The following is a 58677-nucleotide window of genomic DNA, read 5'->3' on the forward strand; positions in this document are numbered from 1 at the left end:
CTCTTCATCTTCTCATTCCGCACAGTCGTCGAAAAAGGACCCACCTCCTCACTTCCTTCGTCGACCACGACCCTTATCTCAAATCCCTCCTCTCCTGCCTCGACCTCGTTGGCGCCGGCAATACCAACCACCACTTTCCCAGATCTCTAGCCAAGTCCCCTTCTTCGATCTTTCTCCGCCGCCAACACCGCCCATTTCTTCACCTCACCCGTGTCGGAACCTTAGACGATGATTTCTTCTCCGGCGATGACGACGACGCTCGCTCCCTCTTTGTCCCCAATCAAATCGCCCCAATCCTCATTTTCTCCCCCTCATCTCCCTCCACCTCCAAATTAAGGTTTAATGGAACTTACTGGACTAGGGTTTCTGAAATTGTGCACTCCAGCCTCACGTTCAAGGCTGAGAAATTCACCATTTCTGATGACAGAGCTAGAGCAGAGATGGCGACGAAGAAAGCAATGAAAGGGAGGAGAAAGGTGGCGATGAAGAAATGGATGATCGGGTTGTCGATTTGCAATTCTTGATCAACGGATTAGAGTTGGGTTGCCGGGACGTGGCGATGTTGTTCTTCCTCCTGAAAGTGTGAGGAATTAGGAGAAACTTTGAAAATAAGCCACTTTTTGAAGCTGCTTTTTGCATCTTCCACTTTTTAGCTTTTTTTTCATCTGAAACTTTGAAAAAAAGCTGGTTTGGGGTGTTTACCAAACACCAAAAACTCTCCCAGTTTTTTTTCATACCAACTTTTTTTAAAATCACCTAAACCCCAAACCATACCTTAACAAGGCAACCACTGCTTCTACTACTGATGTAGTGGTCAGCATAAAAAAGATGACCGTCTCAAACATTAAGATGTCAATGAAGGGAAACAAACCTTACGTATATACTTTATCATCGACTTCGTGCCACTCAAATTGGAAGTTCCCAACCAGTTTTGTTTGTGCGTCCTCGATAAGAGGTCTACAACCCCATCTAATTGGGGCTGGCACTGATGGTGACAAGAAGTAGGAAGAAGTGGTTCCACACAGAGAAAACAAAAGACCAGTAGTGTAACCATTTGATTTCAACAACTACATCATCCAAGCCGACCTAGAGCTGCTTAATGGTGCCTCAATGTGCCAGTGCTACTGTTTCACTACAGTAGCCCTTCCATTTGGGCTGCTGGGCTGCATACTGTAGGGGTCACGAGAAATTTTAGCCAGAAGTTGGCGGGCTGGCTATTTGCGGCCTGTCCTTGTGCAAAGTTTAGCTTGATTCATTTCGGCTACTGTTTTTGTCAATTTTAAAGTTAAAAGGGACATATAGAGCGGCGGAGCGAGTATGAAGTCATTAGTTGTCTATGATCTCAATAACTTCAAAAATCTATGTATATTTGTATGTGTATTGTATTTGACCCTATAAACAGTAAGGCAAACTAAGTTACAACATCCTCTTCCTACTATTTCATCTATTTTTCTTTTTTTATAATCCATGTCTTCTTTTTATTTATTCTTGTGTAGAACTCTATTGTGCGCACCAAATGCTCAATGAAATACCTCAGTTAACAAGTCTTGACAGTTTTCAACATTATTTTACTGTTTCATGTAGTCATCCTTAACAAGCCTTTACATATCAGGTTGTGGACATATGTTTGTATAAACCTTCATTAGATGTTGACGGTAAGTATTTTTGGTAGACATCATGATTCCATTATTTAAAAATTCTGATTCTGCCACTTAATATATACTCCTTAGCTGGAGGTGACCTGGGTCAATTGCCCAAATATATATATTTCATTTATTTTTTGTAAAGTAAAAAGAAAAGTTTAAATGGTCTACATGACGATTGTTAAATGGATTGATCTTAACCTTGGGCCAGCGTCAACATAAGCCGAACCCAACAGCAATTGTCCTGCAGTCTGTGCTCGTTTCAATTGACTCTTAGTCAACTCAGAAGCACATAGAGTGGTCAAATATGAATTATTTCAAGCTCTATGATTTCATGCTATGGCAAATTTGGAAACACTGTGGATCGGTCCATTCATATTATGAATTGATGATTATAATGGGTCCATTTCAAATAGGACTAACAATCTATTAACCCGATGTGCCCACTTCACATTATTTTTCAAATATCCAACCATCTATTGGTCTTTCATAAAGCAAGAATGGTGGAGGGGGAATCAAAGTTAGAAGCTTTGGGAACTTGGGTCTTGCAAAAAAATTTGGAGTCTCATTTATATTCAGGTCTCATTTTATGTCCTTATAAAAATTGTTAGTCCAATGAGAAATCATTTACCAATTTAGAAATACGATATTCCTCAAATTCTTTGGCCAAATAGGCGTCTCAATGATTTTTTATCTGGCTAATTTAAACAAAAATAAAAAAGAGTAATGTTAAGGAAGTTAAACTTTTGCATTATTAGTTTACCACATGATCCATTAAATGATGCATATAACTAACATTCAATGGGATAGACTCGTTAATTAACATAGTGGTTACACATCACTTGCAATCAAGTTGTACAACAATGTGCAAAATGTGATTTTCTCTAACATTTTAAAAAGAAAATTTACAATGGCGTGTGCTATTCACTCATTTCTTTTTACTTCATATACACTCACGTAATTTACAGTCATCGGATCGACTGAATTTAGAAGATCAAATGATATAAATTAACAAGGAATGTATTAGAAGTAAAAATAGGTGTATGAATAGCTATATCGTTTACAATTTCTGATTTTTATTCCTCTTTTTGTATTTTTTTCCCCATTTGTTTTTGGTCAGACTGTTCTTTAGAATTCATGATGGTAGTGGCTTTGAGGTCATGATTTCTAGGGTCTTATCCAAGCTTTTGTGTCAGTTGCATCACGCTTGCACTTTATGCACACAGTCAGCACTTTTCCAACTCGTACGACAAGAAAAGAAAAAAAGAACGATACATTTTTTCGATCTTTGATTTGAATATTTTATTTTAGTGATGAGATTCAAGCATTTTAAGATCTCGTTTGATAGGTCGGATTGTATTAAATATTTCAGTTGGATAAAATAAATAATCATCGGATAGTACTGATTAAATTAGCCCGACGTTTGGTGCTGTGTCGAATTAATCTGTGCATCGGATAATATGTCCAACTATGATAATATGTCAGACCATAGTCGACCCCAGCCATCTGTTGATTGTCGTCCATCCCTTTTCTATCCAATGCTTTATACCACGTGCCAAACGAGACCTAAGAATGTTGATTTGCTCATCCTTTGTGGTTTCATATATATTGCCTCTGTAAAGGATGAGCAAATCAACATTCTTAGGTCTTGTTTGGCACGCAGTATTACAACCATGGGGTTATGCACGAAATATGAGTCGTAATTGCAAACATCATTCATGATATTTTTTAACAGATGAGATTGCATTATATATCAAGCTCGAAATTTGTTAGCGGGGTTCACACAATTAGGGGTAAAGTAATCCAAAAGATTTCCCCCCGGTGTGTCTAAGTCTGTCGAAGTTTGGTGCACGACTGATACACGAATCATCACTTTGTTGTTGGCTTTCTTCATCAAGCATACCCACATCTAAACCAACTTGGGTGTTGTGTGCCTCTCTTTCACCGTTATTTTTCACAACGCATGCGCCTTTGTTCTTCATTTTCTTGCCTAGCTCTCTCCAACAACTTGTTAAGGTAAGACATTGAAGATAACATTAATTTTATGAAAATTGAGGCTCTCTCTATTAAGAGTATCAATCCCACATGGAGAAAAGATAAGACCTTACATGTGCTTATAAGGACTATTCTTTATACTGTCAATTGGTTTTATGGTGGAACATTAACTTATTCATGGTATTAGAGTAGATTGTTCCATGTGTGACGCCCAACGGCCGCACGCGCTCCACATGCTAGGCTTGAAAATTTGTCGCACTTAAGGTGGGGTGTTGAGAGTATCATGCATCACGAAAAGATGGGATCTTACATGTGCTTATAAGTAATTGAGTTACTCCTCATATTGTCAGTTGATCATATAGGTGAAATCTTAACTTCTTCACTCTCTAACAACCTGCTAAAGTAAGACATGGAGAGGACAAAGATGATTAGTGTGAGTTGATGAAATTAGTATCCTGACATTTATGGGCAATTCAGAGATGAGGCTGAAGATAACATAAAGAGATGTTGCACAACGAGAGCAACCAAAATCCATGGACACGTTACGGGATGGGAGCAACTGAACTTTACTCAAAAACCTTAACAAAATTTATGATAGATATGGACAAGTGACATAGACATGGCTTTCGTGTCATGTTTCTTGTGTTCATTTCGTGACATACTCAATATCTTAATGGGTTGTCTTATGTAACACTCGTTAAAATGAATGATAATATAACCTGACTCGAACTCGACCCGCTAACATTAACGGGTATTATGACAAGATCCGTTAAAGAAAATATATTTTACTTTCATACATAAACAAACAAAAAAAATTACTACTAGATTAGTATCCATATAACACATTATCGCATAAATATTACTTCAAAACATAAAAACACATTTGTCTTTCATGTATTACATAACCCAAAATAAGAGCCTAATGCAAAAAACTTTAGTACATTACTACAAAAATATCTTTTAAATGCAAAATTATGGGAATTTTTTTTCAAGGTTATGGAGCTTTTCTCAAAAGTCAGAACCTTGCCAATGAGACTCAAAACTTGCACTTTGTTTTTTTACCACAAAGCCCTTCAATTTTCATCAATTACTGAGCGAAATGATATTGGAACTTTAGCTTAATATATTATCTTCAAGGGTTATATAGATGATGTTTTTAGTAATGTATTCCACATTAGCACTATCCTTCACATAAACTAAGCATAGAAAAATCAAACGTTTATAAAGTATTCAAATTATGAATAGTTTACCAAAAATAATTATGAAAATAAATAAAACAATAGCACTATATTATATGAAAGATATATATTATAGTGTACCATGGATGGTGTTGAATTTCGGAGTTGATCCGTTCACGAAAGTTGTAAAACTTGCATTACGAGCGATTGCATAATTTTTTTTTTTTTTTTAACATTTTTCACACTTCTACATAAATTATTATGAATTTTTATTACTAGTGCACTCAGACAAAAAACACTATTCATGAGGGTTTTGAAAATCTAAATGACGAAGTAACCATCTTAAGCGTAGGTGATGCAATCATGAGCGTTTATATTTTTTTTTTCTTCACCTTTTTCACACTTGTACATTAATTATTATGATTTTTTATTTATTTTGAACTCCCTCTAAAAACAATGTTCATGAGGGTTTGTAGGGTTTTAAAAACTCAAACGACGTACCACTCAAAGCGTAAAAGATGCGATCGCGAGTATTTGCATATTTTTTTCACATTTTTTATACTCGTAAATTAATTATTATGAATTTTTAATGTGCTTTTGTAGTTTTAAATTGCTTTGTTACATTTAAAGTGCTGGAATTTTCAATCTCACTTATGTGAGATTAAATACTATGGGTATTATATTAACTAGTAAGTTTTTTTAGTAATATAAATTATCAAACTAATTTTCTTAACCGTTGAAACGGGTTACCTGCAGGTAAATCTGTTAAGAACAGATTCTTAACAGATGACTCAATAACGATCCTAATTAATTAACGTGTTAACCCAAAACCTGTTATGTCGTGTGTTTTCGTGTCGGATTATCAAATCATAAAAGAAATTGTGAAGTCTAAAATGACATAATCTTACAACCTATTCTAAATTAATTTCAATAATTGTTAAACAATTGAATCATCCACCAAAAATGGTGAAATGTTACGACAGCCATGTGACAAATCTGGGGAGTGCAGAATGCAGTATAACGTACTGAGGAAGTGGAAGCCGAAGGACGCACGTCTGTCGTTTATTTTAGTTGTGAGAATACATATTTGTGTGGTTGAACTCTTGCAAAATAAAGATAGTAAAGGAACTAGAAAAGTTGTTAGATATCATTGTCAAAACCTTGAAAAGGTGTGCACGAAAGAGGTAGCCTCGACAGTCACCTCTCTATCAAACCATGACTCTAATCATAGATTCATAGCTAATTTACCTAAAACTCTTATAATAGCATGTGCATGACAAGTTACTCCTAAATAGTAAGAAAGATAGAGAGTTAGGACTACTCCAAGCATGAACAAGAATTTCTCTTAAAACGTTTTGTGGTCGGTTCAAGTTGTATAAACAAATATTACTAACCGTCTATCTATTTTTTTACAATTTATTGACTAAACAACATTTGTTTTGATTGATATTTTTGCATAAATAACTTTTACATAAGGATTTACAATATTAATAGTTTCAGTTATAAGCACGAAGTTTTGTTAATTAATCACGTAGCGTTTTGAGGAGAAATTTAAGTAACCAAACATTGTTATAAAGGCGTTGAGTTTGGTTGGGACCTACTGTTGTTATACAGGAAGAGATCCCATCCAAATCTCTTCCACCAAATTGTAAGGATTTGGAGATCCGAACTCTGAAATTGATCCAACGGTTACAATTATTATAATTTTTAGAGGCCTCTGTTTGTAACCGTTGGATTAAATTTTAAGAGTTTGGATCTCTTAATCTTAGGATTTGGTGGAAGAGATCTGGATGAGATCTCTTCCCTTGTTATACTGGTTTGTGGGGGTGAGATTTCTAATCTCCTCCTTTGCACATTCATCAACACCCGTCTCTCTCTCTCTCTCTCTCTCTCCTCTCTCTGGACCAAGCTAGGACTAGGAGTCACCGCCCCCTCTTCCTACATCTCAAAATCTCATATTCCAGTTTCAATTTGCAGAATTTTGTTTTTCTACTTAGGACCCCTAAGTTCTCATGTGATTCTCTTTATTATTTCCCTTTTTCTTGATGGATATATTATTTAATTTAAACCCAATAAATACTAGCTACAACTCGGGTTGTTACTTAAATTTTCCATTTTAATTCATTTTATGTTTACTTTATCTTTAAATTCGGTAGGTCTGTGCCCACAGAAAAACTCACCCACCAATAGTCTCTCTGCACACCCGTCATCAGTGTATCATTAATCGGATACACCACTTGAGCCGTGTGTGTATCGGACGCACACAAGAATCTCTCTTTTATGAACCAACGAAAAAGTTAGGTACCTTATCTATAAAGCTGGAGGATCAAAAGTGGTGTAAAATTTCGGTGCCTGCAGCCTGTGAAGTGTGTATTTTTGTAGCGTCTATTGGGGTTTGGAATCGGGTCTGGTGAGTTTTCGGGATTAGCAGTAGCAGCAGCAGAAAGTATCAGAATTGTGACAGCAACGGCCACACACGCAACCAAAACAATTAGCAGAAAATAATACCAAAAAATAAAAAATAAAAAGGAGAGAATAATATGGGAATGGAGGGTTGTGGGGGAGAGATTGTGGAAGTCCAAGGCGGCCACATTGTTCGATCCACCGGACGCAAAGACCGTCACAGCAAGATTTACACCGCCAAAGGCCCCAGAGACCGCCGTGTCCGGTTGTCCGCCCACACCTGCCATCCAATTCTATGATGTTCAAGACCGCCTCGGATATGATAGACCCAGTAAAGCCGTGGACTGGCTCATCAAGAAGGCCAAATCTTCCATTGACAAGCTTGTTGAGCTTCCACCTTGGCATCCTATCACTACTAGTAACCATGCTGCCGAAGCTGATGATCCGTTTCGGTCATCAAATCCAAATCCAAATGATATGGCAATTGCCGCAGCTGAGCAGCAATCAGAGTCCTCCTCCAGCTACAACTTTAACTTTGAGCTCCAAAGGCAAAGGCAATCAGACAACGATTCGAACTTCAACATTCCGCCATCTCTAGACTCAGACAACATAGCTGACACCATGAAGTCCTTCTTCCCCACAAACACTAGTAGCAACGCCGCTGCTGCTTCCTCCGTTGACGATTTCCGTAGTTACCCAACCGATCCCCATCTAATTTCAGCAACTACCCAAGACCTTGGCCTCTCTCTCCACTCTTTCCAAGACCAAGGCCTAAACATTCATCACAATCACACTCACTCTCACACTCAGCAGCCCTCTCAAGCCCTTTTCGCCGCCGCAGCGGCAACTGGATTTGACTCCTCCAGTTATCAGAGAATGGTGGCATGGAGCAATGAAAACAGAGGACTCGATGGGGGCTTTGTATTCAACTCACACTCTCACTCGTATGCTCAGCCCCAGCCTCACAATCATGGGGGTGATGGGAATCATGGGAGTACCCTTCAGTCCAGTTTTACGCCATCAGTTTCCACTCGCGCTTGGCAGCAGCAGCACTCTTCAATGTTTGGCACCCGCTTCGGCGCCTCTGATGGCACCTCGCCAGCCTTCTGCATTCAAGGCGAGGAGGCTGAGAATGGTGTTATTTCAGATCGACCGTCTTCCACTTCCTCTCTCAATTCAACCCGCCAGCTTTGACATGATCCATCTTCATTTTCTACTAGGTAAGCCATTCCTTTGAGTTTCCAAATTTTGACATTCAGTTTAGTTTTTTGTTTCAGTTACCAAACGAGTTTTCAGTTTTCAGTTTTATCAAACGGCCCCATATCAAATTCAAACTGTTGGCTGAATTATTCATACAGTTTCTTCTGTTTGCTACTTTAATTAGTTACTAAGCTTGTTGGCAGAAAAGTAATAACATCACATTGTTTTTCATTTTTGTGTAGATTTTGCAGATTCTACGTAGTTAAGAAAGATTAAGTCCAACTGAATGGTCTGCCGAGTAAAAGAAATGAAAAGAAAAGTAACTGGTTTGAGTTTCAAACATTCTTTTCTTCTTTGTTTATTTAAGTGGCGCAGATTCGTTTGGCTCAATTTTTTTTCTTTATATTATGTTTTCGATTGCTTGTAGTAAATGTGACGCATGGTTAACGAGGATGTTTCCGTACGTCATGGTTATGTTACTGCTTATGATTCAGTAGAAATGCCCCTTTACTTTAATTTGATTCAACTGTTCTATAACAGCAAAGTTGTTTCGTTCTTTTCTCGGTATTTTTCCATATCAAGCGAAGCACTAGTTAGTCAATGGCTTGCTTCATCCTCATCTGTTGTGGAAACTGGAAACGAGCTTCCTTCCATAACCAAGCTAAGTACAATTTATGTACGCAATACGTATACATCTACGTACATACATGGAGTATTTGATTTTTTGTAATCTTTCAATGAATTATTAGCACTTGAACCTTCACGTCCGAGTCCCTCGAGCAATATACTTGAACCTCCTCGAGTTTGCTCGATCCCCATCAAACTGTTGAAATTCCAGCACTAACAAACAGGGACTGCAGTTCGTAACACTAAATTTGTAGGTAGATATGATGCTCAAATTTCCCTTGAATGATCGATCTATAACACATTGCTTTGCTATTCTCAGCCTATTAATTTAATCCTTTACAAATACCATCGGGGTTTGTTAGATCCAGTTCAATTTACCTTTTACATGACAAATGGCTGAAGTACTCAGCGCAAAAGAACGAAGAACAAAGTGTACGATGACACCGATGACAATTTATCTCGCCTGTTTTTTTTTTTTTTTTTTTTTTTTACATGGGTGGATCCTATGCCAATAAGTCTATGCTTGTAAATGTTTTCATCTTTTGTTTTCAGCAAGAAAATGCTTGTAATATGTTACTGTCCAAAGCGAATTAAATGAAAAAAAGGTCATAGCATTTTCAAAAGAGAACATAATAGATTCGAAACTTTATTTGTTGGAGAATCAACTCAGTTCAGCACTCAACTAAAAGAATCCAATTTTGCTAAACACATTTTATGGTCAGAATTTTAGTCCAACCTTGAATTTCAATCCCATTTTGTTAGAGCAACCTGCAAGTGGTGGATTGTCTTCGTAGATACAGACTTTGTCCATAAGCACTGCATCTTGGGTTTGAATACTCCCTCCTTAAGAAAATTAAGAGAAATTTAGTGTAAGTTATTTTGTAGTTTGTTAAAAATTAGAGCAACCCAATTTTTTTCTGTGGAAAAAGGAAAGAATAATCAAAGAACACAATGTTTTATACACGGTTCGGTAAAGAGGCCTACGTATTCTTATTCATAAGAACAACTTGAGAGCTCCCACAAATTTATATTAGGTACAACGGCTAGCTAATTAGCTAGCTACCTAATTTACTGTAAACAACTTCAAACAGACGTCGCGCCAGCTTCCAAAGAGACTCCACACCTCTCATCTTTCCAGTAATATCCAACCGAGAAATAAACACTTGAGTAATTTCAACACTCCCTATAAAACTGAAGCGAAGATGTCATTCGAGCCAAGCTTGGATAATATTTCTTGAAGACTATTTGACAGCAAACCTTTGGTGAAAACATCAGCGGGGTTTTCATTGTTGGAAATTTTGAGTAGAAACTTCATTGTTCCACATTGATCAGTTCTCAAAAGGTTTCCTCACTTTATAAGATTTTGTCCTTTATAAAAAGTGATTGGAGTAATAGGCATTGAAGACTAAAATTGGGCTCACCCTTAGGGTTAGGCTTTGGAGTGTAATAATTAATATTATCAAAAGATGGGTCTTGCGCCTTGGGGCTCTAATAATTAATTAATTAATTAATTATTTTCGGATTTAAATAATTATTTTTAATTCTGAGAAGATGTCTCCCAACAGATGCATTCCTTTCTCATACCTATTGTGAACAGGCATAATCATATTATATATACATCTATCTGCATGGCATTTAGAATACAGAAAAAAACAATTCTTCTTCTATAATCCAAAACATCCTTACTGAGAGAACCACATAAAAAATTTCCAGAAGTCAATTTTTCCGGTGCTGAAATTTTGACTTGGTCGTTGAATCCTGGTGAAGCAGACGTCCGTAGAACTACAAGCACTGAGTAGGGACAAAATTTTTGTTTTAAGGACATTACGGTACGCAAGCTTCGATCTTCTATATTTCTGTTCAATATTATTTCGTTATTCATACTCTGTTAATTTCCTATTCGCATTTATTATTTATTAGCATATATACTTATATCTAGTATTTCATTTCATTGGTAGCAAACCGAGTAGTAACATTCCGTTTTTTGCTCTTCCAAGTTACTAAATTTCCTCCAACGAAAGTCCAATATCCGGTTGTTGACCTCTATAACCATATCTGAAAACATAATCGAATAATATTTTCAGTTTTTACCCATATCCGAAATATAACCGAATTTTCATCCCCAAATCCGTTCCACTTGGGTAGTTATCGTGTTTAACGATTTGAATTGCCATCTCTATTATTATTCTATAAAGTCGATTCGACTGGATAACGTTGAAAAGTTAACGTCGAAAAACTTTGACGAGTTTTGCATGTCTCAGGATATTGAAGTTGAACATGGGGAAGCATATGCTCACACCCAGAATGTCACGCAAAAGCATTCATTAAGCGTCTTCGAATGATCGCAATGTCTTTGGTCATATGCACCAAGCTACATATTTTTTTCGTTACAGTTGATTACTAGGTACGACCTGATGTCTTGCACTTAGAAAAAAGTGTACGTACCAAAAGGGCTCACAAAGAAGGATAAGAATTTATGTCGATTATGATTTTCCTTCAATTAGTCATTACTTAAAAACATTGATAGGCAATCTCTTTACCGCTCGATTTGCAGATTATCACTTTGATGAGACAGTCTTTTCACCCTTAACTTCAAATATGTAGAACAGCCAAATTAGTGTGGATGGCACCCACTTTGTTTCATCTTGATCCCTGAACTGCTCAGTATGTGGCTGAAATGCGAAGAATTCTAGATTTAAAGAGAGTAGTACAAAGTATGGTAGACATTTTTCCTGATCTAGCAAAATGACGAGATCATATATACTCACTGAAAACATGCATGCCAGGATAGACATGCCTAATGGATGTCAAGTTAACACCCCAGACGACGGTGTCGTCCGTATAGGACGATTGGTGATGCATTTGCAATTGCTGAAGCTATTGAGATTCTGAGTAACGATGGCATCGAACCTTGTTCGGTTAATGAATGCCAAAACCAATTGGCCAAAATAAAAGGAAGCAATCTAAATTGAACTTTGTGATATCCCGTCCCCAAAATTATTATTTTATTTTATTCTAGACGTATTTCGAAGATTTGATTGGAACTAGTTCTTTATTTCTCCAAATTTAAGAAAACGAAGTGAGGGGTACTTTAGTCATTTCAAATTTTCTCGACCTTTTTGGTCAACTCTTGAATTGGTTAGGTAGAGTTCGATTCCATGAGCGCGTAGGCGCAAACAGATCTTATTTCCGAGTCCGAACGAAGAAGTTAGAGTCGTTTGAAGTTGGTGGCATTTTGGTTATATTACCAAAATGCTATAAATTGGGGGGATTTCAGAAAATGGGAAGGGGGAAACGGCACAAAACCGTTTTAGGGGGAAATGTGACCCATAACCCACCAAACTTGACCCGCTTGTATCTTTTTCATCCGAGCTCCGTTTTGGATGATTTTGGTGTCCCTGGAAAGCTCTTGACGAGCTCTACATCTCTGTGATTTTATATTTTCCCATTTCTTTTTCCATCCGTGCAGTTCGAGGTCGCAAAGTCCACGACCTTGCCGGCGGATTTATCATCTTTCCGGCGATTCCGGCAACGATTTCCTTCGAGTGAGGTATGAAACTTCATCTACTCTTCATAATCTTCAAGTGGGTATGCTTAGTTTGTGCTTTCGTATTCATTTTAGAGTTGGGTGTTTAGAACACCTAGAAATCCGGTTTTCTCCGGTGAAATTGAACTGTTTCCGGTTAGAATTTATCGCCGGCCTAGTTGTGAAAAGTGTTTCCCTTGTTGAGCTCTAGCTACCACGTAAATTTGAGCTCCTCTAGTTAATGTTGAAATTCGGGGTTTGTAAACCCTCCATCTTGGCTTCCACCGCGTGTGGCAGTGCGTGGGATCGTTCCCGAGTGTTGTCTAGGTTTTAAATACCTTCTAGTGACCATGTGAACCTATGTCTAGCTTGGTTTCCAAAGATTCAATTGTTGGGTGTGTAGATCAAATTTCTTGATCAAGGGTTTGGTTCAAAGGTCAATTTCTTGTTAATTTTGAGTCATGTTAGTTTTGGATGTTGTATACATGACTTCTGGACTACCGGGAAGTATTTTGGGATGTGTTATATGAATTGGAAGTGGGTTGTTACGTAAGTTGCAGAAAATTGATTTCTTTGCAAAGAAAACTCAAGTTTCGAGTAGCCTTCTTTGGCTCTTAATTTCTAGGCCTTTATGTGCTCCTTTGGAGAAAATTTTTAGTGTGTTGAAAGTACATATGCTCATGATCGTAACCCAATTGTTTCCACTCAATTTCGTTGAGTTTTGGTTGATCAAAACCTTCTTTAAGTTTGGGTCGCGGGCTGCCAAACAGCAGCAGAAAATTGGGTTTCCAGTTTCAAGACTCCGTTTTTCCTTTTGGCATAACTTCCAAATTAGAGCTCCGTTTTCTACAAACTTTGTATGCTTTTAAAGTACAGAACTCAAGCTTCAAAACCCATATAATATCACATGATTTGGTTTAGTTGGAATGTCCCAAAGGGAGCCTAAACTTTGTCTAATAGTGCTGTTTCTGCAGATTTTGTGGAGAAGTAGAGTACTTTTTTTGCCACACCTATTTTCTTTTCCAGTTTCCCTTCTAATCTTCTTTACTACTAATTGAGTGATATTATTTGAGTGGTAGATCCCATAATCAGTTTACTTTCTTTAGATAATATTAATTTTGTTCCTTTGAAGAGCCTAATCGGAACACAAAAGTACAATCAAGAGTATAAATACAAGTAGCACACATTACTAACCAAACTAAGCTATTAAAATGTGATTTCTTTTATAATTGGCCATCGACCTATTTTTATTAAATGTGGTTTGATTATGGATGGGTAATATTGTGGAAAAGTGATTCGAATTGCATATTGAAATGTGAATTATATATATACATACGCCATAGACCCATGTTAATTAAATGTGAATTCTATTGAAGTGTTATTTTATTTGTGGCCAGTGATCTATTTTCAGTAAGTATGATTTGACTTGTGGATTGGAAATATGGTTTGTATTGTATGATTGGATTGATGTGATGAAATGCGAGAGCTAGTAGTGGACCTTTAATCCATTGTTATGGGGTTTGTTGCTTCGAAACATGTTTCAACCCTCGTGTCATTATTCATTCTCGTTTCATTGAGTCTTTGTACCTTGAGTAACTTGATCCATGTCTTGTTTTACCGATTGGTGTTACACATTCTATTCCGCGATTTCGTTGAGTGATGGTCCGAAATCGTATCCTGGTTTGGATTTCGTTGAGTGATGGTCCGGAATCCTTCCTACTCCACTCCGCGATTCCGTTGAGTGACGGTCCGGAATCGTATCTTGGTTTGGGTTCCGTTGAGTGATGGTCCGGAATCCCTCTTACTCCGCGATCCCGTTGAGTGATGGTCCGGGATTGCATCCACCTTAGTTCATGGAATTTAGTTTGAGATGGTTGCAAAGTGTAGGTTTTAGATGAACAGTGTCGCCTAATTCTACTTTCACTGTGTGTATGTGAATATGGGTGTGAGATGTTATGGTCGTTTAAAATGAACTTTTGGATGTCTGGGTGCCTCCCTCGGAGTTTTCAAAGTTTGGTATTGATTTCCTATGAAAGATTTATATTCAAGGTTTATAAATTATGATTGATGGCTGGTTTTATTATGGTATCACATGCTTATTTTATTGTCCCTCACCCGAGTCTCTCAGCTTATCTGAGTGCCTGAATTACCAGTGCACCAATTCCATAATATTGGCATTGACTTTACATATGACAGGTTTGGGTGGATTATGAGAAACCGCTTGATATTTTGGTTCCGTTGAGTGGTCCGGAACCCAATGTTGTTGGATTCCGTTGAGTGGTCCGGAATCCTTGCTCTTGTTCATTCCGTAAGGTGATTTAGAATCCTAAATTCGAGTAGATGGGAATTACCCACAATGGATATTGTGAAAATAAATTAGAATTACCATGTTATTATTCTTAACCCAAATTGGGAATTATGTAGAGTTCTTTAATTAAATTCGTGAAATGATATGTTACCTCATTGATTGATTAACGTAATTAAATGTTAATATTGTACTTTGTGACTACTTTATATGTTACAAGCTATGTATTGAAATATAATGTTGGAAGTATAGTGATTAGTATGATGAAGAGAAATGTGATGTAACTTGGGTATTGGAAATGGTTATGACACATGATTGTAATGCATATTGAATTGCTTGGGAGATGTGAGGTCTAGTAAATGACCGATGACCCATTGTGATGTGGATTTTACTCAAATATTGCTTCGTTTCGTTGAGTTTCGTGAATTGGGTAACTTGAATCATGTCTTGTTCCTTCGAGCCGTTGTTATGTTTCTTGGACTTCCGTTCAATTCGGTTGGGTGGATTGGAACTGAGTTCTGTTTGGATTCCGTTGAGTGATGGTCCGGAATCCCCTTTGGAGCCTTGGTCCGTTGTGCGGTCCAAAATCCCCTTTTCCAAAGATGTAGTCTTCAACTGAATTGGGTTGCTCTAGCCTTGCGTTTCGACTTGTTGTATGTGTTATTGATGATGTGATGGTTGACATTATTGATTGATGTGATTGTGGAATGACGTTGGATATGAGTGGAGTTATCATGAGTATTTTAGTTGATTAATGTTTCTAGAGATTAATATGTTCTTTGTTAATTCTTAAATATGTTACTCGCTATGAAACGCGAATTTATGTGGAAAACGTGAGGAATTTATGTGAGGGTTGAAGTGGGATATGTTAATCGTCATGTGGGATTGTTATGTTGGATACCATGGTTATTGTTATGACTAGACTTGTTGATGAATGTGGCTAGAGAATGGTATTATACATTGTTGGTTCTTTGAAATGATATATGTTGTGAATTGCGGTATCATGTTGTGACATAATGGCCTATATACTGATGGAGGGGAAAACCATGATTTTCAGATGGGTTGTTATGTAACCCTGAGTCTAGTATTTTCATGCTTGTCAAGTTCTATTGACTGATTGAGAAATGTTATACCTTTCGACTTAATCGGACTGTGTTATATGTCAATTATTGTGCGTGACGAACTACGAATGGCTTGATCCCTGTCTAGGGTACGTAGGCAGTCTAACAGGGAGGTTAGATGCAGCCATAAAGCATACGAAAATAACTATGTCGTTCGATTATTGGGTTGTGCTTGGCCATATCCCGGAGGTGGGATATGATAGATACGGATTTTTGTTGACGCCACGTGTCAATTCTGGACATATGTCGGGATTGGGGCGTGACAAACTTGATTCCTTAGCGAAGTGTAAAGTGTTTGGACCTATAGCTCAAGCATTACACAATGTGAAGCCAGTTGGCTACATTGCATGCTCGTAAGGAAGCGTAATAAGAATAATGAAATAGTGCATTACAAAGCATGCGTTGTGGCATAGGGCTCCATTAGACGCTTTAGAATTTATACAAGGAGTCTTATTCCCCGAAACGGGTGTCATAACGTTTTGCTACCTTATCAGTTCGGTAGCTTCCGAAATACTGAATATACAACTCATAGATGTGGTCACAATGTATCTATATGGGAAACAAGATGCGAATATTTATATGAAAGTTCCTAAAGAACTTCTATTGACTAGTTCAAATAGTTCTCGACCATGAAACTCTCTCTATCTCTATAAGATTGAGACATTTTCTTTACGAGTTAAAGCAATCTTGATGGATGTGGATAATTGTCTTTTTGATTATTTGATTAGTTAAGAATCTGAGAATAACAAGTTATCCTTTTACGTGTGGTTATTTACCTAACAGCACCATTACATGTTCTCAAACTGGTGTCTTTATCGTTAGAGACACGGCAATATCATAGAGATTAACAAAAAAGAATTTAGTTGCGATGCCTTTAAATCACGCTGAGATTGTAGCCCTACATGAAGCAACGTGTGAATGCTTTCGGTGGAGAGGCGTGACAAACTTCATAAGAAGTTCCTGTGGTTTTTCTTTCATTGTTGATGTCGCTACAACGATCCATGAAGACAATATCGCATGTATCGATCAAATTAAGAAATGATACATCAAACGTGACAATACCAAGCATATTGCACTGAAGTTTGTCATTCTTCTATCATCAGCTACAAGAGCATTAGAAAATCGAGGTCAAGCAAATCTGATCCCAAGACAATCTTGCCGACCTTTTCACGAAGTCATTATCGAAGTCCACTTTCTAGAACCTTGTCAAAGGAATTGGAACGCGTAAAATTTCTGATTTGCATCGCTGATAGTTCTTAGGGAAGTATTGTCGATCTTAGTTGAGTTTCCTAAAGTATACTTATGTAACCTTAATGTACCATTTTTCTCTACGATCAAAAGCATTTTTTCTACTGGGTTTTTTTCTAACCTAACAAGTTTTTTATGAGGCACCTGCCCTTGGAAGATTACACCCGTGTATATTTTTTCATAGCTTAATGCACTTCTAACCCTCCCAATTGCCCAAGCAATTGGGTGATTGAATCCCCCAAACCCATAAAATCATCTCCACCCAACCCAACAAGTCAGGTTATAGGTGGGCCCAACACTACCAGATTAGGCAGACGTTGGGATTAGCCAAAGTAGGGACTTGATTTGGTGTGATGCGAGCCACGTTTAAAGTTTTTTTGCGTCAGGCATATGCATTACGCGCTCGCATGGTGGCATGTCAGGGAAAAAAAAATTGTAGCGGCGCTTACGTTGCAAATCTTTTAAAACATGGGAAAATATGAATCGTTGGATTTCCAACTGTCCTATTAATTCAATTTTTAGGAAAATTTAAAATAAGGAAAATGAATGTTGACCATGTGGCATAATTTGGTACGTTGAATTGAAATAATTTAATAGCCCATCTAAATTTGGCTAGCACAAAAATTTAAGGCAAAAAAAAAATTCTGAAAAAATATTTAAATTTAATTTTAGATAATGACACATGATGTGATAGGATTGATTACATATCTTATCTGGATTAAACCTAATATTATCTTTTTTATTAATTTAAAAAAAAGTTCATTAAAGTCAATTGTCGGAGGCAATTCATTTACGGGGTGGAGATGTATTCATGAAAATATTATTCACTAAGGCAGTAAATGCACATAGCCCAATAGCCTGGGCAATTATCGCTTGTAAGTGGTGGAATTGCTCTTCTGTACATTCTAAAGATGTCTAGCATTGACATACTGCATTAACTCACCTTTTTCTTCTTATACTATAGGTTTGTCCCACTCGGTGTGGCTAGGTTTTAGTGAGACTATCTTTCTTTTATGCACCCCTATTGGCAGACTTGTAAATACAACCACTGTGTCTATCAAGAGCTAATGACAACAACCATCATCTCTTAATCATGAAGACTTGATGCAACTACTTCTTAGGTTATGAATGTGATTGTGTAAAAGTAGGTATCTTAATAGGATTTGAAGATCAAATCTGTATGGCTTTGTATTACTTGTAAGGCAATAAAGTTCATCATGATTAGTATGAATAAAGGCTTAAGGCTTGGGAGCGAAACACAATTTTCACAAACACCTGAGCCATTCTCTCACTCAGTTTTATAATTAGTTTAACAACAATAGAAAATAGTTATCAAACGATAACAATCTACTATTTTGATTTGAATATTAATTATCCAACTAGTCCAATGGCGTACGTCGCATGCAAACATGCACAAAGTCAAATATGAACGAAGAATTACATATTAAAGTCTTATTAATTGAGGAATTAGATGAATGAGCACCATTTAACACAATAACTCTCATTTGTTGACTTAGAAAGCTTCATCAAGTTGATGTCGACACTATCGTGTAAATATTCAACTTTATTTATGGGCAACATTTCTTCATGCGAAAACACGGTGTTGGTCCACGATTTACGTTGCAGGCCACCCAATCCAACTATAATAGGGTTTGAAAATAAAAGGGAAGCCAATATTCTAGATTTCCAAGTTCCCAACACCGTCTGCCGATTATGAGTCTGACAAAATATAAGAAATACATTAATTTCAAAACTATATTATGATAAACATAATGAATATGGTGGACCTTATAAATTTGAATATATGGTACAATACATTATAAGAAATGCTAATGAGAGAAATATAAGAAATACATGAATTTCAAAGCTAAAATATTATAAAGATAAGAAATATGGTGGACTTTATAAATTTGAATATATGGTACAATACATTTTCTTAAATGCTAATGAGACTCTCACAAGTTGAACTTTTTATAGGCTCTTTGTCATTACATGTTTTTGGCATAAGCTTTATGATGTTGACACGGAATTTCACATTCAACTATGAGGTGACAGAAAATTTGTGACATCCCACATCGCCCAGGGGAATGATCCTTATATGTATATTCTCATCCCTACCTAGCACGAGGCCTTTTGGGAGCTCACTGGCTTCGGGTTCCGTAGGAACTCCGAAGTTAAGCGAGAAGGGGGCTAGAGCAATCCCATGATGGGTGACCCACTGGGAAGTTGCTCGTGAGTTCTCAAAAACAAAACCGTGAGGGAATGGTAAGCCCAAAGCGGACAATATCGTACTACGGTGGTGGAGCGGACCCGGGAAGTGATCCGTCCCAGACCGGGATGTGCCAAAATTCATAAAGAGTTTCACTTTAAAAATCCTCTTAGCATTTCGCATACGTTGTTTCAACTGTGTTTATATATATTTTTTTTTTCTCAAGGGGCAAATAACAAAGGTCAAATTGAAATAAAATGGATTTAAAAATGATTTGGCATTACAAAATAGGTTAGTGCTTTTAACCCACCTATTTTTACTTCTCACACATTATCTTAGTTTTAGATCGTCGGATCAAATGAATTGAAGAAGATCAATGATAAAAAATTAACAAGGGTATATAACAGATTTAAATAAATGTGTGAATAACACTATTGTACAAAATATCCTGAATAAATTGAATGAAGCGCTCGCTCCGTATGTACTTGAGCTCCGTATTGTACAAAATATCCGTATTGTACAAATTAAATGATGTGTTTTCAATAGGAATGAACACGTTTATCAACGCTTAAATACTAAACCAATCACAAACTTCCATATCATTTAGTTTTCAAAAGTTAGTCTTCTTTGCATTACCCTTACAAAATAGACGATAATTAGAGAATTAACCAATCTTCTAAACTCATTTTGCGTGTGGACTATATGTAGTTTCTTTTATTGATTGACATGTGTTAATAAACTTAACACTCATTAACTTTGATATCATACATTTAACATTTGTCAATCAATCATAGCGCCAATACAAAATGGAGGAGAAGATTTGATCCCATAGTCCCAAGGTAATTAATTTCTAAACAAAATGATGTTCTCTCCCACACATAAAACAAATAGATTTTCCTACCATTTTTAGGTGACAAACGAATATAAGAAAAATCATAAAAGTTGAATTTCCGAAGAGAAACTAATATAGAAAGAAAGAAATAAGTCAATAGTCAACAGTCGACGTTTTGAAAGATTAGAAGCAGTTACATTTGGTTTGTTTTGTTCCTCTTGTTCTACCCATTTCTCAACTCACAAGTTCATACCGAAACCAAAACCAAGCAGAAGTTCTCCGACTCTGACTCTCTGCTTCAAACACATAAAATAAACTTTTGCGATCGGCTTCTCTTCTCGCTCACAAATCCATCCGGACTCTGGAGGAGGAGAAGCAGGGATTATGTCTTTCTTGTCTCCTACAATTCCGATGCTCCACCCCCAGGATGACGAGACCGGTCAGTCACTCGTCCCTCGCAAAAACTCAAACGACTTGAACAGCAAGATCATGGTCATATCCATCATTTCATTATCCGTCGTTGTTTTGCTAGTAATCTTGCTTCATACCTACGCAAGGTGTGTCCTCCAACGCCGGGCGCTTCGCCGAGCTTCCATACGTCATCATTTGGGGTCAACCATGGCTCATGTCCACTCCATTATTGAGCTGCCCAAAATCGGACTCGAGCCCTCCGTCATTGCCGCCTTGCCCATGTTCGTGTTCAGACGTGCGGAGGGCCAAGATGGCGGGGATGACAACGCATTAGAGTGCGCTGTGTGTTTGAGCATGTTAGAGGATGAAGAAATGGCCCGATTGCTTCCAAATTGCAAGCACAGTTTCCATGCAGAGTGCATCGACAAGTGGCTGAATTCCCATACTACCTGCCCCATTTGCCGGACAGAGGCGAAGCCGCGTCTGCATCTCGAGCCACGAGAGGGTCCCGCAGCCGGGATGCCTACGGCTCCGCCGTTAGAGCATGTGGACTCTGTGTTGTCATCATCATGTATGGAAGGGACATCAGATGGTGCTCAATCCAGCTCAGCTGGTACTAAAGTGAATGCTTCATCGGTTTCCAGGTTGAGTTCTTTCAGAAGAATGATTAGCAGGGACAGATCTTCAAGACGTATTCAATCTTGCGGACAAGAGGATGGTATAGAAGATTTAGAGAGGCAGTGAAGATTGAATCAGTTATGGGTAATATATTACATAATTTTGCAATTAATACTTTGGTTTATTGTTAAATTTTTTTTATATTGATTATTAATATCATGATAGTGTTCTTATTACTGTAGACGATTATAAACATACTTTGGTTTTTTTTTTTTTTGGGTAAATAAACTTACTTTGGTTGAAGTCAATAATTTGGCTCTGGTCGTTATGTGTTCCGAAGTTTTTGTGCTAGTTTAACATGGTCTGACGAAGACTTAATCGTGGTTAGTGGCCTAAACATTAGTTAGATATGACAATTGCAACTATTAAAGCACTCTCGAGCTCCAAAATAAAATTTGGGCAAGATTTTTAAAAGAGAAATACTAAGGAAATTTTCTAAAAGTATGACTTTTTATGGATTCTTTATCATTTATTTTTGCATAATGTTTTATAATGTTGGCACGTGAATTATGCTAAAAACATAAGGTGGCGAATAATTCATGAAGAGTTCCTTTTGAAAGAATCCTCCTAGCATTTCTCTTTTAAAAAAATCAACACCAATCATACTCTCTATCCACCTAGCCGACAGTTTGCTGTCTCGACTCACATATTTCTTTTGTGTCTCTTTTCTAATTTTTTAACATGTATCCTTCAACTGAACTTTAATTTTAACATCTTAGTTTCTCATAAATTAAATAAAAAATATGAAAAATAAAATTTACAAAAAGTAGCAGTGAAAATAAACTCCGGACAACCACACTACCCATCACCGCTGTCGATCCTCTCACCATTCGCGAAACTTCATTTCCATTCTATCTCTCTGAGCCCTTTCTCTCTCCTCAAATTATGTAGAGCAATTACTGTTAAGTAATTGAAATTTGGGATGCAGAAAAAGGTATCTGATCTGTATCGATATGTGAAATCTGAAACGGCCGATATCTAAAACGATGCAAATGCCAAGATCTGAAATGACGGAAAGAGAGGAAAATGCAATACAGCTTCGCTATGCTTTGCTGACGAGAAGGGAAGAGAGATATAGAAAGAAAGAAAAGCTTCGCCGGTGGAAAGGAATCGAAACCGACATGCTTGGTGGGGGAGGCTGGGTTCCGTTGCTGCAGGGCTAAGTTGAGGTTGAGGTTTTTGTTTTTGCTTAATTTTCAATTTTAGTTTTTTAATTAACTTTATAAAAGAGAACTATTAATAGCTCTTCCAAAATTTTATTCTATATTACTTTTATTTCTAAAGGTTAGTCTTTGTTTATTAGTTTCTTGATTTTCAAGATTTGATACATGAAGTTTTTTTTTTCCCAAAATGATACCTAAAGTTATAATTTTAGAACATTTTTATACATTCATTAAAATTACTGTTAAATCAAATGTTAACGGGCGACGTGATAGACAATGATTGGGCATCCCATGAATATTAAAAATTAAAAAATTAAAAAAAATTTGGGCCTCTCCTTCCTTAACCCCCGCTCCCACCCAACCATCCATCCCTTCTCTCCTCCGTGCCAACCCACCCAACCCTCCCTACCTTCTCTCTTCACGGCCGCCGCCGGCGTCACCTCCTGTCGGCCCCGGCAACCCAATTACCTCCAAAGCTTCCCCAGCAAGCTCTGTGTTGCTGCTTTGGCACCCAGAAAACCCGATTACCTCAAAAAATAAAAAAATAAAAAAAAACCATATGAAATTGAAATAAAAACGGGATCGGTTGTTGGCTAGGATGTCTCATATCATAGTGGGTAATTAATAACAATACCCAAGACGGATAATTCATGTTAATTACGAAAAATCCATATAAAATATATAATCTTGAACAACAATTCACAGAAATTCAAACCCAATTTCAAAGAAAATGATAACCCATTTCTTAAATTTCGAATCTGAGCACCAAAACCCCATCGGAAGTAGATTGAAGAAGAACCCACATGGGGAAGCCGTTCAATTGCTCGAAACGAGTGAATTTGAAATTGGTTTACCTAAAGTGTTCGACGGGGACAAGACCATGGTGCATTTCTTGGAGTTCGTTTTGTTGATGGGCAGTCTTCTGATTGCTCCGCTGCTCCATGGCTTTGCTGATTATAGTTCTAACCACAACGGTGTCGACTGACGGAAAGACACAGAAAGAGAAGCAGGGAGACGAGCAGAGAGGATGGGGAAGAAGGAAAAAGAATCGGTATTTTTAGAAGAGTTTTAGGGGCGCCAAAGCAGCAACACAGAGCTTTCTGGGGAAGCCTTGGAGGTAATCGAGTTGCCAGGGCCGGCAGGAGGTGGCGCCGGCGGCGACAGTGAAGAGAGAAGGGAGAGAGGGTTGGGTGGGCGCAGAGGACAGAATGGACGGAGGGTTGAGTGGGAGCAGGGGTTGAGGTAGGAGAGGCCCAGGTTTTTTTTTAAATTTTTTTAATATTCATGTGGCGTGTAGTCATTATTGACGTGAATACCATGTTATTATTAAACGGTTAATTTAATAACAACTTTAACGTATGTATGAAAGTGTTCTAAAATTATGACTTCATATAACATTTTGAGATAAAAAATTTCATTTACTAAATATTAAAACTTTAAAGTAATAAACTGAAATTAACCTGTAAGTGTCTTATGATTCTAACTATATCAAAAGGTTATCTTTACTATTTATTTATACTATTTGTTAATAAAAAGTGATTCACATGCGTTTGAGTGTCTTAATTTTATTAGAAAAATGATAAAAGCGATACAATGATAAGTGTACCAAAAAGCAGACCAAGTGTGAATAATTAATTGCTTGAGTTGTCAGGGTAGAGTTGAGAGTACCAAGGTTCGAAAACACTGCAGAGTCTAGTAATCTACAGCTGTATTTTTTGGAATACATGCAATTTATCTCTCCCATAATTCATACAAAAGTTGAAAAATGTCGGAAGGGCTTTATTGGTTTATGAACAATATTAAAGCAACTAAATTTATAAACTAAATAATATATTATACTATAAGCTAAGCATGTTTATTAATGTTTAATTAATAATTTAATTATTAAATTTTATATCTTTTAATTTACTAAATTTTATTTATAAATTTAATCTCTTTAATATTATTCTTTATTTATTACTCCAAATACTAATGTGAAACGGATTACTCGCAGTTCCACGGTCCACTGCTTGTTTTCTTCTGTACACAAAAGAGAAAGCAAACGAAAAACATTAGTTCTTTATGTTTAACAAGAAAAAAAAATTTACTTTTTGGGATTTTGTACTCAAATTTTTATATTTTTTATGAGCGCTATTTTACTCTAAAGTTTAAACTAATGTCTTGTCACGAGAACGAGAGAGTTTGAACATGAAAAACAATGAATTGAAAAAAATATTTACTAAAACTAGACAATCTATCACTTGTATTAAAATGGCTAGAATTTCTCATAAGCTGAAATTCTTTTTTTTTTTTTTTTGGTGAATATTGCTGAAGACCTTTTAGCAGTGAGACAAAATGTGCAACAACGCTCAGATCGGTTGCAACGAACATAAACATTGATCTGCTTGGTTTTGTAAACCCTAATTACAAAGCTTGAGCCTCGGACAGATAACAAAATCGAGAGCAATTTATCCACTCCATACAGACCTAACCTCGTCCTAGGCTAGTTCGTTAACAAAAATATTCCGGGAAAAACGCGAGCAAGCGCTTGCTTGCTCGCTAACCCATTGCCCATGTATTATATGCAATGACCAGAAAACTGGTAACGAGGGGCCAAATCCACTGCTCAGAAATCTTATTGCTGCCGTTCAAATTTTCACTAGGTCCCATTCCATTTTCATATGCTGTTGATGGACTGGAGATGCTTGCATTGCTCGCTGATAAGCTGTTGCATCATAAAACACTAAACCTTATTATACCATTACAAATCTAGACCACTAATAATGTCGTATCAAGTTTTGGAGAAAAACTTCGATAAGATTGAAAACAAATGACCGGTTGTATTTGGGTCCTACATGGGCCCATTTTGGTGAAGCCCATGCAAAAGTTTGCTTCGTTTGTGTCTTGCAAAGGAAAATAACTTACATTGAACGATTACATTGTGATGGTGAGGATCCGTTTGAATAGCACTATGCCACGTAGAATAAAATTAATAAGTGACATTGTATTATTACATCATAGGGTCACCTTAAAGATGTATCCAGTTCATCCAAGTTGCTCACCTTGCACAAACGGGGATGCGACATTAACTGCCACTGTCCCACTACTATTACATTATAATATTATTCATACTATGTTTTTTATTACATTTTCATATTATTTTAGATGATAAATAATGTGAACAATCATATCATTTGAATTAATTAAAATTTTAAATTTAATTCATTATTTAATAAACTAATAATTAAAAAAAATTAGTTAATTAAATAATTATTGTAATATTGAGCCTTCCTCCTGATTTTCTTTTGATTTTGCAAAATTTTTAAATAATATGACCGTCCATGTAAGTAGTACATAAACATGATAAAAAAATATAATATGAATAACATTCCTATTTATTTAATTCCCCGAAACGGCCAAACGCAGTTATCAAAATTCTAATTGAAAAAACAATTAAAAAACAGAAATCTAACCATGCAACTGTAAGAAGTTGAAGGAGTTACCTGGATGGGAATTTGCACTTATCATGACCTGGATAGGAAAGAAAAAATACAGTTTTTGTGAAGATCGCAACGAATCAGAAAAATGGATTTTCAGCATCTAAATCCAGCAGGAACCCATCTATGATTTAACTTTTAATGTCCAATTAATTTTTTTTCCCAAAGACTAAAAAAGTGTAAATAATATTAGAACCTACTGGGATTCAGAGAAGTGAGTGCGGCAGTGTTATCAAAGTTGCAACTATCGTCGGTCATGCCGTGTTTCAGAAAGTAGTCGTTGAAAGCGTAGGAGGCAGTGTTCTGGATGTCGGTTGGGTCGTAGCAGGGCCCACCTTGCTGGATTGGGCTGCAGTCGGCCCCACCAGGCCCGCATGCCCAGTTCAGCGCCGTCAGCAGGGGGGCGTCCTCCGCGTTATTCTTGGCCACGCACCACAGCTCCGTCGTAACCAAGCCGTCCTTGGCCGTGGAAGGCAGGATCAAAAGGCAGAAGAGGGCGAGTGAGAGGATGAAAGAGAAAGCGATGTTTTTGTGCATTTGTGAGAGAGAGAGAGAGAGAGGTAATGAAATTGGCGTTTGCTTCTGGGTTTGGGAGAGACGGAGAAATCGAGAGAGGAGCTGAGGAGGGGAATAATATTATAGCCGTTTGTTTTGGTAAGCTAATTTATTAATTGTGGAAGATGGGAGGCCGAACGGGGATGCAGAGGAAAAGTGACCGTTACTTGAGGAAGCAAAGGAAAGCAACCGAGCAAGTGACAGTGTGACCTGTGTGAGATCGACAAGCACGACTGAGGGAGAACGCAATTACAGACTACACCATTACGTGTTAGAGGAGAGGTGGTCTTTTTGCAACTAATGTACACTTACATAATAATCCGATAAATATTTATCATGTGATGTCATAAATTACGATTTACACGAGAGTTTCACAGTAAAGACTTATGTAAATGTAATTGTTAGAAACTATTATTAGAAACTTATAAAATCTTAGGGTTAAGATAAGTTGTCAAACAATAAAAATTTGGACATGTTTAGGCTTCCAAGATGAATACTTTGGCATGCCTCGATTTTTGTGTAAGTTGGCACCTTACCTCATTTTCTATATGTCGTTTGACGTGCCTCGTTCCATGTGTTGTTCTAGTTAGGCTTAAAAGTTGAGCCACGTGTTCTATTCAGATGTGGACGATGATGCTTGTGTGTGATGCTTATGTAGCGTCTTGGTTTGACGTGCACAAGAACTTGTGTGTTCTTTTCGATTTTGTGTTATGCTTTTATCTGTATTGATTATGAAATAAGTGATTTTAATATTATGCTGAAGACTATTTTTTATTTAAATTTGGTAGTTTGTATTACTTTATTGAATATACAAAATACTTATAAATAATTAAAAAATTGGGTAAAGTACAAAAAAACTATCTTAACTATTGGTGTCACGACACTTTCATATCTCATTTTTTAAAATTGACAATATCATACATCATGTTACGAATTTGTGACAATGTCAAACTTTCGTCAGTTTTTCTGTTAAGTATTGACGTGTCTTGATTCAGAGCCTACTTTCTATTAAAAAATTATTAAAAACTAAAAAAATATTTAATATTTTTTAAATATTAAAATAATAAATAAAAGTTAAAAAAAAAAAAAAAAAAAAACCTTAGTCGTCCCTTCCCCCCTCTCTCTCTCTTCCCCATCTTCATCTTCTTCCTGCTTAATCTTTAACACCAAAAAAATAAAAAAAAATTTGAAAACCCAACCCCTAGCCCCACCCCACCCCACCCCCCCACCCCCCAACAGGAGAAGGAGGAAGAACCGAAGAAGAAGAAGGAGGAGGAAGAAGAGGAGGATAAAAAAAAAAAAAAAAAAAAAGGGAAACTGCAACCTAGAAAAAAAAAACAAAAAAAAACCCGGAAGAAGAAGAAGAAGAAGAAAAAAAAACCCGGAAGAAGAAGAAGAAGGAGAAGAAGAAGAAGAAGAAGAGAGGAAAAAAAAAAGAAGAAGGGAAACTGCAACCTAGAAAAAAAAAAAAAAAACCGAAGAAGGAAGAAGAAGAAAACCCATCAACTCAACCCCCCATCCCAGCCCGCCCGCGGAAGAAGAAGAAGAAGAGGAGGAGGAAAAAAAAAAAAAAAACCAAACTGCAACCTAGAAGAAGGAAGAAGAAGAAGAAGAAAAAATTAAAACACCCCCTCCTGCGGAAGAAGAGGAAGAAGGAGAAAAGAAAAAAAAAAAAAAAAAAACCCCCAACCCAACCCAATTCGCCCCCCCCCCCCCACGCAACACGCACTCATCTCTCCTCCCCCATCTTCATCTTCTTCCCCTTTTCCCTCTACCTGCAACTCAGAAACAATAAAATAAAATAAATAAAATTTCGAACCCAGTTTCGGCCCAAGAAGAAGAAGAAGAACCCTCTTTGTCTCATCCCCATCTTCATCTTTGTCCCCTTTTCCCTCTACCTACAACCCAGAAACCAAAAAAAAAAAAAAAACAAAAAACAAAAAGAAAAAAAAAATTTATACCCAGTTTCGCCCCAAGAAGAAGAAGAGAGAAGAAGAACGAAAAAAAAAAAAGTGACAAATCCAGTTTTGGCTCAGGAGAAGAAGAAGAAGATGAAGAAGAAGGAGGAGAGAGAAGAACAAAAAAAATTGAAATTGGTCCGGGTGAAGGGAAGGGGATGCCGCACCCCTAGAAAAAATTTGTTTTTGTTTTTTTTATTCTTAATTTTTTTAATATTTAATTATTTTTTAATCCAGCTGGATTAATGAGTGGTCCTTGTCTCTTGCCACATCAGCACTTAACAGAAAAACTAACAGAAAATTTGAAAGAGGTATGACATTGTCACAAATCCGTAAGATGCGGTATGACATTGTCAATTTTAAAAGATGAGGTATGAAACTGTCGTGACCCTAATAGTTGAGGTAGTTTTTTGTACTTTACCTTAAAAAATTTGTAGCAATAATCTCTCAATTTTAACTCAATTTGAGCAATGGTCCTTTAAATAAAAATCTATAATCATTGGTCCTTTAACTTATCGAAATGTGCAGCTATGATCATTTTCGTTAACTTCATTAGAATTCCATCAAAATGAGCCATGTAGGAATACAATTGCTATAATTTGGTTAAAGTTGAGGGACCATTACTCCAATTGAGTTAAAGTTAAGAGATCATTACGACAATTTTTCTCATTTGGTTTTCCATATTTGGCCTTTGATTCAGTCTCACTTGCTTGGTACGTGACTCATTTTGACTGAAGTTCTAACGGAGTGACAAAAATGAACATACTTGCACATTTTAATGAGTTAAAAACTAATGATCATGGATTTTTAGTTGAGAGAATATTACTCCAATTGGGTTCAAATTGAGGGACCATGCTACAATTTCCTCTAAATGATTTATGCCGATGTTGCTTTTAAATTCAAAATAATAATTTAGTTTTTTTATGGCAATATGGGAAGTAGCCCAACTTACTTATAATATCTCTCGTCTCATCAATTTGAGATTCATTTTTAACACACCCCTCAAGTGTGGTGAGTTTTCAAACCTAATGCCTGGACAACACAACCGGATGACGTGGAACACATGTGGCCATTTGCACGTAGGACAACTTGCTCTGATACTATGAAGAAAGTTGAGGTTTCGCCATAAAACTCATTGACAATATGGGGAGTAGCTCAACTTACTTATAAACCCATGCAAAGTCCATCATCTCATCAATGTGGGATTCATTCTCAACACACCTCATCACGTGTGGTGAATGTTCAAATCTAACAAGTGAACAACACAACAGGATGACTTGGAGAACGTATGACCGTTTGGCTTCACACATGAGACAAACCCGCTCTGATACCATAAAGAAAGTTTAGGTTCCACCATAAAATCAATTAGCAATATGGAGAGTAGCTCAACTTACTTATAAGCCTGTGCAAGATCTATCATCTCATCAATGTGAATTCATTCTCAACAAATGCTAAAAAAACTCTCTCAAAAGTGGAACTCTCCATGGACTTTCTGCCAATTCAATTTTTGAGAAATGCTGAGGGAACTCTCTATGGACTCTCTGCTACCTCATGTTTTTTCCACAATGCTTTATAATGTTAGCATGGAAATTGACATAAAACTGTGAGGTGCCAGAAAGTTCATGGAGAACTCCACTTTTTTTAGAGTCTCCTTATCATTTCTCTCATGTTTTTAGCTCAATATTTTGTAATGTTGACATGAAAATTAATGTTGAAACTGTAAAATAGTAGAAAGTCTATGTATTTACACAAACTCTATATAACACTCTTCGATTTAGAGTAATGGTTGTAGGCTTTTAAGAAAAGCAAGCAACTAAGGAGAAAAGAAAAGTGTTTTCTAAAGAGAAATTCAAGCTCCATTAAGCTTGAAAATAAGAGTGAAATATTCATCACCTCCTGCACCACAAAACATGTTCCTCCTATTAAAGGAAGAGTGGGCTAGCTAGCTTTTTTCACTCTTCCTCTTGTTCCCACATCCAAGGGGCATCCTAAAGGAGATCTGAAGCCCCTTCACCAAGGGATGATCAAATTTGTGAAAGCACAGAAGCGCTTCAGAAGGTAGAGGCCAATCCCTTTCATCATCCCTCTCGTTTTGTTTTGATTCATCAAAAGAATTTGTCTTTGAAGATCTGTTTTCGCTTTTTATTTTATTTTTTATTTTATTTACATGCATGTCGTTGGGTCAAAAATCCAAGTTTTCTAGAACCGTTTCCAACAATGAGTTGTAGGAGGAAATTTTCATTATGACCGGAATACGAGTAGTACTCCACGTGTTTTTATACAAGTGATTGGAAATTTTATTTAACTTATTAACTTTTTAGAACACATATCCCATCATTTATATAATGACACGTGATGTACCACCTCATATTCCGGTCACACTGAAAAATCTCTCGAGTTGTAAGCCTTGACCCGAACTGAGGATCGCAGCTTGTTATGTCTATTGTGGATATATGATACAACTGGATGACTTTGGGATCAACTGGTTTCTAATTCGCTTGCGAAGTATAGTTTATTATTATTTGTTTCTGTTGAATATCTGATGTATTATATGTCTGAGCTCCAGTTAACTCATTGTATTTCTTTTACAATTATGTTGTCATGTGTCAATCCTAACTATATGTTGTCATGTGTCGATCCTAAATATATCTTAGGATCAGACATAACAAAAACTTTGCCATGGTACATACTCATGATAATTCGCAACAACACCGTAATTGAAAAAACCCCCCACATTAGTGTGTTCATAAAGAAATTTATCTAAAATATATCTCACGTCAACACAAATATAAGCAGCCTTCAAGATGTAATATGGCAAAATATTGAATATGTTATAATTTTCATCACAAGATCAACCCAAAATATACTAAAGAAGAGAATTAGAATTAACATATGAAACAGTATACGTATACGCATAAATACTTCCCAACCTTTTATTTTTACATCTTTTTACTAAGCAAAGTCAAAGCACCAATTAATGTAAATCAAATTTTTTGTTTCACACCTGCAACCAAGAAAGAAAATATCAGTGAGAGCTTGTCACATCTGTGTGTTGTGAGTCAAGGGCTTTCTGATGCCTTGGTTAAATATAGGAAAATGAATCTCAACCTATGAGTTTCTTGGCAAAGGAACATTTACTTTCATTGTGTGTAAGCATACCTTTATATAGAGATAGCCATGTGCTTTTAGGGTACATATAACACTCCCTTAGTAGTTGGTTTGAACCCACATTATCCCGCCCATTTTTCCAACAACGGTTTACTACAGAAGACATGATAAGGGGCACTAATTAGGAGTCCCATTTAGTGATGATTGTTAATAGCATTGGTGAACACGACCGGTCTGGACCATGATTATAGGGATCTTTATCTCTTGAAGATCATACTAGATCTTACCTTATCATACCCTTTTAGGCTGATCTCGTTTGTGAACTAATAAAATCCTGCTAGGGTTTCATTCGACCCGCCAAGCCCGCCAATTTTGCTGAATGGGATGGTCTAGTGCATTGTTTTAGGTAATCCATACGAGTGGCGTGGTGCACACGCTAGAGGTCTACGGATGTGATTTACGGGGAGACATTCCCTTTTGCATTTAAAGCTCAATCCACGCGAGAATTAAAAGTAATGTTATTCATATCATGTTTTTGTATCATATTTTTATACCATCTTAGGTGGGATCCAGCTTCTCTGCCCTTACACTTCTCATACATTCACATCCCCTCCTATTTTATGCGGTCACGGTTAAGCCACTTCCTATACACTCACACCCCCCCCTCCAATTTTGCTGAATGGGATAGTCTAGTGCATTGTTTTAGGAAATCCATCACATGTGGCGTGGTGCACATGCTAGAGGTCTACGGATGTGATTTACGAGGAGATATTCCCTTTTGCATTTAATGCTCAACCCATGCGAGAATCAAGAGTAATGTTATTCATTCAATGTTTTTATATTACATTTTCATACTATTTTAGGTGACATTTGATGTGGACAGTCACATCATTTGAATTAATCATATTTTTAAATTTAGTTCATTATTTAATAAACTAATAATTAAAAAAAACTAGTTAATTAAATAATGATTGTGGTATACGAAAAGTCTTTCTCCTTCATTTTCTTGGGTTTTGCAAATTGGTATGGAAATGTTGCAAAACCCTAAGGGGGCGTTTGTTGCGCCGGACTATCTCGGACTGGATTAGCTTCAAGGACTAAGCTGGACTGGCTTAGACTAGACTAAATTGGACTAACTTAGTGAAGCGTTTGGTGCAGTATTGGACTAAGAAACTGGATAATCACAAATTCTAATATTATATTATTTAATATAAAATTAATATTTTATTATGATCTTATCTTTTTCTCCATCTTTTCCTACCATTTCCGTCCCACTATTTTCCTCTTCTCTCATCATCCCACCCTCTCCCTCTTTTTTTCCTTTTAGACCTCTCAATTCATGTCTCTTTCTCATTCCTGGTCAAACTCCTTATTGATTCTAGTGTCTTTTTCTCTGTCCTCCCTCCCTCTCTAGCTATGCGTTATTCGAACGGAACTTCACGGCTCCAATTTTCCCGACGAGTTGCAGGTTTCCTGATGTGTTTTCCGGCCAACCCTCGTTAAATTGGATGAAGTTAGCACCGCCAAAAAATTCATCACCATCCCTGGATCGAGATCTTAGCTTTGAATGCTCGAATCTGTCATGGATTTGAAGAAGCCCAAACAGGCCGAGACTTCCAGGCTATTTTCCGGCCACATTCGACCACATTTTGGCCTCGATTCAGGTAAAATCGTAATCTTGTCACTCCCAGCTTCAATTTAGTATATTTTATATGAAAGTTGGTTATGAAATGGATCTGAAAGAGAATCGGAAAGTTAATGATTGATCTAGGTGACCGGAGATGACGAGGAGTCTGTCGGGAGTGGTCGTTGAGCATGACGAGGACGAGAAAGAGTGGATAGTCTTAGCTAGTCCCATGGGTATTGTGGGGTCTCGCTAAGACCTCTTAGTGAAGGGTTTTGTCCATGCTAGTCCCCTTTAGTCTCATTAATGTTAGTCCCAGCATGGAACAAACACAGTATTGGACTAATAGCTAGTCCAGTCCAATCCAGTCCAACTTAGTGAGGGTAAACAAACGCCCCCTAAGGGTAGTTTCAGCAACCACGTTACTTACATGTGGCGTCCCCTCTAAGGCCTTTGAATTTTGGTTAACACAAATGGAATAAGAGAGAAAACAATGTAATTCATAAAACTTTGAGCATTTGAATAAGGATTCACAGAGAAATGAAAGAACAATGAGACAAAGATAGTTTCTCAAGTACTGATAAAAGAAAATTTCTTGGAAGATACAAAATGTGCACAATATATATGATACAAATTAAGAAGTATATAACTCCCAACTTCAAATTATGTTCTCAATCAGATTGAAACTGATGTAGAATGAACCTAAGACCACCCACATATGTAGTCAAGAATATAAACCAACAACAGAGAAAGTGGATAAAGCAGTATAGCCACAGAACTCATCCAAAGAGGGAAGGTGGTGCGGAAACTGGCAATCGCTCCCATCAGAATGCAAACAATTAAAATAACGAGAACTTCAGCTGAGAAGCTCCATGTCAAGTTTCGAACGTAAACCAGACCCAAGAATACTGCTAGAGAAAGTATGTTACTCATTGTCACTGACCCGTATATCTGCACATCAAAGTACTCATAGATTAGGACACATCATAGTTTGAAACCCTAAACTTCCTCAAAACTGCGAATGAGTCATTGAGTGTCATATTCCCGCTTTCAGGGTTTATTTAATTTTTAGTGATTCTATCTACCTAACATACACAAAAAAGATGTCGATTAACAAACCTCGGAGTATGCCAAAGATGCAGTTCTTTGCTTTTTCCGGCTGACAAAAATTAGAGTGGTTACTATCTCACTGGAGCTAGCAAAAGGTAGAACAACAAATGAGATGAAGAACGAAGGGATACTCGTAGCTGTTGAGAAGTTGTCAACAGCATCAACAAGGGGATCAGCAACTGCAGCAGCAACTATAGTTCCCAGAAACAACAACACTACTGCTTTGGAGGCATGCCACTTGGCATTTTTTACATCCTCAACAACCTCATCAATCTGATCCCCAAACTGATCATACTCCTTTTTAGTTTTCTGCGTATATGCATTCATACATTTTATGATACTAGTGTCAGACAATTAATCCATAGAAAATTAAATGGATTCAACTACTTACCTGATCATATTCCTCTAAAAGTTTCATCGACTGTGGAATCTTTCCACGGTCCATTATTGCCGCACGCTTAGCCTTGTTAAGCCATCTTGAGATTCCTCTGAAAAATTCGTCCTCGTCAATCTTTGAGTCATGAGATGTATCAAAATCTTTCATCACTTGTATAATGGCTTCATCTATATTTATATCTATATCGTCAAACTGGATTCCAATTATCAGAGATCTTAAGTCTGAGGTATTTAGGTAACCATCCGAATCTTGATCAAGTGTCTTGAATAACCTGTTATTACATCAACAAACTAGTCAAGGCATGAGCTAGGCGACTAAACCGTTTTATTCTTGGTATATTAGAGTGTAATGAACACTAACTTTTGTATAATAACTTTGTTAGGGTCACCATCATTTGTAAGAAGTCTTCCGAGAGCATTTGTCTTCAATTGTTTTAGAATTTCTGACATCACATGCTTATGCTTTGAATATGCAAGTTTTCTCTTCTGAATCCATGGTTGAAATACCTGCATCAATAGTGGACTGACCAATTAATATTTGCGTAACGGATGGATAGTAAGTATCCTGTTACAAACAAAATCTTCTTAGCTACCTGATAAAAGCTATATGCGATCACGAAAGAGATGGAGACAGCGAGTGAAATCAGAATTGCTAAGCGACTATTTGAAGTTGCGTGGAAAACTTGGGGTAATTGGACAATTACAAACGGGATCAAAGAGATAATCATGATCCGTGCAGAATAGCTTGTCCAAATATCTGTGCTCACTCCAGATCCTGATGAAAAACAGTATATCATCATGTTACGAAGCATACATAATCTACACCAGCATTCTTGTTTTAAAACATTAAAATAGGAAGAAAATTAAAAATCTATATAAATGCAAAACTATATATAATTACATAAGCAATTGTCTGTCCATTATATGTATTCAAGTAGTGCTGCTTAAGCAACATAACTACTAATTCATTTTAACTCTTACTAATTAATGCTAGAAACCTTTCGACTTTATTTACAGTGAATGCCTGTACTGCATCTAAAGATAGATTTAACTCTAAATTAAACCTCATTTTCTTCATATTTTTAATTTTTCACCTCTTTAATTTGTTCAAGTTAATTAACATTTACAAGCATTTGAATTGCACACATTTAGGCCAGAAGGGCGTAGAGAAGTACCGGTTAAGCTAAATCGTTTTTCATCTTTTTGATCAACTGCAATTGAATTTTCAATGTCACATTTGCCAACGATGAGACAGGTGCCCCATAGAATTGTCAGAAGCATAACATTTGATCCAGCCATCAACCCCATTCCAACGGAGACCTGACTTTGAGCTGTTTCTGTGTCTCCAGAAAGTCCAGATGCTGTTAAGAGACTCCACAACAAGAACATTCACTTGTTTACTCCATAATCCATAGTACAGTAGTAAAATGAATAACACATCAATTGAAATATCTTCTACTATTATTTTATAAGACCAACACGACTATTTGCATTTAGGTAAAAAGACAGCCCAATAGAAAGAGTGAAGTGGTATTTCCAAGTCTCAAGGTGACTTTCCAACTCCACCATTGTTTACATGTAAGTACACATACCTAGAAGTCCACATAGAGGTCTTCTAACGAAATCTTTTAGTTTTGGCCCGCCAAACCAGCATATCCTAGCTTCGCAACTGTACATGATATGATCTAATGTTCTCTTGTTATACTTATGTTTCTCTGTAATATATGCAATACTAGGGAGGAATGGTCAAACAAAATATCGGTTACTTCGTTGAATTTTTTTTAACTAATTGAGCTACAAGCCTTCGTTGCTACACATATCTTATTAATTGAGATGACAACCTCTCAAATTATAAAGATATATGGACCACGCGTTCATGTAAGATTAGCTTGAATAATATTATTGGCACACAATCCGGAAACTTAATTATGCATCTTATGCTTCATTGATTGTGATTTATATATAATTGTACACGTCGTATGCGATCGTATATATACAAAATATAGTATATGGATGAGTTTTATCTAAGTTCCGCTAAATTAGGGTAGGTGATACATGCTCAAATTTTTTTTTTATTTTATTAAAGGAGGGAGAGATTCAAAACTACTACAGTTAATTTACAAGAGTGTGAAGTTTCGAACAGAAGATGCAAGAATAGAAACCCAAAAAAAAAAAAACGTATTGTAAATGTGAATTTAAACAGTTTATTCAACGTGTTCATCCAAAAATAAATAAATATTTTATATTGACGAGACTTTCTTATAGTCACCAACCCATTTGTTTTGTTCTCTTGAATTACAAGTTAACCAACTTTTTTAAGGGGGCGAAATCATGATTTTAGACTAATAACTACTCCACCATCACATGCACGTCACGTAATTGCCTACAAAAAAGGAAAAAATTGTTCAATGCCTACTTAAAATAAACAATTTTAAGCGAGTGAACAAGTTGCGTTATTTGACCTTGTTTTTCTCTTTCCTTTGTCATGCGTCATTTGATTGTACTGCTAATGCAATAATCCTAGACGCGAACAAAAGTCAGTGCCTTACTTGTTTAGCACGTTATACTGATCGTAGAAGTCATCCTTAATATCAGCATATTGATTAATGCAATTGAGGGTATCCCGAAATAAGTCTATTACTATGCAAACCTTAATCCATTTCTTAATTTTATATAAAAAGAGAGAAAGGGAGGTTAGTAAGTTCATTTATTTTCAAAATATATTTAAAATAAATAAAAATAAAACAAAAGATAGCAACTGTTACACGCATAGGTATGTGGCAAGAGGCTAATTTGGAGTAATACTTTGGACACTTACATAATTTTGTGGATTATTAAGTCCCAATGGAATGCATACCGGGGCATGCAAAGAATATTCTATACTAATTTACACTACAAGAGAAAAGGGCTTGAGCCCAAGATATAATGGGTTAAGAGAAAGATTTGAAAGATCTAACCATTGGAGCAATCTATCACTTAAGAGGCATGTACTAACATTTGTTTTTTTTTTTTTTGAACAAACAATATCATCTACACTAATTTAGGGTGTAGAGAGTGAGTTAAGCCTCATAATAGGCTAGTGATTATGTGGTTCAACTTCGTTTTTGAGATAATTGAACCTAAGATCACTTACTTACCGATGAAGGAATATCAGTAGACGGTAGTACTAAGTGGGGAGGGGCATGTACTAATATTAGAGGTATAAAGCTTTGCAATACCTTGATTTGATTGCGACCATTTGGCATATAAAAATTCATAATCTTATTATCTAATAAAATTAATAATATGTTAATTCAATGCGTAAATTAAGCATGTAATTTCATGGCTGCAGATAGCATAACGTAACTTAATACAAGACTACCTTTTGTCGATTTTTTTATAGCGCTATATAAATAACTTGGAAGACTAAATTTGAGCTAGTTAGTCTAAGCTAAGATTGATGATGAAATGAAGTTAGCTTACCTAGAATAATGGTGGCATCAGGTAGAGAGCCTAAAAGAGGAAGAAAGAGACCGCCGACGATGCCAGGCCCTAAGATCTGCAGCAGAATCTCACTTCCATTAGATAAGAGCTTGGCTGAAAGGAACATCAAGTATCCATACACGAGAACGAGGAAGATATTTCCCAGAACTGTTGACGTGCATGGCAAGAACCCATATGTCTGTTCACAGCTGCTATCTGATGAGAACAAAGAGTCCATCAGCCCAGAGAAAAACTGTTTCCAAACATTTTGGTTTTGGAGTAGTAATTGGTTTCCTCCATCAGTGACCATACTCAAAGGGAAGTCATCATTTGTAATCGATCGACTTTGGCCTGGGCCAGCTTGTTCAAGTAACAAGATGGCTAGGAGTAGGAGTATTTTTGCAAGTTTCTTTGCCATGTTTTGGCTCGAGGCTGCTGAAATTAAGCTTGCACGTAGCTTTTCATTTGGTTGTTCTCCTTTGCGTCAGTATATATAGAGCTAGCTAGCTAGATTGCAAATGGTTTGTGCATGTTTTAGGCGGAGAGCTTTGTATATTTACAAATTGTTTTGGTACCGTAGAGTGGAAGCAAGAAGATAGAAAAATGACAACTCCAGTTCCAGCTCCAACTCCATATTATTACTCACCAATCCACTATAATGAAGTAAATATGACGTGTGTATTCTAAACATAATTACGTGGCCACGTAGATTAACTAAACCATTAGATTAATAAAAATGCTTTTCTACCATTTAGTTTTATATAATCTCTCTAATAAAGATGAGACCTGCACGTGTTAGTGGGCTCATACTTCTATTAAAGAGATGTATATAAGTGATAGTACACATAGATGATATGTTTAACATTACTTTAGATTAATAGATAAATCCGGAGACGATTTTATATTGCATGATTGGCATGAGCACGCTGATTTGCAAATAGTTGTTTTCCTGAATTATGTTGATGCATTTTTTTGTTACTTCAATTTTATTTTCTTCATAGTGATGTAGAGGACGTATATATTTGTGTGTTGATAAAAATGTGGTCACCTGTGTTACCTTATGCATATGCCTCCAGGGAGTCGGTGATTACCATTTTTTTTTATTAAAACTTGGTCTTATCCATGTTTGTATAAAGAAAAAATACAGGGAAGATTCCATTAAAAGTTCAAATAAAGCTGCCCAATTGAAATGATATATCATCATCCTAGGTTAGTTGATATTGATAAATATTATTATAAGCAAACATTCAATTTTAGTTGGTTAAGCAAGGAAGATTCTAAGCATATAGGTTTACAAACTTGACCTAATCAACTATAGCTACAATGTATGTGATTGAGTTATTATCCTTTAAAGATTAATTAGAACTCGTTTTGGCTTCTTTGGGAAAAAAATTTGTCATTAGAATTATGAAAGCATAGTTAAAAAATGTTATAACTGTCACTTAGTATTAATGTTTAGTGATATTTTTTTTTATTTGTAAGTGTAAAGTCTTAAATTTGAATATTGATACTGACGAGTTCACAACCAATTTATTTCTTCATTCCCTATGTAAATAGGTCATTATACGTATAAAAAAACAAAACAAATAATAATATTATGACTGTATGAGTCTGACAATTGACAATCAACCATAGTTTTTACGTTTTTAAAAATTAAAAAAAAAGGTAATTAATAATTTAATCCTACCACTACACATAACAAACTTTTTTTTTTATATATATAAAACAATAAATTTATACTAAGAGATGGGGGGAATAAATTGATTATGAACTAATCATTTATTAGATTCGAATCTAAGACCTCTCATTTAGAAGTGAAGAGAAAAATTATTAGAATGTAGTATTAAATGGCTACACATAACAAACTTTATTCTAGAATAACATAATTAAATAGGGAAATTGTTAAGTCGTATACAAGCTTTCTGATATTAGTGTTCTAAAAAGAGAGAAAAATACATATGACAAAGATGAACGATAAAATTACTTATAATATATACATATTTCATGGTGTACAAACAGATGGTGTTGAGCATCTTTGTCCAATTAAGAACTGGATTAAGCTTGGTTTAGTACCGTGAACTTAGTGTGAAAAATAGAAGGAGCAACTAGCAAGCTTAGTATCACCAACAGCCTTCACAACCACTTATGAACCCAAAAAGAACTACTAGTACCTTTCCGGCTTTCCCAATCATTTAATGATAATTCTGAAATAAGATATGGAGAATGAATTTTATACTAGGCCATATAGAGGATTGCTTGTAACCAAAAGAGTGAAAACGATCACGAAGTGGAAATCACTAACTAATAACAACACACTCAAGCTTTAACTGAGTCGTAGCATTTAAAGATAGGAAAGATCAGTAATCCCAAACCACCATCATTTTTGGTGCACAAACCTGAGATCAAGAAATTGTAACAAGCTTCTTTAAGGTAATAAAGTTACGAGCGCATCGCAAAAGAGACTTCAACAATGGAGAAGGCCGCATATAAATAGAAAAGCTAAGCAAAAGCATACTCTGAAAATAATGGATTGAACTATCTGAACTCTCCCGCCATTGATAAATGCTTTCCCTTCCATCATGTTAACTTGGATTTAGCTTTATTTGCCTAAGCTTGAAGACGACATCTCCTAGACTTGCCACACAAAGGCGGAACTCCTAAATTAACAAAAAGACATTTTACCTTCTTTGAAGCTCAAGTAACGCTCAACCACAACTTTACGATTCCTTGAAGTAGAGATAAAATAGTAAGTACTTTTTTCTTATTGATGAACTGACCAGAGACCCTACTATAGCTATCTAAGAAACCTTGCAGACTACGCAAAGTGACACTATCACTTCTGCATGAAAAATGAATAGATCGTCTACATACAGGACATGAGAATGAGAGATACAGCCTCTTGGAGCAGGAATCAGCATAATGAGCCCATATAGCTGAAGTTGACTCAAGCCCCTCAATAAAGTCTCTTCAGTTAACCAGAAAAGCAATGGAGATAGAGGGTCCCCTTGCCGCACTCCCCCAGCACAAAAGAAAAGGGCACGGGAAGAACCAGTGATTAAGATGGACGGTTAGCATATCTCAATATAGCAGACACCCAATCCATAACAACAAGTGGAGAAAAACTAAAATTAGTAAGCACCTACGAAAGAAAAGGCCATTTTAATGTATCAAAAGTGTTAGCTATATCAGCTGTAACTCTCATGTTGCCACCACGAGATTTTTTATATCCAACACATTGAAGTACTTAGAAAAAGGCCAATACAATATGTTATACGTCGCCTAGGAATAAAAGCAGCTTGTTGAGGAGAAACAATGGCTGTAAGCCTGTAACAATAGAAGAAAGACGAACTGCCAAAATTTTAGGAATAATCTTGAACAGAAAATTCACCAAAGCAATAGGTTTATATCAAGTAATTGAAGTATCCCCCTCTACCTTTGGAACCAATGCCAAGAAAAATGATATTAGCATTGGGATAAAGCCAATTATACGGTAAGAACTGCTTCACATATTAAATAACATCATAGCGAACAAAATTTTAATACTGATGATAGAATACACCTAGAAATCCATATGGCTCGGGCGCACTGGAAACACTTGACAAAAATCCTGTCTTCTTAATTTTCTCATTAGTAAGCAATGCAAACAAAAGAGCATTTTCATCATTAGTAACCACAGGGCGAATGACCTCACAAACCTCATCTATATCGAAATGATTAAGGAAGAGCTAATAAAGTCTTATAGAAGTTATATGATTCTCAATGGGATGAAGATCAGTAAGAAGACTATTACCATCATTTACACAACTCATACGAGAGCTCCAAGATTTGATGCATGCATAGGCATGGAAAAATGAAAAAGCTCAACCCCTTCAGTCAACCACTTAACACGAGCTCTATCTTTTCAAAGCGTCTCCTGCATTTTAAGGAAGTTCAAAACAGTAACCTTGGCGACAACCTCCTCCTAAAAAAGATCATCATTGATTCCCTCGCTGAAATTCTCTGCTGAATCAAAGAAAGATATTTCCAATGGCACATACAAGCTTTTAAAGTTTTCAACTTTTGCAGCATGATAAACATAGATCAACCACAGACAATCGTATTCAATCAACACTAAACTACAATTTTCCGAAAAGAACAAAGTTGAACCCACATAGATTGAAAACACCACTAGTCTTTGCTCTTGAAGCAGAAAAGTAAGAGGATTATGATTACAGACTACCTTTGGCAATACATTAATGAGGCCAAGTCTAAGAACCAAACCAACCCATGTCATATAAAAACGATAAAACATTTTTTTTGTGCGACTACGAAATCTCCAACCGTTAGACCTAGGAGTGGAATTTTTTCCCAAAAATCCAGAACCGTCCTGAAATTTGACCGAAAAATGCCCGAACCGAACTTCCCAAAAAATTCGGTACCCGAAACCGAACCGATCCCGAAAGTTTCGGTTTGGGATTCGACCACATCTTTGAAAGTGTTTGGTAATCCCGAACCGAACCGAATATTATATATATTTATAATTTATAATTAGAAATTACTTGGACCGTTGGATTGGTTAAGATCTAATCCAACCGTCCATTGTGAGTTAGGTCTTTTTATTCCTCTCAGTGCTTTCACTTCCTCAGACTCTCTCTCTGTTGCTCACTCTCACTCTCTCGAAAAAATAGTTCAAACGCTGCTCCCGCCGCTCCTCCATCGAGTCATGCTACTCCTCCGTCCACTTCAACGACGCTTATCCGTCCACTTTAACAGCGCTCATCCGACACCAATCGAGTCCCAAAATCCAGGTAAAGGTTTTTGATTTTCACTAGGTTTTTTTTCTTTAGGGTTTATGGTCAAATTTCATGTTGATTAACTTGATTTCTGAGTATTTTGTCGAATGTGTGAGGGTTTGAGGACTATGGGTTTCGGATTAGGGTGGGTGCAGTGCAGGACCTACATGCCTTTGGGAGGGTGGGTGCATGAATTTGTGGGTTCATTTAGATTAAGATTAGGGTTGGTGTGTGCACAAATTTGTAGAATAACATTATAGAGGATGGTGGAAAACTGGAAATAGGACATGCACGAATTGTAAGGGGATGGGTGGGCTGCATTTGTAAGAGTCTTGCACAAATTATATGTTTATGAAATTGCACAAATTATAGGGGATGGTGGAAATAGGACCTGCAATTGTAGGGGATGGTGGAAATAAGACTTGTAATCAGTGTTTGATCATGTTTATGTGTTTGATTATGTTTATGTGAATGAATCAGTGAAATTGCAGTGTGTGATTATGTTTATTTTTCAGCCTCGACAAAGGGGAGCACGGAGATTCATCTGGTTGAGAATTGAAGCTTTCATACCTTCGGGTTTGTTGTGAAAATGCAGAGGTTGTAGCCACTTTGGGCTTCAAGGCCCAATCCCGAAGTTACCTTGAAATCCCGAAACATTTCAGGGTATCCTGAATTTTGGGAACTGCATATTTTCGGTTCGGTTTTGGGATATAAAATCCCATCTCAAAATGTGTTGGTTTGGGATTTGAGTTGGGTGTTTCGGTTCAGGATCCCGACCCTGAACCAGCCCTAGTTAGACCAAGTAAAAGCTGCCCCAAAAGTGTCCATTTGAATAAAATTGTAAGAATCATATATTCTAGGGTAAATTACATTGTACCCCCTCAGGTTTGGGATCTATTATAATTGCATACAACATCTTCAAAACATTTCACTTTCATACCTCACCTACTATTTTATTTCAATATAGTACCTCCATTACATTTTCCATACATTGATCCGTTAAGAGCTAACGTGGCGGCCACAGTTGTGCCACGTGACAATTTTTTTTATTTTATTATTCATTTAAAATATTATAATAATTTACCTTTAAAAAAATATAAAAAAAAAAAAACCAAAATTGAAACCTACCTCCGCGCAACCCCCCACCCTTGCAAACAAACCCAGAAACCTTCCCTCCCCCCCCTCGACCCACCTCCCTCTCCTCCGATCACCACCGCAACCTTTCTCCATCACCACCGCAGCCCCCAGACCACTCCTCCCTCTTCACCTTCCCGACCCACCTTCTCCCTCCTCCACTATTTAAATTAAAAAAAAAAAAAAAACCCAGAAACAATCACATTCACCGAGCCCAATCCCCTCCACCTCTGATGCTTTTCACCGCCACCATGTCCAACCCTCTCCTCTTCACACTCCTCCTCCACCTTACTCGCCACAACGGGGCCCACTTTGACCACCCTCCCTTCTCTCTCCCTAGAGACCCACTCTCTTCACTGTTTGTTCGGGCCCAATCGGGACTCCCAAACCCCGTCACATAACCTTTCACATCAAATATGAAACAAACCCACCAGCCCATAAACCAAATCAGAAAGAGTCATAAAAAAAAATGCAAGTAAATGCAAAATAACGAGAGAGATGTTGAAGATAGCGAAGGAGAGAAAGGCGAGGGGTTGAGTGGCAGCGGGGGGAGGGGGCTGAGGGAAGGGAAGAAGTTGGAAGCGGGGCTCTATAAATGGTTCAGATAAAAAGATTTGGGTTCTGGTTTGATGTCAGCCAGGGAATGGGAGATGAAGAAAGTGGAGGAGAGAGAAGGTGGGTCGGGAAGGTAAAGAGGGATGAGTGGTTTGGGGGTTGCGATGGTGATGGGGAAGGGCTACAGTGTTGATGGGAGGAAAGGGAGGTGGGTGGGGAGGGGGGAAGGTTTTTGGGTTTGTTTGCAGATGTGGGTTTCAATTTGGGTTTTTTTTTTTTTTTTTTAAGGGTAAATTATTATAATATTTTAAATGAATTAAAAAATTATTTTTTTGCCACGTGGCACACATTTGGCAGTCACATCAGCTTTTAACGGATCAATGGATGTAAAATGTAACGGAGGTACTATATTGAAATAAAATAGTAGTTGAGGTATAAAAGTGAAATGTTTTGAAGATGTTGTATGCGATTGTAATAGACCCCAAACTTGAGAGGGTACAGTGTAATTTACCCTATATTGTAGTACACTACTGGACTTAACCGCCCCACCCCCCGCCAACAGTACTCCGACTCTTGGAAACCAAGTATATCATTGAAATCACCAATAGCCATCAATGAGACTTGTATTTGTTAACGCAGATTAGGAAAATTAGCCTACAAAGCTCTTCTTTTATATAAAGTAGTGCTTGCATATGGAATATGGTCAAAAGTACATTGAATGGTAATTTGTTGGTCAGATATAGAAACAACTGAGGGATTCACACAAGTCGAAGATGTTAGGAGCAAGAGCTCCTATGGAGTTAAAAGTAAAAGGAGATAATATTAAAACTCATTAAGCAGCTGGAATAGAATTAAATATGGTCGTCAGCACCACAAAGCAAAGCAAACATGGATGATGCAAACGAAACATATTAGAAAGCTCAGTCTGTGAGTTGTCATTTCTTGATAGGATTTTTAACGTCTATGCAAATAAGGTCAAAATCATATGAAATACTTGCAAGAATACAAGGATGTTGTAGTATAGATGCTCATGCAAGGTCGTTCTCCTCAAAGACTATTTGGATAATTTATGTAGAAACAATTCCCAATTAAATACTTAAACTTAAAAGTTGAGAAAAGAGATTTTAGACTTGAGTAATATTAAAAACGAATTTTAATTAAAAACAAATATGATAAAAGAAAAGAGTTTTAAATACCAATTTATAAAAGCACTAGGGTTCCACCATCACCTATCAATCTTATGTATTTTTACTAATTACTTATGATCTACACATGCCACTTTGAAGGTTAGGTTTTCCTAATTTATATTCTACTTGGAACCTCCAACATAGAACGTATATCTAACATGCAACCCATCCAGACGTTCGGATCAAATCTGAATATGAGAGACTCATTATGCTTTATGAAAACCCTTTGAAAAATCATGCAACCTTAAGATGTGGTGTTCATCTTAAGTGAAATTACAATTATTAATCAAAAGAAGCCAACATCAATTTCAAGGAACCTTCCGATCAAAATTGCATCAAATTACTTTTCTAAAGATCCTAATAGTGATCAAGCATTAAGACAATTAGATAGTTTTAATCACGGTGATTAATAATTCAAAGTGCACATGCAATCAATCATAAGCAATTAAATAAAAATCACATAGTCATGCTAAGGCTCAAGGCTTCGCCCTAGCAAAAGGGATTAGTTACGCATATTCATAATTAAAATCATAGAAAATATTATTAAGAATAAAAGGAATGAAAACACCTTAAAGTAGAAAATCTCCAAAAACCCTAGCAATAACTCTCTATCTCCAAAGTAGCATAAAAGTAAGCGTATGGGAGATTAAGAATGGCAAAGCAATATATTTGCTAAGCCATTGGACAAACCTTAAGACATAGGTCTCTTATTCCAACTAGGAAACTAAATAATAATAAAATATCTTAGAAAATAAAACCCTAACTAAACTAGAAGAATCTGTCAAGTACTTGTCCAGCCACATTTTAGCCTCAAATCTCCTCCAAATCCAGCCCATAATAGCTTGTTTTAAGGATTACGACGTTCTGAACACATCTCCAGAAGGCCACAAACCCATCCAAGGTCATCTTGGGCTCCAAAAACGTCATTCAAGCCCAAAACGTCATTATTCCAACGCTGCGCATGGCTCCTTTATTTTATTGCCAGAAAATCATCGCTTGGTAGAAAAATCTGATATTTTGATATGATCAAGCCAAGTGACTCACGAACATCCTCCAAGTGGAATTACTCCAAAATTCGTCCATTTGACTAAAGTATCAATACATTCTTCCAAAATATTAACCAAAGTATACTAAGAATAGGGTAAAATATATGATATAAAATTGACTCATCAATTACCAATGCCTAATATTTCATTAAAGAGTAATGTTATTCATGTTATGTTTTTGTACCACATTGCATTGAATGATGTCATTTGAATTAATCAGATTTTTAAATTTAGTTCATTATTTAATAAACTAATAATTAAGAAAAACTAGTTAATTAAATGATGATTGTGGTATACGAGGAGACTTTCTCCTTCATTTCCTTAGGTTTTGCAAATTTTTCAAATGATGTGTCTGTCCACATCAGATGCCTTCTAAGGTGGTATAGAAATGTAGTATTAAAACATGGTATGAATAGCATTACTCCTCATTAAAACATATTTATTTAAAACGAGCCGGTATTTTGTGGACTCTCTTCAAACAGGGTCAAAATGCTGGAAATCTTAGCACTATGTTTTTGTTTTTTATTTACTTATTGAGATTTAGATACAACAGGAGTAAAACTATCTTTATCACAACCCTCAAGATGATTAACAATACCAACGACATCCTTTGCTAAAGCAACAACATGCCCAAAAGCTGAAGAAATGCTATAATCATCTAGCAAAGCCGGCGTGCCTCTATTAGATTGCAAGTTTATTTCACCAATATTACCCAACAATTATTTACCACAAGAGGAGTCAGATGAAGGAGATGACCTGATCACCGAATTACTAACGTGGGATACTCTAGGTGACTGGACACCATGTTCTTCAATTTCAGAATTAACTAATGGCGTGTTTACCAAACTGGAACGGAATGGCAAGTAACGGAGTTGCATTCTTTTCCTGGCATTCAAGTCGTTTACTAACATTTCCAGAATGAAAAACAAGATGGGGTCCACTTAAAATCAGGAATTGGATCCCTAAATCTCCCGGAATCGAATCCCCTAGATGGAGGTGGTATTTGGATTCTGGGGAGAAGGCTTTTCCAGGAATCTAACTTTTATACCCAAACTACCCCTTAGATGGATGGGCTTCAAAGACTGAGTTGGTGGAATGGGTTGTCATTGGCAAAGAACGGATTTGAAACTCGTTTGGTGCCACATCTGCCAATTGAACTACACTCTTAACACCTGAAATTGAAGCTGCAGTGGTGGTAAATACACTCTAACACCTGGAATTGAAGTTGCAGTGGTGGTGGATCCACTACTATAGTGGTTGTGGGGTATATTCCTAGTGGTTGTGGGGTTGGAGAGAGATGGAGGGAGATGAGAAGTAGATGGAAAAATAAGAGGAGGAAGCTGAAGATAGTTGCGGTATGACGACAACGAGACCGCAGTGTACTGACAGAACCAGGGTGAAGGCAATGCAAGGAAAGACAAGGAAAGGCAGGGTGGGCTATGGAGGTGTAAGATGGTGGATTTGGTAAGGACCCGGCTTCTTTGCCTCCTAGTTCCTATACACTCTCATCCCTTCCTATTTTGTGCGGTCACGGTTAAGCCACGTCAACATTTTATATTGATTTTTTTTTTATAGAGATAATAAGACAAAAAGTAATAGTGATATAAAATGTTGATGTGACTTAACCGTTATGGATGAAAATTTCTTCCTCCTTGATCTTGGACAAAATTGCACCTACAAAACAAATAACACCTTAGGTCAAGGCCAAGGGCCTCACGCGCCCACGATGAATGGGAGGGGCTTTGGCCGAAGAACCTCCGATGTTAAAGTTAGAATTTAGAAAGAAAAGTGTTTGAGAGTTTTGGAGAATTTTAGCAAGAGTGTGGAATCATCTTTTGGTGAAAATGGGAGCCTATTTATAGGGATAGGCCGGTCCTCTTTAGAGAAAGAGTGGCCGGCCATTAGGTGGGTTTTTGGGTTTAATTTTGGTTTAATTAGCCAATTTTAATAGGTATTAATTGGCTAATTAAACATAAGGGTAATGTTTTGGTGGTTATAGAATATTTATAATAAATAGATAATTAGGGTATGTAATAATTAGCTAATTGATTATGCTAAAAAAAGGGAAATTAGGTAAAAGATACATGGGGTGAAATAAATTTTAGGGATTACCTTGTAGAAGGATTTGATAAGATGAATTTTTGAATTGTTACCTTTTTTGGGCATTTCTGACTTGGTTGAGAATGATTGTCCGCTACTCGCGCATAGGAATCTTGATATGCTTCAAGGGTATTTTTGTCTTCTTCATCCAAAAATCCACGTGTCACCTTGTAAATATTTTTGGCTCCACAACCATGACCGCACAAATAGGAGGAAATGATAGTGTATGGGAACTGGGAGGGCAGAGAAGCTAGGTCCATTTGGTAATTGGCATGTTTGGAAAGGCAAGGGTGGGTGGAGAAGAGAATTTGATTAAGAAATTTAATTTAATTAAGATATATATGAATTTTATTATATAAATTTAATTAAGAATTTAATTTAATTAATTAGTATGAAAATAATTTATTTATGTAAGGGCAATTTAGTAATTAACTTAGTTTTAATTCTGATTGAAGTGAATTAGTAAACAACTTATATGAACTCAACATCATTCATACTCCGATTCCAGACAGTTTTAGTAAATAACTCCATTAGGAATTTGATTCTGATTCTACCTCATTTCAATTCATCTGCAATTCAATTCCTCCTCAATCCAACTCCTTTCAATCTGATTACGGATTAGTAAACGTGTCCTAAGTGTTCTCCAAAGCCTAATCAACGACCTGTTCAAGAACTTTATTTATAACATTTATCATGAGAGGAAAATTGTTAGAGTAGGGATGTCGTACGAGATCACTTGTTTGATTGTTGAACGAAGCTTAAATACAAACATAAACATATAGGCATATTTTATTTTATTTTCTGATCATCAAATGCCACATATAAATAGACGATTCATCATTAATATGTTACTTAGTACTCACATCGTCGAGTTGTTCTATACAATTAAATGCATAACTGATCTCTAATTCAATGATTTTTTTGTCGAAATGATCTTCAAATGAAGATTAAAAACTTAAACAGTTCTGATTACACAATTTATATGTTGAAGATATGTTATTCCTGAGAAGTAAGATGTGTGTTTCTTCTAATGGAAGGATGCTAAGTATTATTCAAAACGAAAAATTTCGTTGAATTAATGCAACAAATGAAGGTGTTACAAACAAGCAAATACACTAAAATGTACAATAAATCTGTCATCAAAGCACCTCCCTGACAACCCTTACTTTTGCTCATCCCAACACATCCCCACCATACTTTGCCTTCTCCCACTAATTAATCCAAAAGAAAAGAAAAATTAATGAGAAAAAAAAATGATATAAATATCAAAAGAATGAACGCATCACACTCCACACCCCAAATCAGCTTTAAAGCAAATCCGACCCTAATTCTTCTTTTTTATGTTTGTAAGAAGGACAATGCACATGTTCTTCCCTGCAAACCCAATCATTCATTTTCTGAGTGGTCCCTTTCTGTAAAGCTAAACACATCACGTGGTTCCACAGGTTAGCAGCAGCAGCAGCAGATCAAGTCACCCAAGAATGTGACTTCTCCTCCTCGCTAGCTAGTGGCTAGGACAAGTAGTAGTGACTGCTGATGGAGAATGTGTCTTAAACTGTTTGCATTGGAGCCAGCACTTGGATGGAACTGGCTTTCTGCAACGTAACATCGCAGTTCAATAATGAAATATCATAAAAATTTATGCATGATATTGTATTATTAAAAGAAGAAGTCATGTAGCAGTAAACTTGCTTCATGCAAGTTACTCTTCTACTCTTCTAACATGGTTATTTTCGACCATAACATGACAGTAACAGTGAATTCTTTCTAGGAAATCCTTCTTGAATAGGCAATTAATGATGATGATCAGGATGAGGACACGTTGAGAAGGTGTTCCCCTTGATCAGGAGGAGGAGTAGTTGATATGGTGTCTGACGGGGGTGTAAGAGAGGTTGGTGATTGTGCGACCCTCTCCATCTTCTTGACGTTTTGTTGGTGATATACTTGCCTTAGTCTCTCTATTTCCCTCTTTAATGCTTCTTGATGAGCTGCAATATTTGTTTGCCCAAATCCAAATTAAGACAAAGTTAAAACCATTTCATTACCATGTGATCCTACTTGTGACAACCCACAATATAAATCAAAATGTGCACATTGATCAATCAACAAGTACACGTGTAAACACATGCCCCATATGTTATGACAATTAAATTACTTTATCCCTAATCACTTCTCTTCCCTCCTAAATTTCTACCCCACAAAAAAAAAAAAAAGGCATGCATAGCCATTGAACTCACCTAACAACCCATAAAAGATTATGGAACTTTATGTTTTTTACAATACCATGTATCCGACCACATGTTTTTGTGGACTGTATCTTTGAGTATATAAAGGAGAGCATTTTTATTACCCATTTAGTTTAGGTGTATGTTCAACACACATCTCTATGGCTGACACATATTAAATTAATTTAACCGTAGTTAAAATTTTGCAATTAAGAAATTATGTCGCTTTTACCCCTTCGCACCCATGCTTCTTTCTTCCCTCTCTTGGATCCTCCATCGTTCCATATCTTCAGAAAATTTTAGTTGCAAAGTTTAACTATGGTTGACTAGCTTAACAGGTGCCAACCATGCATGCATAGAACTGTGCGGTGAGCATCTACCAGAATTAAAGATGAGGTAAAAAAATGTTCTCGTAGTAAAACGGTATCCACATGGACAATCGAGGTATCATCTCTATTAGAACAGTAATTAACAAAATATAATCTCTGTAATATTTCGTACGTCTTTCTAATTCTATATAATGATTAATCTAATTTGAAAGGGAGAAATTTAATTATAACATGGTGCCCTATATTTGTACTAGCTACATCTGTCGCAATTGCACCAATTAGTGAGATGCCACATGATATTTCATTGTCTCATTAACTTTCTTCCTACTCTTAGCATGCATGCGATGGCCTTTTCAACGCTGCCTTTTTTATGTGCATTCATTCTTGGTGGATCAAATAAGTGTCTTTATCTACGATCTAAAGCAATAATTTCCCATCTCATACTTTTGAGTACCAAGTTTAAACACCTTTTATGGGCTGCATGTTTCCTAACATGGCTAGGGAATTAATTAGATCTCACACCAATATAAAAAAGTTGGTAGCTAGAAACTCAACTGATTGAAGGCCAATCAAACATGTTCTTCTTTTAATTAAGGAAAAATTAGAATTAAATACATATTTGTCATAAAATTTGATATTTGAACACCAGTAAACTAAAATGAAAACTTAAAATTGATGCCTAATTGCCGATATATTTGTACTTTTCTATAGTACTCGAGCACCAGGTTTTAAAACAAAACATCCGCAACTCACATTTCTATAAGAAATATTTAGTTTTCAGGTCGGAAACCATGGTGCACTGTAGAATTTTCTTATATCTTGGACTTAAAACGAAATTAAATTAATGTGAACAGGTTCATGTTGCTAATTGTTCAATATTTATGTGAAGTTAAAATGAATAATTTAATTATGCATGGTAAATTAGGACAATAATATACGTATGTACCGTCTTTGAAGATATTATCCTGCGCCAATGCTGCAATTCTTTGTTTGAGAGCACTGTTGTCGACATTTAGAAGCAAGCGTTGATGGTCAAGAAATGAAACCCTTGGTGAAAGCACTGAAACTTCAGCCTTCGTGAGAAACGGAAAATATTCAGTGATTTGGATTATTAAGGAGCAATATATATTGTTTGACAAATTAAAGAAGTTAATTAATTAATTAATTTAAAACCAGAATTAATTCACGTAATTAACCTACTTGTAGAGAGTTAACACTTCGTTCGAGTTCTGATACGTATTGCAGCTTCCTCACCCGTGATCTTTGTGCAGATTGTCTGTTCGCCAAAATTCTAATGCAACACACAAGAAAATTATGTAATCAACAACTGATTAATAATAAAATTAATTAAACTCATCAATATGTATAAATATATGTATGTATATATTATGTATTGTGCATGAAGATTACCTCTTGACTCTTTTGGGGTCAATTTTCCTACCATTGGATGTGGTTTGTAGTTCGCATTGGCTTTCCCCCTCTTCAAATTCATTCTTTAGCTGCTTATTGATCTGCTGCTGCTTATTAATCCCCTGCGTTTCTTTCTCATCGTCATTGATGCTGTTATGATCGGAAGGCGTGGACGGGTTCGACGACGACCCCGTGGGTCCCACTGTTGCGGCAGCGGCGGAGATTTCATCGGTGGTGAACATGGACATGAACTGTTCGTCGTCAAACCTATCAAACTCGTGATTGTTGTTAGCGTGGGAGTGCGAGCCTGGAGGTGCAACGGAGACGCGGCATTCTTCCTGCATTGGTGCCTCGAGGAAGGTGGTGGAGTCGCTGACGGATCTCCGGTGGGATCCCCGTCGCACCGACGAGAAGTCGAGGAATTCATCGACCCAACAAGGGTTTTGGGATGTGGTGGCGTTTGTGGCATTTCCATTTGGAGCAAAACAGCCGCCCATTGAAGGCGGCATCTTCTGGTGTGAAATGTCAGGCCAATTGGGTGTCATGCTTGGAACTTTTGGAGGTAATTGTGCCATAATATTAATATTGCACACAAAATAATGTTAACTGTTTTGTGTATCAACCAAACTTGCCTTGGAATGTTGAAATGATGATATATATATATATATATAGAGAGAGAGAGAGAGACAGAGACAGAGACAGAGACAGAGGGAGAGAGAGAGAAGAGAGAGAGAGAGGACTTGAAAGAAACCAATCCAAATTACAAGCTCCAACAAAGGCTTATATATATACCCAGAAAATACATAAAGAAGGGAATCTTGAAGGGTTGAAGAATCAACTAATCAATAATGTTATGACGAGAGAAATCCACATGATTATAGCCCGAAAAATTCTCTTGAAATCAATATATTGTCTGAGTGAGAAACACTGCCGATACATATGATTGTCACGTATTCTGTCCATTAGATAATTATTATCCGGTGTCACCGTTTCCAGTAGAAAATCTCTCATCTGGTTAGATTTTTTGTTTTTATAATGTCCAAAGTCTGTAAAATCCCAATCAATAAATATCTCTCTCTTTCTTCGTTTTGGATCTCTATCAAATATCTATGTATGCGTGTTGTGTATGTCCAGTGGGATCACATGGGGAGGGGATCGGACAGCTATCTCCAGCTGGGAGGAGGTTGGGGATCAACGGTTTTACTGGAAAGTCGCCAGTACTAGTTTAATAACAAGCGGAATCAGCCACCACGTGCCCTTGTGACCGTCTCTTTAGTAGGAGACCTTATAATAATAGAAGAATAGCCCCTCCCTCGTGCTTCCCTATATTTTTTCTACTTCCACTGTTCCACATCCGAAGGAACATTCTCCTGTGTAACCAACCACTACATCTTAAAACTTACCATCATCCATTCTGACCGTCAGATCCACCCACATGGGTCAAGGATTCATCATATCTATCAAACATAAACTCTCAAGTCGTCCTTCAACTAGACCTAACAAATGTGTTTGTCATGTTTGTGTCAATTTACGATCTTAATGATTCGTATTGTGTTAACTCGTTAAGTTAATGGGTGGAAAATTTATTGGAGCCTTTCAAAGCTTGTCGACAGAAGCATAGATTTGCAGCAGACCTTCACATATTCGGTCCATGGTGGGAGCGTCTTTGTTTTCAGAGGCGGCACCGTGCTTGAAGGCGGCGCAGCTGCAGCGTGGTTGCTTTGAAGTTGTCAACGCAGTGGTAGAGTGATCTAGTCGAGAGGCATATGAGTTTGCTCTTAATGAAAACATTAATTGTTGGAACCAAAGGTGGAGATGCACAAACCCGAGTAACATGTAAAAGAACAAACAACCGTAAGCTAGTCAAAGACCGGGGATGTGCCACTCAAAGGCTCTCCTACGACCAAGTTAGTAGGGAATATAAGACTCAAGCAGTAGGGCAAGAGAATAACATGCGATACTTTGCACCCTTAATAAACATAAGAATAAGTTCTTTATAAACTGGATAAATAAACAACATTCACGTTTAACGAGAAATAACTGGATTGAATCAACTCATATTAACATATGTTCATGGCTTTAATTCACCTTTAGCCAAAAAAGAGATTAGTGACACATGTTCATCATAATTAAAAAGCAACTTAATTATAACAAACATTGAAAAGAAAATAAATAACAAAGGTTCGAAAGAAACTAGAAGCTCCTGCAACTTCAATGGATGAGTGGATGAACGATTAAATGGAAGGATGGAACACGGCTGTGTTGTGTGAAAGGCTTCAGGGAATTTGTGGTATTGGGATGCGGCAGGGATAAGAAGGTGGTGTGGCTGAAGGAATAAGTATATATGTGTAAGAGAAAGTTTGGATTGTGGTAGAACTCTAGGAAATCAGTTAGAAAGTATTTAAAGTTAATAGGATTTATCTTTTCTGCTAGAGATAAGATAGTATAATGTGTACGGGAGTTGCCTTATTTCTTTGGTAGTCTTCAACTCCAACTTTGTCTTCAAATCCTTCTTGAATTGAACCTCTATACTTCAAATGTACACACGTGAAACATTCTAACAGCTCCAAACGTCCAGCCCTTACAACCAATGCTTGCCATCCAACTCCAAGTTCAATTTTGCTCCGTTTTGTTCTTTTTAACCTCAAATTGTCAACTTTACCAAATTGGACCTATAATAAATAAAAATAATATAAAACACTATAATTACTGGAAATTAATTAAGTAAATATAGGGAAATAAGATAACAAAATAGTATAAATATGCTCCTATCAAACACAACCGGGTGTAGAGAATAAATTAAGATTTCGTGTACAATATAAGGGGTATAGCACAAATTAAGTGATAAATTAATAATAATCACATTTAGAACCCCCAACCCAAGTCATAAACTAATAATCATAACACAAATTAAGTCATAAATTAATAATAATCACGTTTAGTAGTGAAAAGCGAGCAAAAGTTTGGAACCCCCAACCCACGTCCAAAACTCCCATGAAGGCCTTCGTTAGGGCCGCATGCTTTATTACCTGAGGGTTAAAAGTACCGCCACCTCATGTAGCACCGAAGCTGCAGAGAGACCAAAATTAGTTTGCCATAATTGTGCAGTGGGATACCTCCTCCATTCGTTTTCAGTCTTCTTGGTGTGAGGGTTAACACAAAGTAGCTGGACATGATATTAGATTTGGAGTATAAAAAGATTAGGAATAATAAGATACTTTATTAGTGGGATTAGGGGATTTGGGCCATGAGGCCATACTCAGTCTGTAGGGAAGGGAATCACGTTATACAGTAGTCTCTCCCCATGTGAATTGTTCGGACGTTCTAAGCTTCCTTTAGCTCTGTCCCAAAACCATACCCACATGTAGGGTGTATATGTCTCGTTCTACTTTTTTTTTTTTTTTTTTTTTTTTTTTTTAGGGTAAAGAAACGGAAAATACAACCCAAAGCTGACTTACAGAATCATAAAAAACAAAGCGAGTTCGAGAGTTTCGTGCTACTTTCCATCACTACCTCAACTAAAATTTTTGTCGTACTAATCATGATTAGTGGGGTGTTTAGAATATGCATTCATTTGCCTTTATCAATGAAGCTTCAAGGAGGCACTAATCATGATTAGTGGGGTGGGTTTAGGATTGAGATTTGGGGTTTGAATTAACAAAACCATCGTTTGGGAGTTTTAGCTCAACTTAATTCATTACGTGTGGGGAGCTTTAGCATGGTCTTTGAATGCTTCACAACTTGATCAGATTTTGCACAGCTACTTAAGACATACTTGTTAGGGAAATTTTATTTAAACCCATATAACCTTTTTCTACATCTAACTTAAACTTTAAATGTGAATTGTCTTGTTTACTCTAATGTATAATTACCATAAAGTACAAGATAAAGTTAACAATAAAACTAAAATTTATGAGTAAACCCACACCTATAATTAAACCCTATCATCACTCTCCTTGTTTATCCTACATTTATTCCGGCAGCACCTCTAATAGTTCTTATAATAAAAGCAAAGCTTTTAAGAAAAAGATCAAATCAGGAAATCTTTCTACATCACTGGTCTCACCTGGGTTGGGTTTTCAAAAATCCATTTGGAAATTTGAAACTTAAAGAAAAAGATCAAATAAAATTTCATTGAAGCAATTGATAGAAAAATTAAAAAAAAATTCAAGGAAATTTTAAACCCACAAAACCGTAGATCTTCCATCTCTCAAAATGACATTAAGTTGTAAGAATTCAAAATTTTCAAGGAGGACCTTTTGAAGTTTTGTTGTGGGTTTGATTTCTAAAATAATTTGGGGTTGCCTTGCTGTAGACGCATATATTGGGCATGAGGCAGTGCTACATTGATAGGTTCTGTAAAATTGAAGGCAGAGATTTTGGCGATTGCATTGTGGATAAATGGGTGTATAGCTAAATTTATAAATTGAATTGGGTTTGTGAGGATAGTTTAGGTAATAAATTTGGGTTTAAAGAGATATTGGTATCTTAATTAAAAGTAATATGGGTGTAAAAAGTAAGTTGGGTGTAAAAAGTAAGTTGTATGGGTTCAAATAAAATTTCTCTACTTGTTTCTAGACATTGGATTTAATATGTAGGTGTTGACCCTACAAACTACAAAGTTTACATGGCACGCAGGCCGAGTAACTAATGAGCTAACTACGTCATTCGGTTGATGCGGGGCGTGCCAACTCGTCGGCCAAGCTCGGTCGAGGAGTAAAATTTGTTGATGTTGCGTTGAACACACTATTGACTTTTTGATCTTGCAACTACGACCAAGGAAGGAACACGTCTTAGCCTTCAGGTTCTCGAGTCTAAAGACAAGGCTGATAATTTTGCGAAGTTCACGAATTGTCGGCGCCGGGTTTGGTCACGGTGATTATATTCGTAAGAGTATAAACACGCGAACTGGCTCCAAATTATATGGACATGGGTACTCAAAAGAGATGTATGTCTTGATGGTAAATGTGGTTTGGCCGTTAGAATATCGAACTCTGAAACTCACTTGTGAGTATCCAATCATAAAATCACTCAGCGTTCAATATGCCGAATGTAGTAACTTGTAACACCTTACTTCGTCAAAAAGGCTAATAAGATGACATCTGCCAATAAGGATTCAGAAACCCTTCTCGATCGAGACTTGGATAGGTAACCAGTCGGCCTCTACGCAGTGCTGTTTATCCAAACTGAAAGTGCTCATCGGTTGGCTGATTCTACGGTAACAGTGTTGTTTATCCAAACTGAAGATGTGTTGGTGGAAAAAGAAAGTAAAAAATCTCAAGATGTTTGAGAGGTTTGCGTAGGGCAATTTGTGTGTTGAATTGGAGGGCCCTGAATGTTGTCCATGACACTGTATTTATAGAAGCAAATGTTGTGTGGCGCGCCTAGATAATTTTGTAAAGTCCAACTGCAACTCTAATTCGCGGAACCAAACTTGATCTGCATAAGAAACCAAGACATATCCTTCAAATTGATTCGTGGGATTTGTTCCTTGACTTTTCAAACCTAAAAATTAGGCTTATCACTTCTCATCAAATGCCTAGCCTACCTAGGCTTCTTATCTCATCATAAAAACTCCATCAGTAGCTTTTAAACCCATCTGACAACATCTATCATCATGCAAAAAGACCTAGTCTACCTAGGTTGCTTATCTCATCATTATCCAAGACCATGACTTTAAGATCATCAAAT

At 36.7% G+C, this 58677-nt stretch overlaps 4 protein-coding genes and 1 pseudogene across 4 annotated transcripts; 2 read left to right on the forward strand and 3 right to left on the reverse strand.

Annotated features, from left to right (window-relative positions):
• The first annotated feature begins 6667 nt into the window (after positions 1-6667).
• Positions 6668-8935, forward strand: LOC103945437 (annotated as a pseudogene).
• An 11428-nt stretch (positions 8936-20363) lies between these two features.
• LOC103945438 (E3 ubiquitin-protein ligase ATL41-like) lies at positions 20364-21571 on the forward strand. Its single transcript, XM_009356008.3, has one exon. It carries the CDS (start codon positions 20672-20674, stop codon positions 21440-21442), a length of 771 nt encoding a protein of 256 aa, XP_009354283.2. The 5' UTR covers positions 20364-20671; the 3' UTR covers positions 21443-21571.
• Positions 21572-24864: 3293 nt separating this feature from the next.
• Positions 24865-27170, reverse strand: LOC103945440 (PLASMODESMATA CALLOSE-BINDING PROTEIN 5). Its single transcript, XM_009356009.3, has 3 exons — positions 26216-27170; positions 26022-26049; positions 24865-25243 (listed from the first exon to the last, which is right to left on the reverse strand). The coding sequence occupies exons 1-3, from the start codon at positions 26550-26552 to the stop codon at positions 25078-25080; spliced, it is 531 nt and encodes a 176-aa protein (XP_009354284.2). The 5' UTR covers positions 26553-27170; the 3' UTR covers positions 24865-25077.
• Positions 27171-33739: 6569 nt separating this feature from the next.
• LOC103945475 (sodium/calcium exchanger NCL-like) lies at positions 33740-38880 on the reverse strand. Its single transcript, XM_009356049.3, has 7 exons — positions 38229-38880; positions 35942-36127; positions 35360-35541; positions 35128-35273; positions 34762-35038; positions 34380-34679; positions 33740-34211 (listed from the first exon to the last, which is right to left on the reverse strand). Exons 1-7 carry the CDS (start codon positions 38644-38646, stop codon positions 33963-33965), a joined length of 1758 nt encoding a protein of 585 aa, XP_009354324.2. The 5' UTR covers positions 38647-38880; the 3' UTR covers positions 33740-33962.
• An 11165-nt stretch (positions 38881-50045) lies between these two features.
• On the reverse strand, positions 50046-53989 carry LOC103945441 (basic leucine zipper 34). The gene is made up of 4 exons (XM_009356010.3): positions 52987-53989; positions 52777-52867; positions 52523-52649; positions 50046-51010 (listed from the first exon to the last, which is right to left on the reverse strand). Exons 1-4 carry the CDS (start codon positions 53559-53561, stop codon positions 50829-50831), a joined length of 975 nt encoding a protein of 324 aa, XP_009354285.1. The 5' UTR covers positions 53562-53989; the 3' UTR covers positions 50046-50828.
• Between the last annotated feature and the right edge of the window lie 4688 nt (positions 53990-58677).

Source organism: the organism of the source record quoted next, unplaced genomic scaffold, assembly GCF_019419815.1.
Source record: "Pyrus x bretschneideri cultivar Hongxiangsu unplaced genomic scaffold, Pyrus_bretschneideri_v1 Contig20, whole genome shotgun sequence".
In the NCBI taxonomy this organism is placed as follows: domain Eukaryota; kingdom Viridiplantae; phylum Streptophyta; class Magnoliopsida; order Rosales; family Rosaceae; genus Pyrus; species Pyrus x bretschneideri.

Coding starts and splice junctions, on each gene's coding strand:
- LOC103945438 (XM_009356008.3), top strand. CDS start 20,672: ATGTCTTTCTTGTCTCCTACAATTCCGATGCTCCACCCCCAGGATGAC.
- LOC103945440 (XM_009356009.3), bottom strand. CDS start 26,552: ATGCACAAAAACATCGCTTTCTCTTTCATCCTCTCACTCGCCCTCTTC. Junction 26,050..26,215: donor ACTCACTTCTCTGAATCCCA/GTAGGTTCTAAT, acceptor TTTCCTATCCAG/GTCATGATAAGTGCAAATTC. Junction 25,244..26,021: donor AAGTGCAAATTCCCATCCAG/GTAACTCCTTCA, acceptor ATGATGCAACAG/CTTATCAGCGAGCAATGCAA.
- LOC103945475 (XM_009356049.3), bottom strand. CDS start 38,646: ATGGCAAAGAAACTTGCAAAAATACTCCTACTCCTAGCCATCTTGTTA. Junction 35,039..35,127: donor AACAAAGTTATTATACAAAA/GTTAGTGTTCAT, acceptor ATGTAATAACAG/GTTATTCAAGACACTTGATC. Junction 34,212..34,379: donor CATCTTTGGCATACTCCGAG/GTTTGTTAATCG, acceptor TTTGATGTGCAG/ATATACGGGTCAGTGACAAT.
- LOC103945441 (XM_009356010.3), bottom strand. CDS start 53,561: ATGGCACAATTACCTCCAAAAGTTCCAAGCATGACACCCAATTGGCCT. Junction 52,868..52,986: donor GACCCCAAAAGAGTCAAGAG/GTAATCTTCATG, acceptor GTGTTGCATTAG/AATTTTGGCGAACAGACAAT. Junction 52,650..52,776: donor GAAGTGTTAACTCTCTACAA/GTAGGTTAATTA, acceptor TTTCTCACGAAG/GCTGAAGTTTCAGTGCTTTC.